This window comes from Lycium barbarum, chromosome 11, assembly GCF_019175385.1.
Source record: "Lycium barbarum isolate Lr01 chromosome 11, ASM1917538v2, whole genome shotgun sequence".
In the NCBI taxonomy this organism is placed as follows: Eukaryota; Viridiplantae; Streptophyta; class Magnoliopsida; order Solanales; family Solanaceae; genus Lycium; species Lycium barbarum.
The window spans coordinates 33,314,669-33,368,183 of record NC_083347.1 but is presented as its reverse complement, the minus strand read 5'-3'; the positions used below and the strand labels follow the sequence as shown (position 1 = coordinate 33,368,183).

The following is a 53,515-nucleotide window of genomic DNA, read 5'->3' as shown; positions in this document are numbered from 1 at the left end:
CATTGCTATAGATTATTGTCTTTATGGATAGTACATAAAAGAGGAAAAGAAGTAGAAGAACATGTTTGAGAAGATGTCAGAAGGTGGAGGTCCGTTGTTAAATTTTTGTGGTTATTATATGAAAAGAAATATAGCAAATAGGGGAAGATGAATGATCCTCTACGCCCCCTGTGTTACACTTCTTTTTCGAAAGTCACCATTCTTAAAATAATTAAAAAGAAAATTAATGAGACTTATTTAGAAAAGAATTAAGGAAATATAAAAATTATATAATTAAAGAGGCTGAACGGTTTATTAGGTTGATTTATCTCTAAAAAGAGGCAAAAAATTGAGTAAAAAAGATAAATATGAACTCTAGCCAAAGGGAGATGCCATATTTATCTCTCTCTATATATATTCTTTGATAGTCCAGCAAAATGGACAACAAATTGTCTCCAATAGATTTGAAACATAAATAGGAAAACAGTTCTTTGCAAAATTTCTCCAATCTATAATCACGGCCACAACAAATTCACCATGCCACACTAAAAAGGGTTATACCATGGTCGCAGTACTACTACTAACAAAACATAGCACAACATGTTACCAAAATGAATATTCAAAAAACATATAAAAATCACCATATATACACAGATAAATAAAATGCTACTAATGTGAATATTATAACCACAACAAAAGTTATCTTCAAGTGGGTAAAGAAAATAAAAATTACAAAAAGAAGAGTATCAAAAGGAAAGCATACTTATCATGTGTATCTTGAAAGTAATCGCTATTCCATGAACAAATGATCGCCATTAAAATAGCATTTTGCTCCAAAATTTTAAACTTCAATACCTTAAAAATTCAAGAGACATCTCTAAGATCAGAGAGACAGTGCACAAGGTGATAATTTGACACAACTCATATTTTTTATATTGAAGAACAACTCTTAATAAAGGACAACAAAAACTTATGCAAGAGCACTTAGTACAACCAAATCAATTAACAAAAAAGGAAAAAAAGAAATGTAGGAAAGAGGGGAATGAAAGCAAAGAGATATCCAAAAGTCTGGAGACTCAAAGGTCTCCCTAACGTTTCATGATACAAAATAGGCAAATATAGATGGAGCCTTTATACGTTCATACTAATGAGTACCGGGTAGTCTTAAAATCCAAAATTAATGTGTAATAAGTACTCCATGTAATAAAGAAGGTTAAATGATAAGTTTCTTCACCTAAGTAACCTGCCTAAATGGAATAAATAAGAGAAGATAAAGAGTCATTGTTAACCTGAACATGTGTATAAATCAAACATTATAATTTAGGGAAGGCAAGGAGAAGGTATACAAGCTGCATTAACCCCACGATTACAAGCATGAACCCCCACGAATAGACACATTAACCCCACTTTAGTAGAGGGACTTTATGGCCTATAATTAATAGAATAAGTTTAATTGAATTATAATGATAAAAAATAAGAAAAAAGCTAAAAAAAAAAAGGAAAAAAAGATAAATAGGAATGGAAGTCATAGAGAGGTGTCATATCACCTTATCTATGCCTAGCTTTATATAATATATAGATTATCATAAGTTCCTTGAGTGTTTTATTTTGTTACAAATAATTTACATGTCAAAAGTTTATGGGTAGTTTAGTTGTCATAAAGTTATAAATTTTTAATATATGTTTATATTATTACAGAAAAGGGCCAAAATACTCCTAACATATGAAAAATGGCTCGCAAATATTCTTCATTAATCTATTGGTCCAAATATACCCGCGACCTATTTTTTGGCTAAAAAATACCCCTTAAACTAACACCTTAAACCTGACGATTTATTCAAATTTAAAAAGGCACATGACTTATTATGATTGGCTATATATATTTTTTAACTTAAAAAATAAATTCACCCACTTGCAACCCGACACGTTTCTTTTTAAACTAAACTGACATTGAAATTTATTAAGAATGATTTGGGAAAAAGAACGAATAAATGAAATAAGATCGGTAACATTACTTGACACGAAGAATTGCGAAGCTCATTCGCTCATGCGCCGTAGATTTCGATTAAATGTCAGGGGTTCGAAGTCTAGCTCACCGAAATTAGGCCTTTCATCTCTGTTTTTCTAATCGAATTCAGAGGGAGGTGAATTAGCTAATTTAGGCTTTTTGGTTGAATTGCCCAACTATGAGGAACATCAACAGATGTTACAATAAAACGTATATAACTTTTTGCTGGTAGAACCATTCTATTGTCGACTTCTAATAAACGTGATTGACCCAATTTTAGGTCATCTTCTGGAATTGTATAACTGTCAAAAGTGAGTGATTGTTCATCGGAAACAACTTCAGATAACCACGTCCCTTCTAGGCAGCGTGTGGAATGGTCGAGAGCAGACTGAATTGAAAAACCTTTCTTCTGCCCTCGCCACTCTTTCCGCTGACCCTATCCACCTCCTTTGCCAAATACCAGAAAAAGAGATGAATTAGCGGATCATAGGGCTAAGTCGAAGCATGCTTGAACCTTCTTCGTCAGATACTGAGTTAATAAACAATCCTATCCCATCGTATTCACGTATTAATGCATAAGTGGTCATATAATAGTTGTGTCCTTGTGCCTAAAGTCTTATGACTGAAGGTCTCCAGTGCGTCGTCGTAATATATGCATATTTGCTCAGCACATGACTGTGTACCCTGAAAATAGAAGCTGCATGTCTTCGCCCGCTCTCGGTTCATGGTGGAATCCATTGAATGCGTTGGTAAAGCACGGAATTACGGCCGAAAAGCGGAGGTTTCGCTAGGCCCACCACCCTTTCCTATCCACTCTCCCCGAATCTCATAGTTGAACTAATCATATGAGCCGCCCCAAACTTGGAGCTGACATTTAAATCGGAAATCAAAATCGAGTCCCCGGCAAATAAAGCAAAAACAACGGCTCCTACACACTAGAACGGACCACACAAAGACGCTTGAGAGAAAAGGCGTTGGAAAAACCAACGCAAATATCATATTTGACTTTCTCTCACCCTACTTCTAAAGATAGATAGAAAGGGTCGTAGAGAATGACTTGATTTTTATTGAGCTTCTGTAGATAAGGACCTTTGTAAAAGTTGAAAGTTATTAAACCAAAGATCACTCTGCTTATACCTTAATTATCATAAGTTTCTTGAGTGTTTTATATTGTTAAGAATAATTCACATGTCAAAAGCTTATGGGTAGTTTAGTTGTCATAAAGTTATAAATTTTAATATATGTCTATAATTATTACGGAAAAGTGCCAAAAATATCCCTAACATATGAAAAATGACTCATAAATATCCTTCATCCATCTATTTGTCTAAAATTAACCTCAACCTATTTTTTTTGGTTCAAGAACACCCTTCAAACTAACACCTTAAACTTGTTAGTTTTTTCAAATTTAAAAAGCCACATTACTTATTATGATTGACCACATATATTATGTAATTTAAAAATAAATTCACCTACTTTTAAATTCAAACCCCTGAATTTAGAATCTTAGTTTTTTTTATTAAACCTGGGACTTTCCTATATTTTAAGCTTGCCTCGAATTGAACTCTTGTAACTAAATCGTTCTATACTTAATTAAGGAATAGAGTTCAAAAAGTTTTTGTTTTCATTGTTTAATCAGCTATTTCCTATTGATTTTTTTTTTTCCAGAAATCAAAAACAAAAAATGGATTTTGAAGACAAAATAGAAAGAAAAGAACCTATTTTGCATCACTCAAAATTGACAATTAGTACCATTTCTTTTCAAGTCGAAATTGATTAAGAATGATTTGTGGTACAAAGAACCGATAAATGAAATAAAATGATATTACTTGACACGAAGAATTGCGAAGTTCATTCGCTCAGGCACCTTAGATTTCACATACAAAAAAGGTAACTTTACATCGTCCAGACTCGAACCTAAAGCCTATTAGAAGTTGATGAAACACCAATCAGCCAAAGTAAGCTTGCTAACTTCTACGACAATAAATATAAAGAAGTGCTGCTTCCCTAAGCAGTCATTGTGCTGTTTTGTTTTCCTTTCATATTCTTTCTCGCTAATGAAATTAATTAAGAATGATTTGTGAAATTGAATAAATGATGAGTTTTAGTGATAGTTGTGTTTTATATAGAAAAAAGAAGTATTTAGTGGTATTTAAATGAAGTTATTTTGAATATATTTCAAAAATAAACTCATCAAGAAGAGTTATAATAATATACACAAGTCATGTTTTATTTATATTGTGTTCTTTTTAAAAAATATCATCGTTACATTGTTTTATTTATTTGTTTTCATTCTAAAATGATACTGCTTAAAAGAATATCCCACTGCATTCAAGATGATGTCACTTTCCTACATTAATTCTCAGTTAATGGTGATTGGTGACCTGAGCCTCAACTAGTTCATCTACATAATCAAGACACGAGTATGATTTTTTTGACTTAGAAAATAGGAGTGGTAGAGATTGAAGGAAGCATAACTTTTACAAGTTGAGAGGTTGGAAGTTGTTGAACATTATTGACATATTCATAATCATTGCTTTACCTCGACCTGGTAATATGCATGCTTTCGTATTTGGACCCCGTAACATCATTATATTTTCCCAGTTAAGATATAATGCGCTTCCGACCTATTTCCATCTCGCTAATTAACATAAGCTTGAAGACTTTGACATTTACACATATATTAGTACTATAAAATTATCAACGGTAACTTTAACAACTTTTGGTTTGTAAATGAACATCATCCCAATACGTACGGAACTTTATAAAGTTTATAATAGGGGTACTGAGTTTTACATCTCATGCAGCACAAAGCGTCACTAATCCTAGGCGTTCTGAGCCAATATTATAGTCAATTACACACGAATATTCCTCTTGAATAAGCACAAAAAAATTGAAAACTTCTATGAGACTATGACTAAGGAAAAAGGCAACAACCTTTTTCATCAAATGCTCCACAAAACAACAAATCACAGGAAACTGAGTGCTTCCATATTTTGTCCTTTAGTCAAGTGATATTTATCTTTGCCTCAAAACTGAGTGCTCTACAAAATATTTTCCACCTTTTTAATCAAATTTTTGAATAAAGATTGTACATTATTGAACCTAAAAGGACAAAATAAGGGAATACCCCATTTAAAATAGGATTTAAGGCTGGATCGTACATTATTGAAATTTTCTTACAAAAAAAATCATCTTATTCTTAAATTTAATGAAATTAAATACATACTTTTGGTAAATAATATTTGTTACTAATTAATGTATCTAATACTCTTTAAAAATTAAGCATGCAACTTCTTAGTAAAACAAAAATCAATTCAAGGTAATATTTATGTTATATTTTCATAGTATAAAGAATTTTAAATGTTTTCTTACCAAAACAAAAATACACATATAATCCAAATCATATTACAAGCATATTACTTTAATACATTATAGAGTACATCATTTGGTTAAATGAATTCCCTATTAAGTATGCAAAAAATATGTAAAGAAGGATAAGCCAACGCCCAACGGTAACCTGTAGGGTACTTGGGAAAAGAAACACGGTCTCACATGTTGGCCAAAGACATCTTTAATTCCCTACAACGGAACTCCAGCCTGGACCTTGGAGCCTCTTAACGGGCCGGCATTTGTTTATTATTTTGATCATTTATTTCGAAGAAATAGTAAATATGGTCCCTCATGTTTAAAGATAGGTTCAAAATTATTTTTAAGTTGCATTGAAACAGTTTTGATCCAAAGTTACACTTTTAGTAGGCCTTTGGCCATGAAAACCAAATATTTTTCACTTTATTTGGAATTTTTAAGTTGGAGCTGAAGATAGAATTGTGTTTGGTTATAGTTTTTGCAAAGAATATTTGGTTGTTTGAATGTGGTGAAAGTGAAAATAATATTTTAGTTGTTTTTCAAATTCCAAATACACCTTCAAATTGTATTTGAAATTTTCATGGCCAAACACTGATCTTCAAATAAAGTGAAATAATTTTTCGGAAAAAAGTGAAAACTTCTCATGGCCAAACGGGTCCTTCGTCTCCGTCAAATATTTAACAATATATAGGAATAGTGAAAAAAAGATTTAATTATAGTGGGTGTTTGGATTGACATTTTACAAATAGCTTATAAGCTAAAAGCTAAAAGCTATAAGTTGGAAATGTACCTAATTTTTGGCTTTTAGCACCTTTTTAACTTAAAAGTAAGTGTTTAAAAGAACTTTTTATTTTTGGCAAACACTACAAATAATAGAAAAAGAGTTAAGCCAAAAAATACTTAAAATAAGTCAATCCAAACACCCTTGTAGTTCTGTCAGATCCTAAAATATGCAACATTAAAAAGTACACTAGACACTATATATATATAAAAAAATAGCAGAAAGTACACCTATGAAAGCTCCATCAAATTCTAAGAATAAATTAAAAATAGCAAAAACTATAAAAAATTATACAGCATAATACGTGTTTTCATTAAATCTAACAGACAATTATGTAAATATTTTAATAGAAACCTAGATTGTTAACTTTTGACAAACAGTAAGGATCAAAACTGTTCAATACATACTCAAGAGACTATTTTAAATTTATTCTCAAACATTAGGGATCATTTAGAAAAAATAAAAGGTGTAGTTAGACAACGAAAACGGCCCCACTTTTTTATCATCGTCGTGCGTATAAAGCTGGGCAAAGTAAAGTTAAGTACAAAAAACTTTCTCCAATACAGTTCATTTACCAAAATTAGACATCATCCCTATCCTCAATCAACGGCCAGTCACCGTCGCCAAAAAAGCCCTACTCAAATCATACATTTAATTAATTAAAATGGCAGAAGAATTCTCAAAATCAGTTGAAAACGGTGTACATCTATCAAAACGTATTTATTTCGGTAAAGACAGAGCAGTAGCTCCACCAAAACCAATAACATCAATGTATAAAACGGCGTCGTCATCATACTTACCGGAATCAGTTATGTGTTACGCTGTAATTAACGATCCAGGTATTGTTGATAACCCTGACATACCAAGTTATCAACCTCACGTGCATGGCAGGTGTGATCCACCTGCTTTGATTCCGTTACAAATGAACGGGATTTCAGTTGAAGCTGATTGTTATTTGGATCAAACGGCGTTTATTACTGTTAAAGGAGAGTGGCGTGTACATTGTGTTATGGGTAGTCGCAGTTGTGATTGTCGTATTGCTGTTCCTATGGGTGAACAGGTAATTTAATTCAATAATTTTTGTTTTCTTTCTAATTTAATGTGTTGTTTGTTTTAATTTGAAGTATTTTTTCTTTTTGTCTGAGTTGCCCATAACGTTTCTGTTTATGAGTTCTGTCATGCATATCGAGAGTCAATTTGACTAATTTTTGAAGCTGAATCGCATTAGATTAGGTTAACTGAAACGAATATTTACATATTAAAAAAAACAAAAACAAACTATACGAAAAAATAATATAAGTTGCGATTTTTCTCATGTCTAACAGGTATAATTCAATAATTTTTTCCTTTTGTGAAAAGTTTGTTCCTTTTCTTTTAGTTTTCAGTACTTGTTGGTCTGAGTTACTCATAAGGGTTGTTTTGGTACGCTGGATAAGGTTGGATATTCTCGGATTACGTTTGGGATTTAATTTAATTTGGGTGAAGGCATAAATTTTGTACCTTAAACGAAACAAAGTACTATAAATTTAATACTGCCAAACTTAGTCTTGGATATCCCACCTTATCCCATCAAATTTGGTACTCCCTCCGTTTCAGTTTGTTTGTCTGATTTGACTTGATACAGAGTTTAAGGAATAAAAAGAGACATTTGAATCTTGTGGTCCTAAATTAAAGATGTGTTTAATGCACTAAAATATCCTTTTGAGTCTTGTGGTTTTGAACTTGCCAGGTAGGATGTTTGAATTTGTTAACTTACTAAATATAGAAAGAGGTACTCTTTTGGTACATACCAAAAAGGGGAAGTAAGACACTTGAATTGGGATGGAGAGAATATTATTTGAATTGTGAACTTACTAAATATAGAAAGAGACACTCTTTTTGGGACAGAGCAAAAAGGAAAGTAAGACACTTATATTGGGACGGAGGGAGTATGATTTGGATTGTGAACTTAATAAATATAGAACAAGTCACTCTTTTTGGGATAGAGCAATAAGGAAAGTAAGACACTTAAATTGGGACAGTGGGAGTATTATTTTAGGATAAATTAGTCCAAGGATTATAATCCCGGGTAACTTAGTTTCTCTTTATGAGTTCTGTGATGCATGTAATGTCCTCTTTTGAAATTAATTAAGTAGAGATCTCATAACCAATCAAAAAAGAAAAAGAAAGGAATTAGAGATCACATAAAGCTCTTAGTTTTAGAGAAGTAAAAGATTCTTCCCCCCATTAGGTTATATATATGAACAATGTAAATAATTTTTACGCTATTGGTGTAGTTTAATCTTTAATTTAATAATAAGAGGTTTCTTGCTCGGTTCTAGCGGTAATCGGATCAGGTTTGCTATGAGAAGCTACTTGTAGGTTAAGATTATCTCAACTTGATGGTGTAAAAGGAAATTATAAACTGTTAGCGCACAATCTTAATCTCTTAGGAAATGTTTTTTCACAATGTGATTTCTAATGTTACCCTCTAAAGATGCCGATGATCCTGATAACACAGTTCTTTTTTTTTTTTTTAATTTTTTTTTTAAATTTTTTTTAGGAATACCTTTGGATTTTGTTATGTTTGTACTATAATTCTTTCCTCGCAAGGCAATGTAGCATGTCTAGTTGTAGGTATCTTCCCCATTCTGGTTCTCTGTATTAACGGTTACAAAGAACGTGGTGTTTCTTCTTTCTTCTCCTGTGTTCTTTTTTTGGTTTAAGGAGATCTTTTCTGTCTTCTCGTCTTTTTGTTGCGAAATGAACATAATTTAGCTCGTTTGGTGCTTTTATGACGTGAACCAAAGAGGCGACACAAAATAATTGGAATTAAGGCTTTGCTATTTTTGTAACATTTACATTAGGCCCAATCTCTACCTCTCAAGGTAGGGGTAAGGTCTGTGTACACTCTACCCTTTTTGTGGGATTTCACTGGGTTTGTTGTTGTTACGTTAGGCCTGGTGTTTGTCAGGTAGAAACTTGTACATTTGTTTAAGGGGTAAGTGTGAGATCAGAGAATCTAGTATTAGAGAGCCTCTAATTTGCCTTAATATTCAGGTTATTTGTATTGGAATGAAACGGACATGAGTAGAGCAGAATGGACATAGAGGATTTATATAGCCAACCCAACTAATTTGGGAAAGAGGGGTAGTTGATGATTGATTGGTGCTTTCATGACATGGGAGTTGTCAGCATAACGGAGATCTGATCAACTGTGTCTCATTGAATAAGTTGTCAGCATGACATTAATCTCAGCAGTTGTCTCATTAAAAGTTTTGCTTCTTATTCGTTATCAGAAAATATATATTTTGCTGCTTATGTTAGATTCTTCCTTGCTTCATGTTTTTTTGTTTCACAAAAGTGAAACATTGCTGATTGTTTGTTCTCAAGTGATAAATTATTTGGCTAACAGGGTTCAATTCTAGGTGTCGAGGTTGAGTTACCCAGGAAATCTTACTGCACTAAATTAGTTACCATGGATGATGCAAGCGAAACAGAAACGGTAGCCAAAATTGAAGATGGATGCTTTCTGAAGCCCCACATTTTTACCCTTACAATACCACAGGTAAATTTATCAGAGTGTCCTATATAACCCACTCTCTTCTTCATTATTGTTCAATCTAATGATGTACTTACCTCTAGGTGGATGGTGGTACCAACATCTCCATCACAATTAGATGGTCTCAGAAGTTATTATATTGCAATGGCCAGCTAACGTTGGACGTACCCTTTAGTTTCCCAGACTTCGTCACTCCAGCTGGAAAGAAGATCTCCAAAAGAGAAAAGATACAGCTTAATGTTAACTCTGGTCCTGGAACAGAAGTTATGTGCAAGACCACTAGTCACCCTTTGAAGGTGTGGCCTGTTATATATTCCACTGATTTTTAGTTTTGTGGTTGATGAACAATTGTGACATCAGGTTATATTTGTTTTGTTGTTAGGAGCGACAACGTCAGGCCGGAAAGTTGGGCTTCTTTTATGAAGCTGATGTCCTAAATTGGTCAAGTAGTAACTTTGTTTTTTCTTACACGGTAGGTCTTACATGAATTTGTGTTGATCATATAATATAAAGCATAGTTCTAACTTCCTGGAAGGGAAGGTCAAACTATTAGCCACTAGGGTAACTATCTTGCTGTTTTTTAGCTCCAGCAATGTTAAATTGACATTTTCTATATATCTGTTCACAATTTGGGCTGCAAGAAACTCTATCATCCATCACCACGCTGTTTTCAGGTTTCCTCGAGTCATACTCATGGCAGTGTATTTTTGCAATCACCTCCACTACTTGACAGTGACCAGAGAGAGATGTTTTGTTGCACTCTTTTTCCGGGAGACCAGCAGTGTAGGAAGGTTGGTATTCTTTTTCTTTTTCTTACGTTAACCTTTGCATTTAAAATTTGTTCTCCAAAAGTTTATTTTTTTTGACAAATTTATAGGAGACCAATGGATATCTGTTAGTTATTCTTCTACATTCAGCATCTATTGAGTCCTATGATGTTCCATCCTCATGCCAGATTGCTAGTTGCTCTTCTACATTTAGCATCTATTGAGAGCCTGTTTGGATTGGCTTATTTCAGGTGCTTTTAAGCCAAAATAGCTTTTAAGCACTTTTTTAGTGTTTGGGTAAAATAAAAAAGTGCTTTTAAGCATTTTTTTAATGCTTAAATAATAAATAACAAAAATAAGCCAAAAGTTATAAGCACATCCAAACAGGCTCTGAGTCCTATGATGTTCCGTCCTCATGCCAGATTGCTAGTTGCTCTACTAGGTCAAAAGACGTAATTGATGTGCTAAAGGATAGGTTGATTGTGTGGTTCAGCTAAAAAATATTTGCAGTTATTGGTATATGATCATGCATATTCATGCCCAACTCACCTGCTTTGTCCGGAAGATTACTTGATTAGTATTCACTTTTTGGAGGTGGAAAAATAAGATATCACAGCAATAACATTTATTGTTTCCATATTTATTTGAGCTTATATATTATCTGTAGAAGAGAAATCATCAACCAATAGCATTTAAACACGATCATGCATATTCATGCCCAACTCACCTGATTTTCCTAGAAGATTACTTGATTAGCATTTACTTTTCGAAGGTGGTAACATAAGATACAACAGCAATGCCATTTAGTATTTCCATATTTATTTGTGTTTTTATATTATCTATGAAGGTATGATCAACCAATAACATGTAACAGGAAGTAGGTAATCTTGTACTTGCAGAATATTTTGACTTGTTTTTTCATTATTTGTTCTCAATGTCCCTCTTATTGCTTTGAAGGACTATTATAAATATGAAGTGTCAATGCTCTTCTTGTACTTACTAAGGAAAAACTTTTTTCATTGTGACTTGAAATTTCTGATAGGTCTTCAGAAAGGAAGTGGTATTTGTTGTTGATATAAGTGGGAGCATGAAGGGAAAACCAATTGAGGATACCAAACAAGCGCTTTGTACAGCCTTGTCAAAGCTTGATTCCCAAGATCTGTTTAGTATAATAGCTTTCAACAGCGAAAAGTACCTTTTTTCATCATCGCTCGAGTTGGCAACCAAGAAGGCTATTGAAAACGCAACTCAATGGATTGGCACAAACTTTATTGCTGGTGGCGGCACAAATATTTTGAATCCATTGACTCAGGTCATACCCGATTTTTAAGATAACCGTTTCACGTTATATTATTTTTTTCATCTATTTTAGTTAGTTGCAAGCCATATTTTGTAACTTGTTAATCATCTCATCTATTGAGTTGGAGTAGATGATCTATCTGGGATAGTATCAAGCTTCTACGTTTGGTGAAAAACATGAAGAATGAAAAGAAAATGTAACAGTGGTCTGCTTGGTATTCGTATAAACTGCTTCCATATGAGCAGAATATCAAGGTTATAACGAACAGAACCACCGAGGGTTCTTCTTTTGCATTAATAACGGTTGCTATAAACAATGAAATGCAACTGAGAAATGCTTATTGTGTTCCGAACTTTTACATGGACTAGGACATTGAGTTATATATATATATATATATATATATATATATATATATATATATATATATATATACCTAATTTTTATCTATGGTTATAAAATGATTTAAGGATGAATTGTTGGTTTGCACGGTTGCTTTTAGTTGCTTCATGTGCATCTGTGACTGCATCTAGCTGGACACTAGGCTAGGCTGCAATTTACGTGACGTTCTATTCAAACTATGACCGACAAAAACGTTTGGGTGTTAGCCAGTATTTCTCATCTGATAAACTAGAAAAAATTGGGACACTATTTTTAGATATTCACAATCGATCATCTCTTCTCGATGCATGAGATTCTATTTAATGACACTGGTTTCGTCCCAAGAATATTTTCTCATCTGGTTTTGGGTGTTAGCCAGCATTTCTCATCTGATAAACTAGAAAAAATTGGGACACTATTTTTAGATATTCACAATCGATCATCTCTTCTCGATGCATGAGATTCTATTTAATGACACTGGTTTCGTCCCAAGAATATTTTTAGGACAGTAAGAACCTAGTTGTTAGTTGAATATCATTTGCTTTGAGCATTTTGGAAAAGAGAAACTAATATCCCTTTTTTCATCAATATATAATGGGAAAAAAATATATGGTCAATCTCTAACAAGAAGCATTATTTACACTTATTGTAACCTTATTTGCAAGTTGGCTGGATTTCCTGGGAGTCTGGCGCATATTGGACTGACAGGGAGATATACATTCATCTTCATCGCTTACTGTTCCTAGAATGTTGAGATCATGATATTGAAGTTCTACTGAATTCATAGAACTTTATCATACCTGTATATTTCTGACAAATCTAAGACAACACTTTTACCTTTATCTCAGGCCATGGAGATGTTTTCCTATACCAAGCAACACATTCCTATTATTTTCCTGGTCACTGATGGAGCTGTTGAAGACGAAAGACACATCTGTGATGTTCTGAAGAGTCATCTGATGCAAAACAAAATGATGTGCCCGCGGCTTTACACGTTTGGGATAGGTATGTATTCGGAAGAAGCATTGCCACCTCCAAAGTTCCCCCACCCACCCCCTGCCCATAAGAAAAGTATTTTGGTAGAGGAGATGTGCCCATAAGAAAAGTATTTTGGTAGAGGAGATGCATGAATCTCGGATTTTAACCTGACTAATCTTTGTTCAAAATCTTGCTAATCTACGTACTGGTTTTCATTTCGTCACATTTTCTGTATGCGTCCAAGCTCGGTAAGAACTTGTTTTTGTAGGTTGTGTGAATGTTTTGAGGAAGTAACCAAACTTTTGGCAATGCATCCCATTGGACACCTAAATCATGATGGTCTTAGATTTGGGGAGTTTTTACCGTTCTAGGGATCTGAATCGAATCATTTGTTCTTTGCAGTTATGCTTTTTAATAACAAATTCTAACTTGACTAATTTCAGGATTGTTCTGCAACCATTACTTTCTCCGCATGCTTGCGATTATGAGTCGTGGCCACTATAATGCTGCTTATGATGTTGGTAAGTTTAGTGATTCTGCAGCATTTTTTTAAAAAAATTTTCCCCATATATAAGCTCTTACAACAAGATTGAAGATAGCACTATAATTATTATCCTTCGATTCAAGGATTAAAATAGTTCGATTTCCTTCAGGATAAATTACTTTTTGATCTGGACATGGTCCCTTCTCTTTATATACTCCACTTAGTGTCAAATAATTTTGTATGCACAATTGTGACAACTGACTAGTTGAACTAAGACATTGGGATGAAGATAATATGGTAACTTATCCCGAAACAAGGATGACATGCACTCCTTATCTCAGTCCCACTAATAGTGATTTGTCCTGAGAATAATAGTGCCAGTTCCTATTTGTGTGACCATGACAACAATGCAAGTTTCCAGGACAGAGGTTTCAAAGAAGGTTCAGCAACTTGTTTCTGTTTTTTCTTGGGGGGCTGTTATAGTCAATACTATACTTGATATAGTGTTACATATGTTTTCTGCATTTTTTCGTGACTAATTGAATGCAGTTGTTGATTTTAGTTGCCTTCTCATTATGTTTGGTGGTCTTGTACAGATTCCATTGAAGTTCGTATGGAGCAGCTGTTCTCCAGGGCATCATCCATCATTCTTGCGAATATTGCCTTTGAGAACCTTGATGGTCTTGAAGAATTTGAGGTGCGCAAGTGAGGGAGGATATTTGTTCTTTTATTGATAATTCTTGGATGGATCACAATTATTATAGTGCAAACATTTAACTAATAACAAATCTAATCAGTTACAAGATTCTTACATATTCTTGCGAATATTGCCTTTGAGAACCTTGATGGGTCTTGAAGAATTTGAGGTGCGCAAGTGAGGGAGGATATTTGTTCTTTTATTGATAATTCTTGGATGGATCACAATTATTATAGTGCAAACATTTAACTAATAACAAATCTAATCAGTTACAAGATTCTTACATTGTTTTACAATAGAGGTCCTACGAATATATTTATGAAGAATTGGATACAACTACCTACGTATAATATGGATATAACTTTAGTATGATCTGCATGTTTTATTAATACATAAGTTTCATGCTGTTTCTCCTATATTAATTCATGCTTCCTAAGGAAACTACCCTTAAATTTGCTATAGGTGTTTCCCAGTCCAGTTCCAGACCTTTCATCCGAAGGTCCATTAGTGTTGTCAGGCAGATACCGAGGAGTATTCCCCGAGACGCTTAAAGCTAAAGGAGCCCTTGCAGACTTGAGTAACTTCTCCCTGGATCTGAAAGCTGTACAGGCAAAGGACATACCTCTTGATAAGGTAACATAACTGTCTTAGATAATAAGGTAACATAACTGTCTTAGATAATAAGGGAATCACAAACAGGATAACTTTTACCTCTTGTGAATCTGCATATTTCCTCCCAAGAGAAGAGCAGGTACAACGAAAGAATCATCTAAGTGTTACTTTAGTAGCTGTACTGGCCTTATATGCCTGGTGGGCATTCATGAACCTTTGCACGTTTGTCGAAGGCTGTGGAGAACTTGGTGAAGGTGATCATGGTCTGAGTGTGTGTATTCAGCTGTGAGATTTCTAGAGCTTCAACGACTACCATGTCTTGTGCTGAGTTCTTTGGTTACTTATACATCAATGCCTTTTTAACGGGCCTTTAGGAGTTTTTAACAGTTCAACCATATATTTCCTTAATTTGGCTGCTGATTTTTTTTTTCTGGCTTTTCTGCTGCCTACTGAATTACTTTATCCATTAGTAAGAGAGAGAATATTAGATTTAAGAGATACATTGATTCAATTGCTTTCTATGTTAAATGTGCAGGTGTTGGCGAGGCATCAGGTTGAACTACTTACTGCTCAGTCCTGGTTGACTGAAAATAAGGACCTTGAAAAGAAGGTTGCCACCACCTCCTATATTACATTGGAATGCCTAGTTGGATTTTTACGATCTGATGATCTTTGCCCGTGTATTCTTGACTTCATTTTTTTTGGAGTTTTTACCATCCTTCTCCTACTTGCAGATAGCACAAACAAGTATACAAAATGCCATCATTTCTGAGTATACACGCATGATATGGATAGAGACCGAAAGAGGCAAAGTAGTCACTGAATCAACCTCCAAGCGGAAGGTAGGGACTTACTGATCATAAACAATTTAGTGTTTATGCTAAGATCTGGCAGTTCTGAGTAGTCAATTATAAGCAGAGTATACTTGAAAGAGTAGTTGAAATAGCTATTTTCTAATTTTATTTGGTTCGTTTAAAACATCTTTTTACTGGAATCATGAGTTGTGCTTATATGCCGTATAGCAATGAAGTTGCCACAATAGGCATAAGAATATAAAATAGTCTCTGTGATTTGAAAGATCAGCACCCCATTGCATTTTTTCTTTAACCAAAGTTTAATGAAGCAGGTCTCCACTGCTTCTAAGAAGATTGAAGAGCCTAAAGTGCAGAAAAAGATACTGCTACAGAATCTTGGGGTTGGTTTTGGTGACTACAGTGCGACGGCTGAAAATATTCCTCCTGGAATCGCCGAGATAAAACCTGAAACAGCAGAGATTCTAGCGAAGGCAGCATCTAATTGCTGCGGAAAAATGTGTGACATATGCTGTTGCATGTGCTGTGTTCGGACGTGTTCAAAGATGAACGATCAGTGTGCAATCGTGATGACACAGTTCCTGGGTGCCATGGCATGCTTAGGTTGCTTTGCTTGCTGTGAATTATGCTGTGCTGGAAGTGATTGATGAGAAAGTAATTGTATAGCTTCCCTGCAATCCTGTTGTATATTGTGTCAAATATACTATTTTACATTTTCATGAGCAATCTGTTAGTGTCTTATGGTTCTTGTGAATAGTATGTATCTATTTATCTACCTAAGTAATTGGACAGAAGTTTTACCAATTGCTTCACTGTAATGTAGAACTAGACATGATCAACAGAAATAAACAGGAACTTATAATGGGATGCTGTAGAAACCAATTTCTGCTAGTGTATAACTGGAAAAGAAAATCCTACACCCCGGAGATGGTTCTCCCCAACGCTCAAAATTGTGATCGAGATTCTAGAATGCAATTATCGCCGGATTCTACGCTATTTCAATGTTAGTGACAGCGAGAAATAAGCTTACTCTCAAATTTTACATCCGTTGATGGTTTTAAAAAATATTTACAGAATTATAGTGTGTTTGGCCAAGTGCTTTGAAGGTTAACAGTATTTTTTTCTAAAGTGAAATAATTCTCTTTTAATTGAGGCATTTAGCCAACAAAAAAAAGTACTTTTAACCGGTAGCAGAAGCGTTTTATTGCAAAGAAGCTAAGAATTGCTGCCCTTTTCAAAAAGCAAGGGCAAAAGTGGAAAGTTAAATTTTTTTCAAACAAATAATTCTTACCATAAATTTATATTTTCCGAATTATTTTTCATTAATTTGCACATCTTTCATATTAAATCAAACTCTTTTCTCCATATTCTTTTTGGTTTCCTTCATATCTTTTTTTTTTCCTTTGTTTTTGTCTAGCTCTCTTCTCCTCTTCCTCTTCGAAGTAACAAGACCATCTCTATGAAAATACGAGTAATGTATTTTTCACATAACTTTAAAAGGCTTTCATAATAAATATTTAAAATAATTTTCTCTCTTTAAATAATTCTAATAATAAAATGTGCCTTGATATTGTCCTTTTTTATAATTTGACACTCAAAAGACACTTTTAAAGATTCACTATATACAATCTGCTCGTCAAAAAATGAAAAATTACTTCTCAAACGAATTGGCCAGCTACAAACGGCTTTACTTGAAGTAATACTGATGAAGCACTACGGAAGAAAGCATGGATGACAAAATGATATTGAATCTTACCATGTGAACTGTTACACCCCGTACTTCGGAGAAACACTGTTAAATTTGAATGTAAGAATGTCGAGTTACGACTAGGTAAAACAACTTTGGAGTATGAGGAATGAGGCATTATTAAGTATATTGTTTAAATAATGGATGATTATGATCTTGTAAGTCGTAATCGGGAAAGAGTATTTTAAAACACAAGAATATGGTCATTATCATGCATAATAAGTGATAAATATCATGTATGGAGGGTTTCGGAATATTTCGAGATCGAGCAAATTGAAGAAAATAAGTTCGACGAAAATTTGAGAAATGCTGGATAGATTTTTAGTCAACTTTGGAGGGGTATATCTCTATCCATATTTGGAGTTTTAAGGCGTTTCAAAAGCCTAAAATGAAGTTCGTCAAGTCTAGTTTATGATGCAACAAACCACTCATCGATAGGACGTCGGAGTAGAGAATTATAGACGTTACAAACTGAACTGTCGCGCAGAAACAACACTGCTACAGCACTGCAACAGTACCGCTACAGCACTGCTACAGTACTGTAGCCACAGTGACGCCGTTTCAGCCCTTATAAAAAGGGGCAAACCCCTATTTTTTATCATCTAAAAACTTCTCAAATTTTCCAGGAAATTCAGCAACAAAAAGGGGCCTAAATCTCACATAAAAGTGAGGATTGTGAGTAAAATTTCAAGCTACGAAGTACTAATCGAAGTCCGGGCAACGCATAATCACGAATATAATTTTGTTTGGAGTTAGAGGAGCACGGGAACAAGAAAATGTTGAAGAATTTGCTACTTTCATAAAAACAAGGTAAGAATTAATTCCTTTTTCTTATGTTATGAAGGTTTGTTTGCGTTGTAGTATGTAGAAATGAGTAGAATTTATGGAAATATGGAAGTTTGCAAAGTGGGTGTGTATATATGTAAGTGGCCATATATGTATATTGCTGTATAGGTAATATGGGTTGAATTTTATATTGTATTCTAGTTGTGGTTATGGTGGAATTCATATTGGAAATGGAAGTTGAATGACTTTGGTTGAGGTTGGAAATATGGAATATAGCCATGTGGTGTATAGAAGTAGAATGGAAATGGATTAATTTTGTTTAATGTGTTAGTTGTGTTGTGGTGAACCTTATGATGTAAATGAAGGTTAAATGGCTTAAGTTGGCATTGAATTGGAATGTAGAAGATTATGTCACTTTAGAATTATTTTGTGATATTATGGAAATGAAGTTGTTAAGATGTGAATTATGATTATAGTTGATGAAATTGGAAGATGGAAGTATGTTATGGATATGTAGGTTGAATATTAGAAGTTTTGGATGAATTATGACTTTGGTGGAAAGTTTGTATATTTTGTATATCTTGTGAATATTTTGTGGAAATGATATGAAATGCTTCCGAATTATGTTGTAATGATCTTGATTAGTAATGAATATGAAAATGTCGATATTGATTTGAAAATACGAAGTTGGAATGAAGGCTACGACGTTATGTTGGAAAGATGACTAATTATGTTATATTGCGTTTTGTAGTGATTATTGTTGTTGTTGGTGTTGTTGTTGGGTTGTTGTTGATTGTTTTGGCCGAGTTGCATTCTCGGGGGCGCTATATGTATAGGGGAGATGCTGCCCAAATTTTTGTAGAAAATGTTGACTCAAGATTTAGGACTTAAGTCTTATGGCTAACAATTGGTAAACGTGACCATTTGTAGATTTCGGGCGAAACGGGAATTGAATTCGGAAAGGCGTAAAGACCACATAAGGTATGTAAAGCTATCCCGATTCTTCTTTTGGCATGCCCTAGGTGTACTAGGATCAGATTTGAGCCTCGGAAAGCGTTCTGCTCATCGGAATCCGCATTTGAAAATACCCCTTTTTCATTCAATGGAATTGAACCCTATAAGTATGCTTTATTGAAAGAATTGTGCAAACTTCCGAAAATTGTCTAGAAAATTATGGAATGTCCCCAGAACCGCCGTATGTGACTTTATAAGCTTAAAATACGTAATTTGAGCCCACCGCTTTGTTTGTCCTGGGGTGGGCCCACAATTTCCGATTTTACCCTTTACGTGTTTATGACTTGTCTTCGAGCATTTTTTTTAAGAAATATTCTAACTACTCTCTTAACTACTAAATAAAAAAAATCATTTTAATATTTCATTAAGCCTTATGAATTGTTTTGGAACTTGGAAACGATCTCTGAAAAATTATGCTTTCGTAACCCATTTTGACATTCGAATTTCACTTACCTTGACTCCGCCCGATTTCATTGATTTGATCTGTCATTCGATATGCTTCATTGAGTCTCTGGAAATATATATGGTATTTTTATTGCATTTAGTTTCTCACTACTCCATTCGTGGATGCCCCAATGTTTCCCACACTGAGCCCGGGCCAGGATATGTTCTCAAGCGTCTTCCACTGCATTGTTCGCCGTGCCTCGATGTGAGGGGGCAGGTATACGGGTACATGGGTTGTGGAGTATGCTGTGCCATGTACACTATTCTGATATGATATGATATGATCTGATATGGCCATCTGATATGATATGTTATGTTACGGGGTTATTCCCCTTCTCTGATTCCTTATGAGTTGTGGCACCAGTGTCGGGGGGGTGACCACGTTCTGTCTGCCGAGTCCCCTAGCAGGGGCCGGATATGATATGGCATATGTTTCTGTACATACTCTTCATGTTTTGAAAATATGCATTTGATACTCTGGACATCTCACTCACATTTCTGTACGTTCTGTTCCGGTTATGATTTTGTTCCGTAATGGGACCAGGTATGACATACGTTTCCTGTAAGTACTATTTATGCTTTATGATCAGCATTTTGCTAATCTGGATATTCCGTTCATTTTTCTGTACCTCATGTTCCGATTATGACTTTGTTTACTACGTTCCATGCTTTACATACTCAGTACATATTTCGTACTGACCCCCTTTCTTCGGGGGCTGCGTTTTCATGCCGCGCAGGTACAGACTACAGATTTGCTGACCCACCTGCCTAGGACACCTATTCTGCTATTCTGGAGCGCTCTTTTGTCCAGAGCCTATACTCTGGTACAGTCTGCTTCTGTTGGATATATGTACGCTATTCAGGGGTACGACGGGGCCCTGTCCCGTCTTATGTTTCTGTTATGTTCTGTAGAGGTCTGTAGACATACATGTGGGTTCTGTATATGTTTTGGGTTGCTATGATTTGTGATAGCCTTATCGGCTTCCATGTGCTATATATGTTCCTCTGTGACACTAGTAACGTCGACTGACTTTTATATTTATATAATCTGCTAGTCTGCTGGTTTGGGTTATTGGGTACGTTTGGGTGTCCAGCACGGACACTAGTCACGGCCTACGGGGTTGGGTCGTGACATGAACTCTACAAAAGGGTCCCCTAAGAAAGGAAATCCATGTATTACCAAAAACAGAAAAAAAAAAAAAAAAAAAAAAAAAAACTGTTAACTACAAGTCCTACCAAGTAAGAACATGATTTGAATACTTCAATGACAATCTTTTGTCTTTCAACTCGTTTGACATAACATTTGTACTGTACCAGTTCAAGTTATCAGCCCGTTATCTCGCGATACAAACACCTGAGATCTGTTATCTCTTGTTAAATTCTGTTCTCTTTATTTCTGTCTCTTGTTTAAATCTGTTTTCTCCTGTTAAATTCTCTTCTTCTTCCTCAATCTTTATTTCTGTCTCTTGCTTTTCTTCTTTCTCGTCATCGACTGATGTTTGGTGGAAAGTCTCTTGGATCTTTGTCATACCCTTCTCTACTGGTTCGATCGCCTGGTTTATTGTCAAAACCACATCCTTCACAACCTGTTATTGTTTTAGTAAATGTTGCAATTAGATATGATTCTTCAAGAACAAATGACATAAGTGTAAGTGCTGAAAAGGTCTTACTTTTTGACCTCCTTCAAGAACAATGTCCTGAACACTTTCTGTGACACTTGTTCCTGGAACCTCAAACTTAGCTTCTACATTTTCAACTACAGCTGATTTCTCTCCATCTTCTGTATGCAAAGTTGTTTCTGCTTTTTGGGCAGTAATCTCTTCGTATACAGATGTTGGCACGAAGTGATAAGGTTTCGCAGAGAAGACAAAAACATGAGCAATAGCAGCAATAGCCATCTGTAGTAAAATGAGAGTTAGCTAAATAAGCAAGAAAAAAGGAAATGAGATGCCTTAACTTATTCAGAATGACACCATATTTTCCGAAGTGTTTTGAATAAAGTGTCCAATAAAATCTTCTATTCTGCATAGTTCCACAATTTTAGAGGGTGCCTCATGCAAATTTTAGCATAGTATCAGTTTCCAAATTGCATTTGCAGTTTAAATTTGAGCACGTCATACGTTTATAATAACTTCCGTGTATTGAAAGGGCTTTACGGAGAGGATGATTTTGCCAGTTCAATCACCCATTAAGGTACAAAATCCAGAAGAAGGATAAAAACCGGAAAACATGATTCTTTAAGATGGAAAACAGCTTCTGTGTGAAAATAGATATTGCTAAAACTTATCCAAGAGAGGACCTTAAGTTCGGTAACCCTTCACATCTAAAGACTTCTCAAACCATAAGACATGGGCCAAGTTTGTTTGTCCACTGTTCTTCGGCCCCTCTAATCAACATTTCTTCCCTCAAATTCCTAAACTATGTGTCCCCAACACGTCCAAATTTCATCAAGTACATGCTTAAAGTTTCCACTGACCATAGAACTTAAAGCACTTCAATGGAATTAAAAAGCAGAGAATACCTACCTCTATGCAGATCAGAAAATCTTGCAATCCAGTCTTGAACTTTCCTTCTCTTGGAAGCACTCTTAAATAACACAACAAGGCGATACCCACCCCTTGCCACCAAGTTGCAAAAACAATGGCCTTGAAGCTAATAAATTTTGCTAGTGGTTTGATCGACTGGAGTTTATGGTGAGTCACGTTATAAAATTGGACGAGACAATATAGCGCCCACATCTGGCTGAAGTTTAGTACCACAGTGATATAAGGATATCTGCAAGGAGCAGTAAGAAAGACAAGAGTGATGCATAGAATCCAATAACAGAGAAAAATAGAGCTACCAAACAGATTCACGGCTACAATGATTTATTCTGAACTACCAGTTGACAATAAACTCAATAAACGTCTGCTGTTGCAGAGGTTAAAAGAGCAATCTCTCATAATGCACAGCGAATTTCGAATTACCCTCTGTCATATCATTCTCTTATCTTACACAAAGCATTTACATTACCTACTATGGTATCACAGTCTTTAAAATGCTGAAAACTTAGGCTAGTTCCTGCTGCTGGTTAGAGTGGGTTAAAGCCCCACATTGGTTGGAGAATGGACTAGACTGGTGGTCTGCTGATATGGACTTGGGCAAGCCTCCACTCATAAGCTAGATTTTGGGGTTGAGTTAGGCCCAATTCCATATAAGCAGACAACCAGTCCATTTCCAACAAATGTGGGACTGTAACCCACTCTAACACCCCCCTCAAGCCCAGGCCCAGCTGGAGTGTGGACCGGGAGCCCAAACAGGGATGAACCTGGCTCTGATATCATGTAAACCAAAGGAAGAACTTATATTATTCCAATAAGTAAGTAATGTATAAATGAAGTACATTAGGTGCTAATTAAGGAAAGATAAAGAAGGATTCCAACAAATTTGCTACCTAAATATGGCTATGTACATTACTAACAAATAGGTCTGTATACATCCTGCTAATCAGGGTTCTTATTCCATAAGAAAGTCGATTTGCATAAAAGAGATCTTGTGACCACCTTCCTCCTGATTCAAGGACTTGAATGCTAAATGGGGACTGACATAAAGGGACTCGTAGAGATAGATGTCAAAGCTGAAGCGAATGATATGACCATTAGACAACCAGAAAAAGGAAAGAATGCTTGATGACCGTTTGTTCCTCATATCCTCATAATCTGAAAAAAAGATGCACATTAAGTGCCCTCTCATTAACTTTGATATTACCGAGTGAAATGCAGAATTATACACGAGTACGCTAATCAACTATTGGCAGTCAGTGGTTTCACTTTGAAGAAGGATCCTTCGGAGTTTAGATAAATTAAGCTACGTGACCTGGTATTTATTACACAGCTATATGTGGTGCTTAATGTGTGTAATCCTTTCTCATACTTACCTTGCAGAAATGCAAGGTAAGGCTGCGTACAATAGACTCTTGTGGTCCGGCCCTTCCCCGGACCCCGCGCATAGCGGGAGCTTAGTGCACCGGGCTGCCCTTTATACTTAACAATTTTATACAATAAATAAAATCTAAATGGAGAAAATGACGTACCCATAGTGCCACTTGAACTCTCCATCACCATATACCCCAAAGATCTCCATAATGAGAGCTAGGAATGCACATGCTGTCTTCAAAATCATCTGCGGAACACAACAATATTGGTATGAAGATAACAAGTACAGCAACGTACATATGGAACTTTGTTCCCTTTTGACTTACATATTGTACAAGACCAAATTTTTCTATAGTAAACAAGTTCTTCCCCACGACATATGGGTGACAAATGAAGTTATACAACGTCCTTTTTTGTGTCACAGGTTTCTCCTCTCCTCCTAGCAATGACTGGCTGATTTGTTTCCTCGATTCATCTTCGAGCAGTGCAATGACCTGTCGCTCACCCCCTGCCACAAATCCATTTTCCAGTAAATCAACTTTATTGCATGCTTGTATCATGCAAGTTATACTCTAGTAATTTTTTTTAAGGACTTTGTAGACATTCATGTAGAAAACCCCACTAACTTAAATGCAGTCCATTAACATGCTAAGTTAGAGAAATCTCCTTTTTGTCAAAGGTATCAAGGAAAGGTTGACGGTTAAATTATCAAATATTTCAAATATTTTGGTTCACTGTCATCTGGTTATACAAAAGACAGATAGGAAGTTCTTGAGCTATCTTTTGTGTTTTTGAACACCAGTGAAAATAGAGATGATGCTTACGTACCCAGGCAAGCGATCAAGTAACTTCCAAAAGAATAGAGTGCAAATGCTTCATAACAGTTCCTCAAAATGTCACAGGCAAGGGATAATTTTGGGTTCCACAAGGATAAAATCTGTAAAAGACAAGAAAACCAATTCATTTAATTCTCACGAGAATTTGAAGTTACTGATATAGAAACTTTGCATCAGCTTTAAGTACAAAAAAGATTTGTTTACACAATTGCTTTAATCTATCAGTTTAAACATGTACTCCACATTGCATTTATAGACAGTTAATCTTGTAAAATAGTGAAAGGTGCGGCAAGATCCTATAATGTTATGTCTAGTTAGAACCTTATTTTCTTGATACATATCTCAATTAACAATTCAGAAATCAGAGTGCATTTCAGTGGTTATCTCCTTACTGATTCAGTTGCATAGACAGGAACCATGAAGAGGACCCCCACGATCCATTTTTGTTCCTGATAAGCAAACGCAAATTTAGATACAACATTCTAGGAAGCAAGAATTAATTCTCCATGTATACCTAAATTGAGTACTCACTGCTGGATTGGTATAGTATCTGAGATGCTGAAAAATTAAGAGAAGAGAGAGGATCAATGCTACCAAGACAAAGCAACCTCCGATTACGAGAGCAGGCTCGTGGAGATCTCTATAAATGTCCACATAGAGAGAGATGTAAAATGGTGCCATGCCACATGTTCCCTGTTGCAATGCTCTCTAAAACTTGTAACAAACACTAACCAAACCTGAAAAACAGTAGCACAATTAGCTTGGAATGGTTATCGCCTAATCTGGGATGTGGTCAAAGGAAAAAAAGCACTTCCAAAAAGCCTGGTAGTTTATGAGAAACTAGGACGCTAGATGCAAGTCAAAGATTTGCATTATTACCATGTTTTTCAAGTGTTACCAAGTCCATGTATTCTTTGCATAAGACCCTATTACTGTCACTTGTTTTCTCCTCGTGTTCAGCCCGTTCTCTATCCGTGCATGACATACTAATTCATTTTACCCGAAGCAGGTGACAGAGTTTGAAGAATGAAGCAGAGCTGATTGCAAACAATTTCAGTAGTCCAAGTGCACGTCTCAAAAGTGGCAGAGCCACCCTTGTCCAAAGGGTGTCGATTGACACCCCTCCACTGAAAAATTACACTGCCTTACACTGTCTAGATAGGTAATTTTTTTGTATATATATATATATATACACACACACCATATGTTGAATCCCCTTAATTCCTTCATGTGTTTATTTATTTATATTTTGTACTTCACTTGGTGAAAATTCTGACTTCGCCACTGCATGTTAAATGAACAATGAACTACTGAATAAGTACATCAATATATCCTAAAGGATGATACTCCTACTTTCATCTCCGGCAAGAATTAATATGAATTATAAACGCTAACATAGGACTAAGCTGGTATTATAGCCATGGATTTCATAATTCAGGTTTCAGGCCAGCTTCCACACCAATATAAAGTTCTAAACGTGGAAAGCCTAATTGGTACGTGCAATAATAACGTAACAAAGACCAAATATGAAAGTAATGATTTAAGTTATACACTCTAAACATAAAGAATTTTCACACTATCAGTCAAATTTTTAACCCTTTTTAGAATGTTACCCGTCTTATTTTCCACGTTATAACTATTGCGTACTTCTTTGCATGTAATTTAATAACAAATTTTTGGTTGCATGTAATCTGATCACAAAATTTTGTTAACAAAACGCCAGAACAAAACAGAACCCACTTACTGTTTCTGAAAATGGAACTAAATACAAACATAATCTTGAAAATTACTGAAACAAAAAAGGTGTACACAGACACGACATATACAAATTAAAAGAAAAAGAGAGAGATTTAGAGAGTTTGAGTAAATTCATGTTCATGCCTGTAAAATGAGAATTCTGCTGATCTGTCTTAAATATTGCAGTACCCAAAATCCGTTTTAAGATTCAAACATTTCTTCATAAATACGGCATCCAGGAACTACATGGTACTAGCTAGTACTAAATTGTGTTTATTTTTTAAGGATATGCACATATACACTTTGCAGGATAGCGGCTACATAACAGTTTTTTTTGTTCGTTCAGTTCAAAGTTTGACACGTTGCAGTTTGTTTTACAATGGGGAGGTGACTCGCCTAAGATGCTAGATGGACCTCTGGCCCACTCCAAATTACCAGCTATCAGTGTCTAACTTAGGCCCATGATAAAATTATACTGGGTATGGATCTTTTGAGGGAGAGAGATTGGGCCGTTTAGCAGTTGATGGGGGAAGTGCACATATAGGCGATTCTGGGACCCCAGGCATAGCCGAAGTTTAATAAATTGCTTGCTAACCACGCCAATTTAAATCACAACTCTGTGGCTATAGAGGCAACTTTCCAAATTCCCAGCAACTAATTGCAAAAACATAGCTATCGTGTAGTTCTCCATATATACCATCATTCTCGTTCCTAGGGATATTACCAATTAAAGAGTCTTGAATCACAACGTCACTCAACTGAGTTTCTCAGTCAAAGTTGCGGTCTAAACCTCGCCACACGTCCTTTATACTGACCTACTCCCATATCACGATAAAATATCTTGCACCTTACTCGCGAGATCATCGCAAGACCCTGGTGCCCGAACTGAAAACGTGTCCTCATCATCACGTAAGAAAAATAATAATAATCGTAAGAATTCCTACATCCAAGTTCTATAGCACGAGGCATGAATGCAAGAAAGGAAGCAGACTCCTAAATGCCTTTGTAGCCTTTCGCTTATAGATATGGAACTCTATATACCCATAAACAAGACTCTACTAAGTTACTCCTTATGATACATAAGACCTATGAACTTAGTGGTCTGATACTACTTTGTCATAACCCAAAAGTGCACCTAGGCCGTGATTGCATCTAACCCTACCCGATAGGTGAACCAATAACAAAAGTAACCACGATAACATTTCACAAAAAGTGCGATAGAATTAATTATATAGCTGAAATATTTTTCCAAATTAATACCATGTAGAACTATACTCACGACCCTCAAGAACTTATGTCACATGTCATGAGCAACTAAGAATAAACTAAGAATAGAATATAAAACTCTAAACATGAAAGGGACAACATATATTTTTAGAAAACAACCAAATAAATGACTTTAGGCTACTAAGACCTAGATGAACTCAACTCTGGATCGCTAGTACGATTTTCGATGATCACTCACGAACACCACAATGGTTCAATTCTACCTGAACACAAGGGTGCAATAAGTATAGCTTGAATACAAAATGAACGTGTACTCAGAGAGTATTATCAATCGACCCCAACAAGGTAGTGGCGAAGGTGGCATTAAGAAGATACTATGCCCTGTGCAATTCATATAATCTCAACAGATAAAGAAATAATCGCATAAGGTAAATCCAACAGAACAACATTCTCCCTCCCTCTCAACTTTTGTGGCATCGTTAACTTGACATAAAGTTTAAGAAAGAAAAGAGGGCTTTTAAAATTTGTGGTCTAAAACAAAACTTAGCCATTTGTGTGGGTATAAATCATTTCATTAAGGGTAAAAGAGGAATTTTAAAGATAAATTGTTTCTATTTATAAAAATGTGACATTCTTTTTTAGATAGACTAAAAAAAAGCGAGCCACATAAATTGGAACAGAGGGAGTAATAATTATGCGCAGATATAACATATGAAATAATATGCCCTGATAGAGCATATAAAGGAATGCACACTATCTCATCAAGCCAAGTGCCTTTGGATGTAACGATTGCACCCAAAACAACACATATGATGATATCGAAATTATATGTAAGTGATGCAATGCACTTGATGCTGACTCTCTACAAATCTTGTTTTAAAATTAGTGCCTGAAACAAGATCCTATCGGGCCATAACCACATCACTCTGCACAAAATAAAGATCTCATCGCGCCATAATCACATCACTTCAGCGCGAAATAAGATCACATTGTGTCATAACTAAAACAATCCATCTCAGTATACCCAGCTTGCATATCATGAAATAAACATGAATCAGGCACGCAATCGTACGACGTATAAACGGTGCATGAATTGAATCTATGCAACTCATGTAACATAAAGTACATGGAGTATATGAAAGGGAAAAACATAGCATGTGAAATAATGCTTATAATGCACTCTTAAGCAGTAAAACATGTTCAGCTAATAATTTAACAATTAAGAATCACAGAGAAAATAGACACAATCAGCTAATACTAAACATGACACCCGGTACCCGCGTAAGCGCTCCTCACCTTGCTTATACGTTACCCCAAACACATAGTATAATCTATTTATCATTTAGTTGGAAATAATTCCCTCATTGAAGTCAAAGTCTTAACTTACCTCAATCCGAAGCCTTTCAAACACCACGAACGACCTTTACTTTTCTTAGAGCTTTTGAATATCTCATTCTATTCAAACGTGTACTCTACGGATTAAACAAGTCCAACGATACCCATAAAAAGAATCAAAATAAAAAGTCAACCAAAAGTCTAATCCGATCCCTGAGGTCAAAATCATAACTTTATTACATAAACCCATGATACTCCAAGGAGTTCAAAACTATACTCAAAACTCAAATCCAATACTGAATTGACCTTCAAATCCTCAAAATTCACTTTCTTATCTTTAAAGTTAAAATCCTTTTTTTTTCATCTTTCGATTCCTTTACTTTTAAGGTAAAATTGATGATAGATTCATGTTATAATCATAGATTTTGTATACGGTAAAAACCGGATATGAGTCATATCCGGAGAAACTATGGATCGGAGGAAGAAGAGGGCCGGGAGTTCGCACGAGGGGCGTCACACCTTCCCGGATAAGCGCTTTAACCGAAGCTGAGCAGGGGCGCCCTTTGGTTCGGTATCTGTGCCACCGATGGCTCGGGGACTCTACCCGAGGGTTCGTCACCGTTGATCCGGACACCGTTCACCCGTGTATCCGTTGGTCCGTTATGACCGTTGCTGAAGCGCACTAGTGGTGTCACGTCAGGGTCGGCCACCAACTATGCGTGTGTCAGACGGCGCCGTCAGTCCAATCCCACCAAATCCGTGCAGGGGCTGTCCTTTTTATTGGTATTTTATTAATTCCTATTGTATGAGGCCCATGGGCTCACTGCTATAAATAGGGCATATCTACCTCCCTTAAGGGGGTTGGGATCTTCTTACTTTCCAAGAACATTTGTAATAGAGGAACTTTTGTATACTAATTCTTCCATCATTTAATCCGGCCTAGGCCACTTGTTATCGTGAATAGCACATTTCATCTATCAAGTACCATACATTGTTCACAAACCTATACATATATCGCTAACCTTCAAATATTTTGTTTGCTTCGCCTAGTACACATCAAGAGCAAAACACATATCCTATACCCACCTATAAATTTAATTGATCACCCGAATTCGGGGTAAACAGTTTGGCGCCCACCGTGGGGCTAGGATAATAGTGGTCTTTGGCCTTGATTTCTACCATATTCATCAAAGCCAAAAACGTCCCTACCCATCTCTGTGAAAACGGTTCAAATGGCTGACGTCGAGCAATCCGGTCATGTCAATAATGCCGAGATCGTGGCGGAAAACGAAGGGAGCGGACTGCGGGCATTGCCGAACCCCGCTGATCCGAACCCCTTTGATTCGAGGGAAGGACTCAACCGAAAAAATACCGTAGATCAAGAGAACGCCGTCCCACCGGCGACCGACCCCCTAAACACTCATCATTCCGTTACATTGCCCCGGGACCATGTCCGGAGAGAACCGGACATACCAAACGATGGCATTAACTTGCGATTAATCTTTGAAATGTTGCAGGAATAGAGGGCGGCAATCGCCGAGCAAGGATTAGCGATTGCCCGACTGCAGAGCGGAAAGGGTGAAGCTGGGCCTGAAAAAGCTAAGGGTACAGCGGAAATCGGAAGGAACGAACCACGGGTGGTCGAGAGTGATGATTCTGGGGCCGGATCCTCCACCGAGGTTCTGAAGATGCTCGAAACTCTGGCACAGTGGGTGGATTCCACCGAAAAGAGGGTCGAGACGTACAACTCTCGGGTGGATCAGATACCGGGGGCTCCACCTTTGCTAAAAGGGCCAAACTCAAAAAGGTATATTCAAAGACCTTTTCCTCCGAGTGCGGCCCCCAAGTTGATCCCGAAGAGATTCAAGATGCCGGATATTCAGAAATACGACGGCACCACGGACCCGCATGAGCATGTGACCTCGTACACCTGTGCTATAAAGGGCAACGATATGGAAGAGGATGAGATAGAGTCGGTATTGTTGAAAAAATTTGGAGAAACCCTATCGAAGGGGGCATTAATGTGGTACGACTATCTACCCGAGCATTCTATCACTTCTTTTGAAATGCTCGCCGACGCCTTCGTCAGAGCCCATGCCTGTGCCATAAAAGTGCAGGCCCGTAAGGCTGATATTTTCCGGATAACCCAAAGGGACGACGAGCTACTGCGAGAGTTCGTCACCCGGTTCCAGAAGGAATGGATGGAACTCCCCCCGGTGCCGGAAGAGTGGGCCGCGCAGGCTTTCACAAAGGGCCTCAACATGCTAAGTTCGGTGGCTTCGGCCAAATTGAAAGAAAGTTTGCTAGAATACGAGGCCGTAACATGGGCCGACGTCCACAATCGGTATGAGTCAAAGATTCGGGTGGAGGATGATCAGTTCGAGCTCCCACTGGTAAGGATCAAAGTAAATAGAGGTTTCGAGGCACCAAGGAGGGGATACGAAACAAAGTCCGAATCATCGAAAGAAAGATTTCGGCCGTATACCGATTCGGAGAGACAAAATGTCAGGTCAGAAAAATTAATCGAGAGTCCAAGCCATTTCTCTGGACGGGGAAGCAAGCGGGTTGAGCGCCCGTCGAACAGTCGGGGACTCTCGTTTAGGAGCGATGCCGGAAGTTCCGCCAGTAACAAGGTTCCGCCAAAAATTTCGGAGTACAACTTCAACGTTAGCACTTTGGGACTTGTCTCGGCCATTGGGCGTGTCCCCGATGCAATATGGCCTAAACCATTGAGGTCAGACCCGGGTCAGCGGGATCCGAGCGTAGTGTGTGAGTACCACGGAACCCACGGTCATAGAACCGAGGATTGCCGTCAATTGAGAGAAGAGGTAGCCCGGTTATTGAAAAATGGCCACCTCCGAGATCTGCTGAGCGAGCGGGCCAAAAATCATTATAAGGAAAGCGAATCTTATCAAAGGCCCGAACCTGTCGAACCCCAACATACGATCAACATGATAGTAGGGGGGATTGACGCCCCTCGAGGGCCGGTAATGAAGCGGATGAAGATTTCCATTGTTCGTGAGAAGCGCACTCGAGGTCATTCGACCGAGGGGTCCATCTTCTTTAATGACGAGGACGCGGAGGGCGTCATCCAACCCCACAATGATGCGTTGGTAATTTCTGTACTTGTCTTCAAAACTAAGGTCAAACGTATTTTGGTTGACCCAGGTAGCTTGGCCAACATCATCCGATGGAGAGTGGTCGAACAACTGGGGTTGCTCGGTCAGATCGTACCAGTGGCCCGAGTGTTAAGCGGGTTCAATATGGCAAGTGAAACCACGAGGGGAGAGATCTCGTTGCCCGTAAACGTGGATGGCACCATTCAACAAACGATGTTCTATGTGATCGAAGGGGACATGAAATATAACGCATTATTGGGCAGACCTTGGATACATGGTATGAAGGCGGTTCCTTCAACATTGCATCAGTTGTTGAAATTCCCCACTCCGGAAGGGGTGAAAACCATCCGGGGCGAACAGCCCGCAGCAAAGGAAATGTTCGCAGTAGATGAAGCGGCTTCCCGCCCCGAGAAGCCGGCTCAGGAAGAGAAGGGTGCAACCGGAGGGGAGGTCCCCCAATAGCAATTAAGGTACACTGGACCGGGTCCAGTGCACGAGGAGGACGACTTCGGGATGCCCAGCTCCTTTGTCATGCCGGATGACTCGGACGCGACCAAGTCAACCGTAGAGGAGCTGGAGCAGATCATCTTGTTTGAGTTCTTACCGGACAGAAAGGTATACCTGGGCACGGGGCTCACCCCGGAGCTCAGGCGTAAGTTAATTGAATTTCTTCGAGCTAACGCCGATTGCTTTGCATGGTCGCATATAGATATGACAGGTATATCACCGGAAATAGCATCGCACAAACTCAGCTTGGACAGGAAGTTTCCCCCGGTCAAGCAAAAAAGGAGGCCCATGTTGGAGCCAAAGCACGCCTTTGTGAAAGATGAGGTAACGAAGCTTTTGAATATAGGTTCCATCCGGGAAGTGAAATACCCGGATTGGCTTGCTAACGTGGTGGTGGTGCCCAAAAAAGGTAATAAATTTCGAATGTGTGTCGATTATAAGGATTTAAACAAGGCATGCCCGAAGGATTCATTTCCATTGCCTCACATCGACAGAATGATCGATGCGACGGCCGGGCACAAAATGTTAAGTTTTCTCGATGCTTACTCCGGGTACAACCAGATCCGGATGCACCCGGAGGACCAAGAGAAAACATCCTTCATCACCCGTTATGGGACTTACTGTTATAATGTCATGCCTTTCGGATTAAAAAACGCCGGTGCAACTTACCAACGCCTAGTTAATGGGATGCTCGAAGAACAAATAGGAAAAACGATGGAAGTTTATGTTGACGATATGGTTGTTAAGTCCCTGGAAACAGAGGACCATTTAAAGCATTTGCAGGAAACCTTCGATGTACTCCGAAGATACAACATGAAGCTCAACCCCAAGAAATGTGCCTTCGGTGTCAGGTCAGGTAAGTTCCTGGGATTCATGGTGTCAAACCGGGGAATTGAAATCAACCCGGATAAGATCAGGGCCATCGAGGACATCGAGGTCGTAAACAATATAAAGGGGGTACAGAAGCTCACCGAGCGGATAGCGGCGCTGAGTCGCTTCATCTCGAGGTCCTCGGACAGGAGTCACCGTTTCTTCTCTTTGCTCAGAAAGAAGAACGACTTCGTTTGGACGCCGGAGTGTCAAGAAGCCCTAAGGGAATTGAAGAAGTATTTATCCAGCCCCCCGTTGCTGCACACGCCAAAGTCCGATGAGCCACTCTTCCTCTATTTGGCAGTCTCCGAAATGGCGGTAAGCGGCGTTTTGGTCCGAGAAGAATCAGGTACGCAATTCCCTATCTATTATGTAAGTAGAAATTTGGGGGATGCGGAGACCCGTTATCCCCATTTGGAAAAATTGGCCTTAGCATTGGTAAGCGCTTCCAGAAAGCTCAAACCTTATTTTCAATGCCACCCCATATGTGTGGTAACCTCTTACCCTTTAAAAAGCATCATGCATAAACCTGAGTTATCCGGTAGGTTAACAAAATAGGCTATAGAGATTAGCGGTTACGATATCGAGTACAAGCCTTGGACGACCATCAAATCCCAAATCTTGGCCGATTTTGTGGCAGATTTTACCTCGGCCATGGTCCCCGAGGTCGAGAAAGAACTTTTGTTGACCTCGGGAAAGACCGCGGGCATTTGGTCTCTACATACGGACGGGGCCTCGAATCTTAGAGGTTCCGGCCTTGGGGTTGTCCTTAGGACCCCGACCGGGGAGGTCATCCGACAGTCCGTTAGAACTGCTAGGTTGACTAACAATGAAGCCGAGTATGAGGCTATGATTGCAGGTTTGGAATTGGCCCGAAGCATGGGGGCCGAAACAATAGAGGCAAAGTGCGACTCGCTTCTGGTCGTGAACCAGGTGAACGGCGTATTCGAGGTAAAGGACGAACGGATGCAGCGGTACCTCGAAAAAACGCAGGTGGTGCTTCATCAATTTAAAGAGTGGACCATGCAGCACATACCGAGGGAGCAGAACAGCGAAGCCGATGCATTAGCGAACTTGGGATCCTCGGTTGAGGGGGAGGAAATCAACCTCGGGGCAACGGTGCACTTATCAAACACGACCATAGAAACCGGGCACGCCGAGATATACACAATGGGCCTGACCTGGGATTGGCGCAATAAGTACATCGACTACCTGCGTGAGGGGAAGCTCCCAAAGGACCCGAAGGAGTCACGATCGCTGCGGACTAAGGCTGCCCGTTTTTGCTTGGTGGATAGTCAACTGTATCGACGGTCCTTCCTCGGTCCTTTAGCTAAGTGTTTGGGCCCCGGTGAAACGGAATATGTGATAAGAGAGGTGCACGAGGGGACCTGCGACAACCACTCCAGTGTAGATGCTTTGGTTCGAAAAATCGTCAGGGCCGGTTATTACTGGAACCGGATGGACGAGGACACGAAAAATTTTGTCCAAAAATGTGACGGTTGTCAGAAGCATGCTCCGATGATTCATCGACCCGGGGAGTTGCTGCATTCGGTTATCTCACCTTGGCCTTTCATGAAGTGAGGAATGGACATTGTTGGTCCGTTACCTCGAGCACCAGGTAAGGCCCGTTTCATTTTGTTTATGACTGACTATTTTTCTAAATGGGTTGAAGCGCAGGCCTTCGAAAAGATAAGAGAAAAGGAAGTCATCGACTTCATGTGGGACCACATCATCTGCCGTTTCGGCATCCCGTCTGAAATAACCTGTGATAATGGCCCCCAGTTCGTGGGTGGCAAGGTCAACAGTTTCCTCGAAGGGTTGAAGATCAAGAAAATCGTGTCAACCCCGTATCACCCGTGTGCAAACGGGCAGGCAGAATCAACGAACAAAACGATAATCCAAAATCTGAGGAAGAGACTTGAGGCGTCGAAGCATAATTGGAGGGAAATACTACCGGAGGTGCTCTGGGATTACAGAACCACATCCAAATCAAGCACGGGTGAAACCCCGTTCTCGTTGGTATACGGAGCCGAAGCCCTCATCCCTGTGGAGGTTGGCGAACCGACCCTCCGTTTCAGATACGCCACCGAAGAATCAAACGGGGAGGCTATGGCCGTGAAACTTGACCTCGCGGATGAGCTACGCAAATGAGCGTCGGTCCGCATAGCGGCGCAAAAACAGAGGATGGAAAGGTATTACAACCGAAGAGCCAACTTTCGGCATTTCCAAGTGGGGGACTTGGTGCTTCGAAAAGTCACATTACATACAAAGAACCCCAACGAGGGAAAGCTAGGACCGAACTGGGAAGGACCGTACATGGTAACCAGTGTAACGGGCAAAGGATCATATCGGCTGGAGTCCATGGATGGGCAATGCATGCGCAACAACTGGAACATAGCCCATCTAAAGAGATAATACTGCTAAGGTATGATCTCCCCACATGATTTTTGTTAACCGTATCTTTCTTTTGCAAGAATTCAAGGACAACACAAAATTAGAAATATAGGACTGAAAGCACGTGTTGCACTATTTTCCTTAGTGCGGTTTTGTCCCGAAATGGCTTTTCCGACTAGGTTTTGAATGAGGCAACAAGTACAACGTGCTACGCAACAAAGATAAAGGGCCAGCACTCGGACACACGAGGTCACACCCTCGGAGTGGGGTTTGATAACACTCACCCGACCTCGAAGCTCGGATAAATGTTAGCGGGCACAACACCCACATCGAAGCACGCCACGATAAAGGAAAACGAAGGCCGGCCACCGGTCATTGCCATCGATGTAAGGACCAAACGATCATAATGAATCGTGTCCCATTCAGCATTTGCCACGGCAAAAATAAAGGCTGGCCACCGGTCATCGCCTTCGATGTAAGGACCAAACGATCATAATGAGTCGTGTCCCATTTAGTGTTTGCTACGACAAAGATACAAGAAATAAAAATTCTCATATGTACGAACATTTACAATACAAAGACCATGGCATTGGTTGTATTTCGGCGTTGTTCAATTTATGCGCCCTACACCGGGCACTTTGGTCGAAGTTCGACAAAGTCAACAAGGTCATTACGAACCGACCACAAAAAATGCCGGTCCTAAAGAGGCGCCTATCACGGGCACGGAAAGATCCGAGGTCACAAAATATCTTAGTAAGCCCTACGGGCAGAATTAATCAATGACTACGGGTCATCTTGTCCGAAAAATGGACCGATAATTCAAAGCAAAATAAAAACGAGCACCCAAATGAAGAAACAAGAAAAGTGCAACTTTCATATATACATAAGGTACTTTTACAAAGAACACTTTCACATCAAGGGCCAAAAAGCCAGCAAAGACAAAAGGAAAAAGCCGAGTAAAAATCCTATGTTAGATGACTGGAGGCAGAATGATCGGACTCAGTTCTCTCAGAATCGTCTGAATCGGACCCGAGGGCGTGGTTCGCCTCCTCCTCCATTTCTTTGGCCTGGTTTATCAGGGCCGGGAGATCGGAGAATCTGTGCTCGGCTTCCTCGAGGGTGAGCCGCCTAGACTTCCACTTCTCGTACTCGGCGATGATGGCAGTATGAGCCTCGGCCGCCTCCACGCCTTTCCAGGCTTCTTTTAAATCAGCCTCGACTTTAGCTAACTTAGCCTCCAGCTCGGCCCGGTTTGGCACAGCAATATTCCTCATGTGAACAACAGCTTCTAGCTCAGCCTTAAGAACATCGTTGGCGTTCACCGCCTCCTCCAGCTCGGCTTTCAAACCCTCACATATCCGAGACCGCTCCTCGGCTTTCTCTTCAAAAACTCTCATACGTTCTTTATACAGAGAGGTGTCAGATTCCAGTAGCCGGTTCCTCTCGGCTAGGCCCGCTGCATCGGCCTTCACCAAATCCAATTCCCCCCGGAGTTGGGATACGGTGGTCTCCAGCTCGTCCAGCCTCGACGAAAAATGGGCCTTGTCTCGGCTAAGGCCAATCTTCTCAGCCTCGAGGCTTCGGTTGTAATCGGTCATGGCAACCAATTTGCTCTTCAAACGACGATTTTCGTCCTTGGCCGCATCAAGCTTGGGACTAAGGTTGGCAAGAACAGCCGCCCGACCCAACTCTTCCTCTTTTACTCGGAGAAGATGCTTATATTTCTCCGTTTCTCGGCCTTGGGCATCTAGTTGGCCTTGAAGATCGTCCATCTCGTGTTGGGCACGGATGAAGGCCTCATTGACCAGTATCACACTCTGCAAGAAAAACAAACATCAAGAATCAAACAAAGTGAGCATAAAGTCTGATGATATATAAAGGTGGTTGAGGGTCTTACCCGGTTGCCCGCGTGCATGCCTTCGTTCATAAGGCACTGCCAGGTGACCCCGGTCATTTTACGCCTGTCCGAGTCGGAGACAAGAGGCCGTAAGTAGCTTGCTACTCCCACCGGGCGCGATAGAAAGCCGCAATCCTCGGGGACGGTGATTACGGCCGATCTAGTCCTTCTTGGTTCTACGCTCGGGGCTGGGAAGATGGTCACCAGGTTATCTCTAAAGCCAGATTCTGACTGTCGATTAGCCGGCCTCGTGGCCCGAGGAATTGGCAGATGGCCAAAACCCGCAGTTTCACCGGTAGCAGGGGGAGTGGTTGAAAACATATCTTCAAACTCTTCAGCTCTCCGAACCGGGGTAGATGAACTTGGCGTGGACTCAATGTTTCTGGCAAAGACCGGGGGCTCCGCAGTGGAAACAGGTTCATGGTTGGGAGACGGATGTGCGTGAAAGGGGGCTTCGGCCTCCGGAACTGGGGCAATCCTTTGATCGGCTGCAGTGACAGCCGTTTCCCACGGTCCCTCCCTCTGCAGGGGAGTATCTTCCGGAGAAGTTCCACCTGAAATGTCGACAAAGTCAACCGACCGGAGAGGAGCCGGGGAGAGGATTTCTTCCGCACCTAAAGGAAAAACGGAAATCAAGAGACCTTCGTTGACAGAAGGCAAAGGCGGAACGGAGGCGGTCTCCTCAGGTACTGGAGTCTTTGACGGGGCCGGGTCGACCCTCCGAACTATGATGTCGGGCTCCGCTTCTTCTCTCGGGGGCCGGGCAACACCTCTTGCCTTCTTCCGTTTGGGCGGCTCCCCCTTTTCGGAGGGCCGTTTCCTTTTGGCAGCTTCGGCAAGAACGCGGGAAGAACCGGCCGTGTCGAATGCAGACGCCGAAGCAGGGGAAACGACCCCCGACTCCGATCTGGATGCCACCGAGCCCTTCGGTAAACCTGAACGACAAAGGCATAGGCAGGGATGAGAAAACGGACGACCGCGAATGGCTAAAGATATAACAGAAACGGAGGAAAGTCAAACATTACCATGATTTTGAGCGATCCATCGACCACGAGACAAGTGGGCCCATGTTCGGTCCTCATAGGGAAGCTGGCCAAGGAGTGTCGTGACCCATTCACTCAGATCGCGAATAACCGGGGGAACAAATCCGTTTGCTGCAAAAAATAAAGAAAGGACAATAAGGAAACAACACTAAGAACGGCTAACAAGTAAGGACGATTGCTCAAAGGATCGAACTTACGCTTATCGTTCCACTTCTCCGGAAAAGGTAGATGGGCGGCCGGGATTATGTCCTCGGTTTTCACCCGGATGTAGCGTTCTAGCCATCCCCTGTCCCGGTCTTCTTCCATCTTCGAGAAGAACGGGTTTCGGCTACGCTTGGTTAGTTTTATGACACCGCCCCGGAATATTCTCGGAGAATACAGGCGTATTAGGTGGCCCAACGAGAATTCCTTCTCGGCTCTATTGGCCAGCAGCCGGAGGCAAGCAACGACCCTCCAAACGATTGGGCCGATCTGTGCCAAAGTCACACCATAGGTCCGGCACATATCCAGTATGACCGGGTCAATCGGGGGGTCGAGTTTAAGGGTAAAGGGATAAAAGTACACGTACAAGATCCCTTCCCGGTGGTCGGTAATGGATTCGTCCGGCCCGGGTGCAAAAACCCTCACTGGGCGTGTGTTCCACCCGCAATCTGCCAGGACTATGTCAAGCTTATCCTCGGTTATAGAAGAAGGGTATCGCCTCACGTCGTAACCCCGGTCTGAGACGGCAGAGGGCTTTTCTACCTCGAGGTCTTTATTGAAGTTAAATTTGGCCGGTATAATATCTGAGGCCGTGGTCTCGGGGTTGCTCCTTTGTTTGGTCGGAGACACAGTCTCGGCCCTCGGGGATGAAACCGAGGGAATTTCGGGAGAAGTGGTTTCAGACATATTGTAGGAATGAAGGGAGGGGAATTTCAGAAGATAATGCAAAGGAAACGGAGGAGATGGTGATTTGAAGAGCAACTGGAGCAAAAGGCAGTTGGCGAGAATGATGACGAAATTAACCTCCCTTTCACGTAAAAATAAGCGAAGATTTGGTAGTAGATTTGCTGTAGAAAGGATGAAGGTAGAACGCAGAGGAAGGAAGAAACAAAAGAGAAGATCGTAAAAGTGAAAAAATGAGGAGATGAGGGGCTTTATATAGGCATAAGGAGGGGAACGGTTATCGAGGAGGGCCAATCGGGGATCGCCACGTGCCCCATCATTAATGAGAAGTGACCCGAAACGACGTGCAAAAGGCGGTTGGCAGGAGCGAATCATCCGGAGCAGGGCACGTGGCCGTCGAAGGAAAAGGCATGACGCAACTATTCCCGCCAAAATGAGGAGATAAGAACGGGCCATCCGGGAGGCCGGTTGTATGATTCATTCACTTCTCGTTACTCCGATGGATCGTTGACCCGGGAAGCGTGGGTGCTATCTGTATACGGTAAAAACCGGATATGAGTCATATCCGGAGAAACTATGGATCGGAGGAAGAAGAGGGCTGGGAGTTCGCACGAGGGGCGTCACACCTTCCCGGATAAGCGCTTTAACCGAAGCTGAGTAGGGGCGCCCTTTGGTCCGGTATCTGTGCCACCGATGGCTCGGGGACTCTACCCGAGGGTTCGTCACTGTTGATCCGGACACCGTTCGCCCGTGTATCCGTTGGTCCATTATGACCGTTGCTGAAGCGCACTAGTGGTGTCACGTCAGGGTCGACCACCAACTATGCGTGTGTCAGACGGCGCCGTCAGTCCAATCCCACCAAATCCGTGCAGGGGCTGTCCTTTTTATTGGTATTTTATTAATTCCTATTGTATGAGGCCCATGGGCTCACTGCTATAAATAGGGCATATCTACCTCCCTTAAGGGGGTTGGGCTCTTCTTACTTTCCAAGAACATTTGTAATAGAGGAACTTTTGTATACTAATTCTTCCATCATTTAATCCGGTCTAGGCCACTTGTTATCGTGAATAGCGCATTTCATCTATCAAGTACCATACATTGTTCACAAACCTATACATATATCGCTAACCTTCAAATATTTTGTTTGCTTCGCCTAGTACACATCAAGAGCAAAACACATATCCTATACTCACTTATAAATTTAATTGATCACCCGAATCCGGGGTAAACAGATTTGAGTGAGGATCACTTACCCCTTCATCGTAGATGAAAACCGCTTCAAATATGGTCTCAATTCGAGCTCCCTAACTTCCCAAATAGTGACATGAACTTATGGTACGAAATGGGGCTATTTAAGCAAACTGCTAAAACTGCAGGCTTTAGGTGTTGGAGGCTAGGTTTGGCGCGACGCGTCCCCATAGCCTCCACATCTGGTGCATTATTTTTGCTGGTCTTCCATTAAAAACCTCTTTGGAGAACCCCGAAACTCACCCGAGCCTCTCGGGACCCCTCCAAACCATCTGATTAATTCTAATATCCTATCTGGACTTATTCAAAAGTCCAAAACATGAAGAAAAACACAACATCATGAAATGAATACTCAAGTCAAACTTCAGAATCATAAACTTTCAATTTTCAAGAAATAGTGTTGAAATGCACCCGAGCCCCTCGAGTCCTAATCAGAACAACGTATAAGCCCAAAATCATCATACAAACTTATTAGACTTCAAACCATGAATCTAAGCTTGTTTGCTTAAATTGTTGACTTTGACTTAGGTTCAAGTGTTCCGAAACGCACCCGAGCCCCTTAGGACATGTGCCACATATACCTGCCGGTCAGAAATCGTCAAATAAACCTACGGAAACTCTCACATAGGAGAAAGGGTCCTAGAACTTAAAATGACTGACTGAATGACTTCAACCTTTTATTAATATTGCCAATTTGAACTTCAATAATCTCATTACTTGGAAGGAACTCATATCTTTTTGTCTGTCATATTTAGTTACCTAGGAATCATAATACTTTCAATGCTGCCATAACTAATATATCTATGACTAATGTGATTTTATGGGCATTAGAATTCCATTTACTTGCTACTAATAATCTTGTTACCTTAACTTCGAACAGTATTTCTTTGCGATTAAACCCGCCACCATTAGGGTATTACAAATTAAATACAGATGTTGACAATATTGCGCAACCCAGAACACAGTGGTATGGGAATATGGGTGATATTATTCAGAATAACAATGGTCAATGACAATGGGTACTGGGTTACTCCGCAAATATTCTTTTCTACTACTACTCAAGCTGATTATTAGCTTTATATAACGACCTGTTTGGTGTTATTTCACTTGTGATTCATTTGCTCCCGTTGACCTTTTTTCGAGCCCCGTTAGTGTGATTTTGACCCGTGGGGATGGTCAAAATGATTCCCTGGGTCATCGGGAGAGTATTAGTGTGATTTGAGAAATTAGATCTTTAAAGTGAAAAAGATTTGACCAAGTCGACTTTTGGGTAAACGGATCTTTTTTGAAATTTCATCAATTCCGTGAGGTTTGGAGTGTCTATTATGACTTGGGGGATATTCGGTCCAGTTCTCGAGGCTTTTGGGCGCGTTTTGTACCATTGGTTGGAAACTTGATCTTGGCCGTTTGGGGGTTGATCCGGTCAATAGACATCTGTTGGCAATTATGAGGGCACATTTGGGTTCGTAGCTTGTTTTTACATATGGTTGCTTGTCCAGTTTGTATTTTGGAGGTCTTCGATGGATGTCGAGATTTTTGGGTGGAACTGATGTCTCGCCTCCGCGAGAGGGTTTCAGTCTTTGCGGGTCCGCCCAAGCGGGACTTGACCCGCAGAAACGAAGTGGTGAGTCATTTAATGAGGTCCGCCTCAACGGATAGTTATCCGCTGAGGCGGGATCGCATAAGCGGAACAGAGTCTGTGCAAGCGAGAAATGCTAAACTAGAAATATTTATTAATCCCATTTAGAACCACTTCTTCCCCATTCACAAAATTGAAACCCTAAGAGTTCCAAGGGTGATTTGAGGGGCATTTGGAGTGATTCATCTTTGAGTAAGTTTCTTTTACCTTGTTTTATGTTTATTTACCTTCTAAGCTTGAATCAATGGTGAAACTAATGGAAGTAGTTGGGGAAGATGAGTTTAAACACCCAATAGTTGATGTTTAAATTTTAAGCAATGGAAATGATTTTATTTGATAAATCTTGCTAGTCTAAACATGCAATCTTATGAATTAGTGGATAATAAACTTGAATCTCTATTTTGGATTAAGGAATTGCTTATGGAATGTTAGGATTTGTCATAAATTGTTTTTTTTTTCATATCTAACGATGATTTTGATGACTAATTAAGCCGTAACAATTAGGTAGTAGTATTGAACTTCTAGAACGTTGGGTTACCATTTCCAATATTGAAAGTCCCGTTTTGCCTTTATGGGCTTGACTTCCCCTTTTAAAGTTTGATTTTTGATTCAAACGAATTTATAGAAATGTGGGTATCGTTAGTCTTCGTTTCTAACTTAGATTTCAATAATGAATAGACTTTGAATATTCGGAGGCTCTTCGGACGGGCAAGGCTCACGTTTGACGGTTCGTGGCACTAGCTCGGCATCGAGGTAGGTTACGACTTACGTTTCGGTTAGACTTCAATTAGTGAAGCATATGTGACATTTAGATATTGACGGGGAAAGCATGTTAGGCCTTCAGGTATGAAGTTGGGACCGACACTTAGGTTGGTATTATTGTTGACTACATAGGCTTGTTGCCTTGTTATCGTGATTGGGCTTGTCGCCATAAGTGATATGTGGGCTTCTCGCTCTATCTGCGATGCTGTGTTTTGTGATGCATTCATCTCTCTCTTATTATGACACTTATCATCGAAAAAGGAAAGGATAATAATTTAGGTTGGAATTGTGATGTGTGCTTATGAAAAGACACAAATGAGATCTTGATTATGATTTACTGTCAATAAGGTTATCATGCACGTCATACATTCTCATTTCATGTGATACTAATGATGATAATGTGAAGTGAAACATCCAAGGCTTCTTATTGTTGTGCTTGCTACATTTATATTTCATTTGGCATCTCTGTAACGAACTGCTTGGTTGTTATAGTCTTTCCGGCATTTTCAACCCTTTCCTAAGCTTGGTTAGCTCACTTTTGACCCGAGGGGACCATTGACCCACTTTTTGAGGTGTTTAGATTTGATTGAGGCGACTTTTTGTGAAATTTAGGCTTAAAGAGAAAAAGAGTTTACTCAAAATTGACTTTTCGGTAAACGGACCTTTTTCGGAAATCCGTTGATTCCGAGAGGTCCAAATTATCTTTTAGAACTTGTGTGTATATCTGGTTCAGTTCCCAATACATTCGGGTGCATTTTGGGACTTGACTTGGGAAGTTGGAATTGAGGTATCGGGGGTTGACTCGTCAACGAGACTTCCATTGGGAATTTCGAGGCCACGAGTGCGTTCGTAGCGTGTTTTTATGTGTGTCTGTGGTTGTGGTTTGTGAACACGTAGCCCTGGGTATTAGTCGGGATTTCGGATTGAGATTGTGTTTATTTCGGGAAAATCTGTGCTGGTGTCCGCCCTAGCGGCACCATTACCGCCATAGCGGTACCGCTAGAGCGGTGGTATTAGCCGTTGTGGCGGCCCAGTGCTTTTGTGGCTCAACCGTCACGGCGGTCTGAGTGGACATCGGGGCAGTACCGCCGTATCGGTATCGGACCTGTTATATTCATTAAGTTTGTATTTTTTTTTTGGTAAATAAATAATTTTATTGACCAAAGTTGGAGTTACAAACAAAAACAGATGCAGACCATCCATTTTCTCAAAATAAAAGACAAGCTCAACTAGTTAAGATGCTAACTAGAAACTATGTGGTATTCTTTGCTATTCTAACACTAGTGAATTATAGCAGTTCAAAAAAACATAAGAAAACCAGAAACTACAATAGTCCAGCAGTTTGTGATCATGGAATGGAGCTAAGAAGTGCCAAAGGGCCATGCCAGTTTTGATGATCTCCACCTTATATGTGCATATGAAAGGTAATTTCCTTGCATACTCTCTCACAGTTGTAGATAGTCTGCTTGAACCTGATACCATTTCTGTCACGACCAGACTAGGGGCCATGACGGGTACCCGGGGCTAACCACCGAGCACCACTCATTCTATTACTCATCATACTCATTCTGCGTTCCTTTATTATTCTCATGCTCATAATCATAGGAAAACCATTTTCATATTGAAACATACTTACCTTTATATACATAAGCCCTTCGGCTATCAAAATGATATACATACAATAAGGACATCGTAAGACCATACTACCCACACATATGTATCTACGAGCCTCTACTAGAGTACTAGATGCATGGACGGGACAGGACCCCGTCATGCCCAAAATATATGTACACAAAATAATAAGCAATGGCACCCCCGGAACAATGGAGTGCTCTCAAAGTCTGCTCATAACTCCTATGAATCTGGATCACCTCCCTGTCTACCTGTGGTCATGAACACATCGTCTAAAGAAAAGGACGTCAGTACGAGCATTGTACTCAGTATGTATGGCATAAACAATAACAATACATCAAATAAATAAGGAGACATCAAGTGAAGGACAATCTGTAACTGACTGTCAATTTCGATAGAAATAAAGCATGCTAACTCACTTTATAAACATCATCATATCAAGTAGGAATATCTATATAAGCTGCCCGACCATATAGGTAGGGTGTGATCATCATTAGCTAGCATCCAGGCCTTTCGCGTCCGGGGTAAGCATCTCATGCCGCCCACTAGTGGTGTCTACCCATGCCATCTTGACATGTGTATACGCTGCCCTCTTTAGCGGTGTCTGCCCGGCCATATACGCGCGGTGTAATATCATAATCATGTACTCATCATAATTCATGCATAAAAACTCAAAGACAACTATACTTTATCGGGTGACATAAGGTCGTGAACCCCCGATTCCATTATGGAGCATTTATAAGCATTCTTCCTCACCTTGAAGGAATTAGCATATAAGGTGAGTGTGGCACAAAGAACAACATCAATAAATCATAAATAGGATCATTAGCTTTGTAGAAACATCATATCGTTATCATACTCGTGACTTATCTCTTATCTTGTCTCATATGAAATTCTTCATGAACATGGACTCATAGTTTCTGGAGTATAAGAGAGTCATGGAGAATAAGGGAAGATCATGTCATAGGATTCATGCCTTAAAAAGAAGGGACTAGCCTCACATACCTTTTCGTGTAGCTATTCTACCGCTTGGTCGTTCTCCTTCAATGCTCACGTTTCTGCCTTCAAGAGAGTTCGTATTAACATTAGCTAATCGATCATATGAACATGCTCAACTAAGGCTAGAGAAAATTGGGCAGCATTTCCCCATATCATATAGCAACTCCTAATCATCAATAATAACATTCGTAATATCATAATCAATAACTTTTGTCAAGTTCATCATTATCCAACTCCCACAATTTCCTCTTAAGGTCATCCTTAATCATGATCATGATACAACATTACATTCATCCTCATCTAATGTTTCTCCCATATTTTTATCATCATTCATAGCATAATTATAATCACAACATATCGAGAATCATGATTCATTCTAAGCTACCACTCAAAGATGTCACTATTCTCATATTCATGACCCATTTTCTATCTCCTTCTACAATCCAAGTCTTTCAACCTCTCAATACCTTAAACAACATGGAACGATCATAAAACTTAGCTTAGATAGTGTGGGGATGGGCCTTGAGTGGAAATACTTCACTTGAGCCAAAACCCTAGTTCACTTCCAATGGGATTTTCTTGCCTTAGATGAACCCTAATGAGTTTCTTGCACTTGGTTCTCTTGGTTTGATGAAGTTGATCTTTGATTAGTCTTGATTTAGTGTTGATGAAATGTGTAGAACACTCTAGAAGCCTTGAGAGAGATGAAGAAGAATGGGAAATAAAAATAATGAAGTGGGAACATCACTTTATTCTTGGACTTAATTCAGCCCGTCGGGACTTCCACGGACACTTATACGGTCCGTACAACCTTATACGGTCCGTATAAGTGACCTTACTTCACCATCAGAGAAACAACATTTCTGCTGGGTGTTATAAGGACCCTTATACGAACCGTATAATGTTATACGGACCGTATAAATCGGTCGTATAACCCCATTTCCTTGAAATGATTTTCATCGTTCGTTTGATCTCCAATCCTTATGGAACCTTCTTAACACTTATTTAACACCTCATTAACAACCTAAGGGACGTTATAACTCTTCTCCAAGACATCATTAAGTCACCATTAACTTGTTACTCGTAAATCTCTTCCGATACACAATGTATACCTTGCCTTTCTTGGCCAACTTTCTTCTCTTACCTCGAATGTCTTTGAAATCTCAATTAGGATCATCAAATGCTATTTCTTGCTTATTGAAACATCGTATACTTCGTGCCCTCCGTCAGACTATTCATTGTGCGTCAACGACAAATTTTTCGAGGTGTAACAATTTCTCTCCCTCTAGATGCAAGACACCACCGTGGAAAACACACTACAAATGATGCCTCCCATACCTGACCTCCTCTTAGCCCATTTACAGATCCATTTCAGTTCCTCTGCCCAACTCAGTACAGTTCTATGAAATCCTAACCATTGAAGCAGCCTGCACCAAAGTGTTTTGGTAATAGGACAGTTGAAGAACAGGTGATCAAAGATCTCTACAAGGGCACACCAAAACACACATGGCAAAGGAACATATATACCAAACTTTAACAATCTCTCCACATTTGCTAGTCTTCTTTGAATTGCCGGCCACAAGTTAAACCTATGTCTAGGATGGATATGTTTTTACAAAGCTAAGCTCTTCCAAGGGACTTTCACATGGACAGGAACAAGAGCAATATACATATGCTTTATAAGAAACTCCTGTCCTGTGACCACAACAGCTAACCTAGTTAGTAAATCACCCTGCAAAAGATGACTTTAGGACATATTTCCTGGCCTCAATATTTTCCTAATGACCCAAGTAGCAGATGTTGGGACTGGACAAGAGTCCATAACATCATTTTTTATGTAATAACAATGTACCCATCTAATTCAAAGGCAGTCTTTCTTCTCAGAGGTGGCCCATAGCTGTTTCACAGTAGTAGCCTTGTTCCATAGACATATGTTCATCACATTTTGACCTCCAACAGCTTTAGGAAGACAAGTTTTGGCCCAGGAAACCCAAGATTTCTTTGAGATAGCAGCTTGTCCTTACCACAAGAAGGATCTACAAGTTGCTTCCACTAGTTTCAGGATCCTCTTAGGCAGTAGAAAGATTTGAGCCCAATAACTTTGTATTCCAAATAAGACAGACTTAATTAATTCCAATCTACCTGCATAAGATAACAACTTTGCTGACCAACACCTCACTCTTTCTTTGATTCTTTCAACAAGTGGCATACATTGAGCTGTGTTCAGTTTCTTTGATGATAAAGGCACCCCCAAGTACTTGAAAGGGAGAGTTTCTTCCAAGAAACCAAGATCAGCTAGTATTGCTTGCTTAAGTTCAGATTTTACCCCTGACAAGTAGATGGAGATTGGCTTGTAATGCAGAGGTAGCAGAAAATCTCTTAAAGGCATCTTGAATCATCTGGATAGAAGAGATATCAGCCTTATAGAACATTAATAGATTATCAGCAAAACAAATATGCACAACACCTAGTTTCTTACATCTGGGATGGAATTTAAATGCTCTCTTAATGATCACCAGACTCAGCTCTCTCTATAGGTACTCCATAGTAATGACAAAAAGATATGGTGACATGGGGCCACCCTATCTAATACCCTTCTTACTAGGAAAAGTCTTACTTAAGCCCTCATTGAGTACGAAAGAGTAAGAGATAGTAGAAATACATTCCATCACCCACATGATAAACTTGTAGGGAAAGCCTAATTCAACCATCAATCTTTGCACAAAACACCACTCTATTGAGTCATAGGCCTTTCTTAGATTAACCTTCATCACACATCTAGGAGATAACCCTTTTCTTGTGTACCATTTGAACAATTCATGGTTGAAGAGAATATTATCTATAATAGATCTTGCTTCTACAAAAGATGATTGAGAAGGACTAATGATACTACTGACAACCTCTTTAATTCTATTAGTCAAGACCTTTGTAATGATCTTGTAGAATGTAGTACAACAAGAAATGGGTCTGTAGTCTTTTACACTGGTATGGGAGGTAGTTTTAGGGATTAATGTAACAACAGTTCCACTAAATGTCTTAAGGATCTTACTAGATGTAAAGAATTCATGTACAATAACCAATATATCTATTTTCACTACTGGCCAGTTCTTAGTAAAAAATTCCACGGGAAATCCATCAATACTTGGTGACTTGTCAGAAGGCATGCCCTTGATAGCCGTGAGAATCTCCTCATCTGTCTTCTTTCTAATCAAAGCACACTGTTGCTGGTAAGATAGACAAGGCTCCTGCTTAATAGGTTTAGAGTTTGGACAAGGCATCTCTTCTGCTGCAGTGCCCATAAGTTGAGTAAAGAATGAAATGAATTCACTCTCCACTTGTACAGGATCAGTTAATTTAATACCAACAACATCATACACTGAAGTGATACTATTTCTACTGGCCCTCAATTTACATTGGGCATGGATATAGCTTGAGTTTGTATCTCCACAACTAATCTAGGTAGCTCTGGACTTCTGTCTTAAAGCCATCTCCTCCATTTTGCTCCATTTGGTAATTTCAAGCTGAATACCCTTTCTTTGTCAATCAACTGCTGGTCCAAAGGGTGTATCATCAAAGAAGCTTGTACAAATTCCAAGGATTGTCTAGATTATTGCATATTTTGACCATAAGAAGCTAGATAGGAATTCAGACTAGTTACCTCTTCCTTTATTGCCTTTAATTTCATCCGCAGATTAAATATTTTAGTGCCTCTAAAGTTGTGACTCCAAGTTATGGCTAGAATAGTGGGAAAGTCAGGGTGGGATAGGACATTGTTAAATAGTTTAAAAGTCTTAGGATGGGTATATAGTCAGACACTGGATACGTATAGGAGAGTGGATAGATATCCCAAGGTTCAAGACATCAGCTTCTACATGTCCATATAACTGTAGCCAATGGACATTTCCTAAAGCCCAATCAATTCTGGAGTAGACTCTGCTAGTAGCCTGCTGTTTATTACAGAAAGTGAAGAACCACCCCTTAGATTTCAAAGTAGTAAGCTGCAAGGCATCAGTGCAATCCCTAAAATCCTGTGTTTCAGCTAGAAAAACAGGTGCACCCAATCTATCAGCAGAGGATAGCATAGTGTTAAAATCACCATTCAAAAGCCAAGGCCCCTGAACACTCCTGCCTAATTAAATGAGATCATTCCATAGAGTTTGCCTTTGTGAGGCCTCATTATAAGCATAGACAACAGTAAGGTAAATAGAGAAATCAGCCACTTTCTCTACCTTGCATTGCACACACTGATCAGTAACATGTAACACTTTCAACTGGACAGTATTCCTCCAAAATAACCAAATTCTCCCATTATAAGACATAGGGTAGCTGCATTTAGCCCCCAGCCCATAGCCACCTTATTTAGAATATTTTGTGGCTTGTTTTCTTTAGTTCTAGTTTCCAAACAGCCAAAAATATCAATCTTGTGCTTCTGCAGAAAAAGCTTCAACCCTTTCTGTTTTAGGGTAGATTTAGGCCCCTAATATTCCATGTATTAATAGCCCTTAGTCTCTCATTTATTACTATTCCGAAAATTGAGCTTTTGGGAGAAATTCTAGAGGATTCTCGAAGAAGGTTCTTGGTAGTAAGTCCTTCTAATCTCTTTGCTATTCCATTATCCCTATCATCTTAGAATCCTTTTTCCTTGAAAGTTATTTAAGTAATGGAAGATTAAAAGTAGGTTTAATGGATATTCCTTATAGGCTTCTAAATCATGATTTGTTGGTTGGGTTAACTTCTTTAAGCAATGACTTGATGATTAGAACCCTTATTTCATAACTTCATCCTAATTAAAGGGTAATTTTTGGATTTAGAAGTTAGGGTTTATACCTAAATTTGGGGCTTTTACCTACAATCCGAATTAGAGTAAATTGTTGATTATTGTAGCTTGCTATTGATGGGAATTGATCATCTAGAGGTTTAATTTCATGTTGGGACCTTTAGGTTCCTAATTTCACCCTTCATGTTCATAAACCCTATTCCATAGGTTGGGGATTTAGGTCTTGATAGAAGTAGGGTTGGTTTTGACATTCTTCTTGATTCTAATTCCATGGTTCGAATATGCTTAGACTTTCTTGATCTCGAGGCTCAGTGGATAGGAAAGGCTAATGAGTGATTGTTGGTGTTATTGTTGTTCGGCTTTCCAGGTATGTTATGGCTTATCCTATGGTGAGACTTCATTTAGCGAAGCATATATTTAGATGATATTGTTGGAGAAAGCATGTAAACCTTCGGGTATGAAGTTGGGTTGGATATTGTCTTAGGTTAGGCCCTGTTGTGTGATTGGGGTTAGCTACCCCGTTGTGTTGTGATTTGATTTGTTCTATTGTTGTTTATTCGATGCCACTTGATGATAGTAGATTTGGAGACTATTGATATATCTTGATCATGATATTGTAGTATCTTACTTGTTAACGTTTGATACGAGGATAGTGTTCTATATGACTTGTGTAGTCTTTTCATGATGTTATTGGTGTGCCCATGCTTGGTGCTTGTGATAATTGATCTGATCATTGATGTTGAACTCATACATTTCATGCACTCTCATCCTTCATGATATACAGTTGATACATTGATGATACTTGAGGAAACACAGTGATGAGCTGGGATCAATTTGGATAAGAGTGACGTGAGGTTCGATATCCGATGGTTGTTTCAGAATCGTGGTTGTGTGGTAGCGGTATCCATGTTGTCGCCGGACCGTTAGGTACATGAACTCTGCGGGTCCCCCATGGGTTGTGCTGATAAAGATCCTTCATGGGCAAAGATTCGGAGTCTCATTACCGTTGGGTAAAGATCCGGAACGAGTGGTGTATGGACTTTATGGGTCCCCCATGGTTGTGCTACCAAGACGTCGATACTTCCGTCTGGAGTACATGTATACACAACATTGCATTGCATTTGATTTGCATTTATACATTATTGGATTGCATTGCATTATGGCTTATATTGTGATAATCTGGTGATTTATTTGTGTTATTTGGATTCGAATTGGATATATTGAGACTTGGCACATTGGGTTTAGATGCTACAACCTAGGTGATGACGTGTACTTAGTTATAGCTTGTGTTTCACTTATACTTGTAGATTGACCTTCTTATCTTATTTTATTGTCTGGATTATGTTAGCTAAATTTAGTCGGCCTATGATACCTACCAGTACTGTGATTTTGTACTGACCTGCACTTGCTGCATTTTTTATGAATGTTGAATTTCAGGTTGGATCTATTTCTTTTTCTAATGGCTGATAGTCGCTCCGAGATTTGCTTAGAGTCTACAAGGTGAGCATGAGATGTCCACTGCCTTGAAGATTCTTTTTTTATTTATGTCTTATTTTCCATTCTGAGACATATTCAGACTTGATGTATTATTGATATTTTAGACTTGTATATTTCTAATTGGATGTTGTTGTATGGATTAGACCAGACTCTGGGGTATATTTCCTTATTTCCGTACTGTTTCTATATTATTATCGTCAGACTTACGTGATTTATTCTCTTCCTCTTATTGAATTATTTATTTACGTTTTTACTATCGTTGGGTTGAGGATTTGCTTACCGAGGTGGAAAAGGTAAGTGCCCACACTTTCTTTCTTTCTTTTATGTTATTTTATTCTAATTGGTTTCTGGAACAATCAAATTAGTATCTGACTCTTATCTCTTCTTTCACAGATGGTGAGGACTCGAGCTACTATAGCTTAAGGTCAGGTGCCAGAGCCCGCAACTGCGGCTGTCACCAGAGGGAAAGCGATACCCAGAGGGCACTGCAGAGCTAGAGGCCGCGGGGATGCCCCAGCTAGGGGTGGGGCTCCTGCGGTAGGACTGCGACGCGAGAGATCTCCATCTCTAGAGCCTGAGGATCAGCAGGATTGAGATCAGGCCGCTGAGTTTGGCCCCAGCACGAACACAGCCCAAGATTACTTCTGATCAGACTATATTGGATAATATGGCCCATGTTCTACTCCATCTAGATGCCCAACAGGCTGCCGCTAGCGTTACTACTCTAGGCGGAGGTTCGTAGACCAGAGTTGGGGTGCAGACCCTTGATCTGAGACCTACTCGAGTAGCACACCCCGCTGCAGCTATGGCTCCGCGTATTAATGTAGTGCCAGCCCCGGGTGATGATCTTAGGCCCATGGAGGGCGCTGTTATGACCGTGTCTGATCAAGATCTTGTTGGGAGGTTTAGAAAGTTAGAGCCGCCGAGGTTTTCTGGTACTTCTGCAGACGATGCTTATATGTTTATCTTGCATATGCTAGAGTTACTACATAGGATGGGGATCGTAGAGTCCCATGGCGTTAACTATGTGTCCTACCATTTTTGCTGCTACGCGAAAACTTGGTGGAGGTATTTTATTGCTTGCAGACCTGAGGGTTCTCCTTCCCTGACAAGGACTCAGTTCTGCCAGGCCTTACTTGAGAAGTATGTGCCCCGATCTTTGAGAGAGGCGCAGGGAGGAGTTTCTACATCTTCAACAGAGGGGTATGTCTGTGGAGGCCTATGTGACCCGCTATCTATATCTGGCCCATTATTCCACTCCCTTGATCCCTACGGAGCCTGACAGGATTTGGCGTTTTGTTGGTGGGCTAGTCGGTTCTCTTCAAATTCCTTGCCTTCAGATGGAGGGTATGGGGGCTTCCTTCCAGTCCATTGTTGAGCATGCTTCTTTAGCTGAGTCCGCTAAGGTCCGTGCATTTGGAGGTGGTGGTGAGAAGAGGCAGCATCAAATAAGGAGTTATAGTGGTTCTAGTTCAAGGGGCGCCAGTCAGTCTTCTAGGC

The 53,515-nt window shown here is 39.6% G+C and overlaps 3 protein-coding genes and 1 long non-coding RNA gene across 4 annotated transcripts; 2 read left to right on the top strand and 2 right to left on the bottom strand.

The window, feature by feature from the left end:
• The first annotated feature begins 6,671 nt into the window (after nucleotides 1-6,671).
• LOC132616626 (uncharacterized) lies at nucleotides 6,672-16,568 on the top strand. Its single transcript, XM_060331169.1, has 13 exons — nucleotides 6,672-7,197; nucleotides 9,532-9,684; nucleotides 9,762-9,974; nucleotides 10,061-10,150; nucleotides 10,353-10,469; nucleotides 11,488-11,757; nucleotides 12,972-13,128; nucleotides 13,545-13,622; nucleotides 14,182-14,282; nucleotides 14,745-14,915; nucleotides 15,430-15,504; nucleotides 15,629-15,736; nucleotides 16,021-16,568. The coding sequence occupies exons 1-13, from the start codon at nucleotides 6,802-6,804 to the stop codon at nucleotides 16,351-16,353; spliced, it is 2,262 nt and encodes a 753-aa protein (XP_060187152.1). The 5' UTR covers nucleotides 6,672-6,801; the 3' UTR covers nucleotides 16,354-16,568.
• Nucleotides 16,569-18,074: 1,506 nt separating this feature from the next.
• On the top strand, nucleotides 18,075-20,809 carry LOC132618468 (uncharacterized). Its single transcript, XR_009574111.1, has 3 exons — nucleotides 18,075-18,263; nucleotides 19,170-19,220; nucleotides 20,435-20,809. It is a non-coding gene; the product is annotated as an uncharacterized LOC132618468 (long non-coding RNA).
• A 139-nt stretch (nucleotides 20,810-20,948) lies between these two features.
• LOC132618467 (protein LAZ1 homolog 2) lies at nucleotides 20,949-25,135 on the bottom strand. Its single transcript, XM_060333516.1, is given in 9 exon segments — nucleotides 20,949-21,283; nucleotides 21,368-21,595; nucleotides 22,223-22,472; nucleotides 23,770-23,858; nucleotides 23,938-24,119; nucleotides 24,440-24,548; nucleotides 24,840-24,896; nucleotides 24,979-25,104; nucleotides 25,106-25,135. Coding segments are annotated over 9 exon segments (1,293 nt in total). The 3' UTR covers nucleotides 20,949-21,061.
• Nucleotides 25,136-36,601: 11,466 nt separating this feature from the next.
• LOC132619698 (uncharacterized) lies at nucleotides 36,602-37,234 on the bottom strand. The gene has a single exon (XM_060334526.1). It carries the CDS (start codon nucleotides 37,232-37,234, stop codon nucleotides 36,602-36,604), a length of 633 nt encoding a protein of 210 aa, XP_060190509.1.
• Between the last annotated feature and the right edge of the window lie 16,281 nt (nucleotides 37,235-53,515).

Excerpts from the sequence above, each read along its gene's own strand:
- LOC132616626 (XM_060331169.1), top strand. The coding sequence starts at position 6,802 with ATGGCAGAAGAATTCTCAAAATCAGTTGAAAACGGTGTACATCTATCA. Across the intron at positions 7,198-9,531 it reads CTGTTCCTATGGGTGAACAG|GGTTCAATTCTAGGTGTCGA; the intron begins GTAATTTAATTC and ends TTTGGCTAACAG. Across the intron at positions 11,758-12,971 it reads TTTTGAATCCATTGACTCAG|GCCATGGAGATGTTTTCCTA; the intron begins GTCATACCCGAT and ends CCTTTATCTCAG.
- LOC132619698 (XM_060334526.1), bottom strand. The coding sequence starts at position 37,234 with ATGACCGATTACAACCGAAGCCTCGAGGCTGAGAAGATTGGCCTTAGC.